The sequence below is a fragment of the Melitaea cinxia genome, chromosome 21 (assembly GCF_905220565.1).
Source record: "Melitaea cinxia chromosome 21, ilMelCinx1.1, whole genome shotgun sequence".
Taxonomy (NCBI): Eukaryota; Metazoa; Arthropoda; class Insecta; order Lepidoptera; family Nymphalidae; genus Melitaea; species Melitaea cinxia.
Genome location: NC_059414.1, coordinates 6,248,063 through 6,318,058, shown reverse-complemented (window position 1 = coordinate 6,318,058; position 69,996 = coordinate 6,248,063). Strand labels below are relative to the sequence as shown.

The 69,996-nt window shown below is 32.9% G+C and overlaps 1 protein-coding gene and 2 long non-coding RNA genes across 3 annotated transcripts; 1 reads left to right on the top strand and 2 right to left on the bottom strand.

The window, feature by feature from the left end:
* Window positions 1–12,688: 12,688 nt before the first annotated feature.
* LOC123664138 (atrial natriuretic peptide receptor 2-like) lies at window positions 12,689–26,788 on the bottom strand. The gene is made up of 7 exons (XM_045598742.1): window positions 26,653–26,788; window positions 16,390–16,534; window positions 15,953–16,102; window positions 14,833–15,025; window positions 13,827–14,001; window positions 13,355–13,545; window positions 12,689–13,213 (listed from the first exon to the last, which is right to left on the bottom strand). Exons 1-7 carry the CDS (start codon window positions 26,786–26,788, stop codon window positions 12,689–12,691), a joined length of 1,515 nt encoding a protein of 504 aa, XP_045454698.1.
* On the top strand, window positions 13,565–16,472 carry LOC123664139. The gene is made up of 3 exons (XR_006744781.1): window positions 13,565–13,587; window positions 13,670–13,755; window positions 16,419–16,472. It is a non-coding gene; the product is annotated as an uncharacterized LOC123664139 (long non-coding RNA).
* A 36,240-nt stretch (window positions 26,789–63,028) lies between the features above and the next one.
* Window positions 63,029–69,451, bottom strand: LOC123664181. The gene is made up of 3 exons (XR_006744792.1): window positions 69,362–69,451; window positions 67,089–67,094; window positions 63,029–63,039 (listed from the first exon to the last, which is right to left on the bottom strand). It is a non-coding gene; the product is annotated as an uncharacterized LOC123664181 (long non-coding RNA).
* Window positions 69,452–69,996: the final 545 nt, after the last annotated feature.

The window sequence follows — 69,996 nt, the reverse complement described above, 5'->3', positions numbered from 1 at the left end:
TGTAGTATATCATTTTGTTCTATCATCAATAGTTTTCGCAGCGCACGCGATGTAAGGTAGTTTTTTGATATTTTTTTCACACCTTGGATTACGTTATCGTAATTTTAGTAAGGATGCCTATTTTTTTTGAAAATGAAATATAGCCTATGTCACTCAGAAATGATGTAGCTTTCCAACAGTGAAAGAATTTTTCAAATCTGCCGAGTAGTTTCGGAGCCTATTCAATTCATACAAACAAACAAACAAACAAAAAATCAAACCTTTCCTCTTTATAATATTTGTATAGATGTATAGATACATATAAACTGTCGTCTGGAATCACTCTATTTACTAAAGAAAACCGCATCAAAATCCGTTGCGTAGTTTTAAAGATCTAATTTTTAATATAAGATCTATACTATATAATGATATAAAAACCTTCCGTGGTCCTTAAGGAACATACAAAAAATAAATTAGCTGGAGTGTTCGAGACATTCTCGAGGTTTGCGCTTAGCAACATTCATTTTTATTTATATAGATAATTTTATTTTATGAGATTAACCCCTAAAGATATAATAATAATAATAAGATAAATTACATTAAACTAAATAACTTTAAGTATATATTTAAATATATACATAATATAATAACAAAAAAATATTATTAAAACGAGTCCCTTTAGGCAAGGTTCCGAAGATACTGGCAGCGTTCCCCCTTTGAATAGATAGACTAATTCTTTGTCCGAAGTAGCTGCCACCTCTTCGGTCTCCAGTGACGTCGAATAACCTTTTTGCTATTTCCTTACAAAGTCTTATAGCGCTAGGACCCCACAGACAAAAGGTATTGATATAAAATAATATATCTAGCATAATAACCAGTATAAAACGCCTCAATTAGTATGTATGTATAATATTCTATTAATCTCGTATAGGAGAATATTCAACCCCAATATATGATAATCTGAATAAATTTTTTAATTGTACTACAAAATTTATGTGGTTATTAGTCTCCTTTAAAATAGATCATAATTAAAAGCAACAAGTACAAATATTTAAAAAAGGTAGTGATTATTTTATTTCCTTTTATAACGTTACTCAATTGGTACTTTGGAAATACAACATAATATTGGAACTTATCGACTTGTAATGGCAATTCTTTTATCTATGTAAATTATGCCTATTTATGTCATAAATATGTATAATCACAAGCGTAAGAAACTAAAAAAAAGATCTTTTATTTGGTTTATCCGACAAGCGAAGGGCTTAAGAATAAAACGTGAAATGGGAACATAAAATCTGCTCGCGGGATTTTACTGTTAACGAAATATATTTCTTTAATGTTATTGTTGTCTGTCTCGTACGAGACAATTTTGATGGCCATTTATTTATATTTCAATTTTAAAAATACTTTGTTTTATATTTTTAATTATTGTATGTTAATATGTATATATGTATAAAATTTATGTATTGGATGATACATTATTTTTATCACAAAACGCCTTTATGTGCTATCATGTATCACTAACGACAAAATCCTTCCCACCTTTCACTCTTGATGTTACCATCGTTACTAAGTCTCCATATACTTGTGTCCGATGAACTTTACTCTTAACATTGGGATGCTTTTCATCTGTGAGATTCTATTATGCTCTATGTATAGCTTAAACATTCATTTTAAACTACTCTTGGTTATTCTATATTAATTAAAGTTGACTTTAAAATTTCCTAAGGCTATCAACCTTATCTCAGCAGAGCGGGCGAGATAACGGCCTGCCATTTAGATGCCAGCGAGAGTCATAAAATCTAGCCGTTTCATGACTTTAACTAACATAGCGCTCGTTTCCTAATTCCATAGCTATGAAAATCGAAATTTAAAAGCTTTCCTTAAAGTACCTACAATTTTATTAAAATTACAAGCGGACCCGGCAGACGTTGTCCTGCCCGGAAAACAGCTACCAAATTTGATTGCTTACATACCGATAGCAGCGCCACTTATCGAGTCCAATTAAGATATAAACTACCCTATCTCCCAAGTTGGACCAAAGTACAGATGCTTACAAAATATTATGAAAATTGGTTCAGTAGTTTCGGAGTTACAAACCGATAACAGCACCACCTACCGGGTCCAATTGAGGTAAAAATGGCCTTTCTTCCAAGTCGGACCAAATTACAGATGGTTACAATATTTGATAAAAATTGGTTTAGTAGTTTCGGAGTTTATCTGGAACATACATCGTAACACGAAATTTTTATATATATAGATTATCTATTAAAATCAACTCTTTAAAGTATTTAGAAATATCACAGTTTAAAAATTGAGTATAATTGTCTTAATCAACAACGGTTACTTTAAACATTTAAAGGTTTTCCTGGGTCTTACTTGATAAATTTATGTTTTATGTACAGCAAAGCTAGACATATATTAGTGGAACGTTTTCCAAGATACGTTCCTTTCCTACGTTTCTTAAACAATAATCGCTAATAGGTAGTAATCGAGCCATAGTGTATTTGCGTCACTTAAATATGTATACGTCGCCTCTTTATTCCAACACATCATAGTTCCTATATAAATATCAGTTCAAAGAAGGTTCTTAGCTACTTCTAGATTTACACTTTATTCATGACCATGACCGCTTTCGAAAGAATTATTCATGTTAGGTAATAAATGAAAAGACTAAATAACTTTAATTCAATGAGTTGTGTTATTGTTGTAATTTTCTTTTTTTTATTTTCATCACTCAACAAACAAAAAGAAGCTTAAACCTTAAATATCAAACTCATGAATTAAAGATAAAGTGAATTTAGTATTATTTTCATTGATATTTTTATCGAGGAAGTATTGCCAAGTGACCCTCGCCGTTACACGTTGAACAATATTTTTCAGATTGGTTGACAAATTTTGAACTTTTATATTCCTCCCAAATAAGCAGATTGATATATTAGGATTTAAAGTAGTGCTAACATAATAAAATATCATTTCAAGTCGACATTACATTTGTTTTTTGTTCTGGTCCTCAAAGTAGAATTTACATCTTACTAGGGCCTTTAGTGTGAGGGCTTTTATTCTATTTTTACAGCTTACAGAATGTTTGTAAGATTGTTAAGATTAGACATAACAAATACTTACAGCTCAGTCCCATTTCTTATTTTGTAAGACAATCTTGTGATACATTACAATCCTTCCTCTTAGCCCTTACATTTATTTCTTTTGACATTTTTAGGTTTCTATATTATTTTATCTTCAATTTGGGAATACTATATTTATACAATTTCGAAATATTTTCTCTATATTCAACTCAACCCTTGACCTTACGAATGATAATTTACAAAAGAAATTTATAACAAAATTACATTACCTACAAAATATTATGTAAGAACAATTTGGATATAAATATATAGAAAAAAAATCAACTTTAGTACAGAGGTGCCAGCAAACTTAAAAATTAATGAGGTAAAAAAACTCCAAGGAAGTCTAAAATTATTCCAATAATCTAAAATTAGTTTTCACTGAAGCGTCGTGAATCTGAGCGTTATTCAAGAAAACAACTGAAAAACAACTAGAGCAATTTATCTGACGAAGTGAGGTTAATAGCAAAGTTTATAGTCAAAGTACTTACTTACTCCTTAAGAAATATAAGTGGGTACCGTACAAGTCTTCTTCTTCTGACTATTATTGTTTAACCTTTTAATTATATTATTTTTAAAACTCTAGCAATCATATTTAATGTAATATATTACGATAAACAAGATTATGTTAATGAAATAAAATTTTTATTTAAAATTAGAAATGTTGAGGTTCAAAATAGGAGAGAATATGGAAAAACATGTCACAAACAGAACAGCAATATCTGACAATATTAATAACAAGATTGATCTTGACACGAATATAATGGAATATTTTTTGCGTGAAACGAAGAAAGAAATGTCTTTGAAATACTCGTCTTGTGTGTTGAGTTCAAACTTCATAATTATTGTCGCTAGTTCTTGAATATTTCATATTCATATTATAGTTCTTATATTAAACAATTTGTTTTGTTATATCCATATAAATAAAAATCAATGTTGCTAAGCACATAACTTGAGAATGGCTCGACCATTTTGGTTAGTTAAATTTTTGTGTGTTCCTTAATTCCCATAGAAGGTTTTAATACTCAATAAAAACATAAAAAAATTACTATTAAATTGCGACAGAACGAAGTCTATCCAGGCAGCTAGTATTTAATAGTTTATGGGTTAACGATCCGTTTCCCAAATGTAGGAACTAAGCTTTATTCGTTCACAATATTTGCATCACAATCACTGCGGTCTCAATTATGACCTATTTGTCACATTGTTTAGCGCTCACTTTACTATTTACGCTGGGCTGATCGCCGTGTTGTGTGAATGTGATCGTAAATTGAGAATCGCAACATTTCCTCAGATGCACAAATTATTTGCTTAATTTGTACTTTTAGCGTACAAACGTATTATCTTTTTTTGTAAACTAGCGAAAGTATATTTATTCTATTCTTCTATGTCTTAATGATAACGATGACCCTCAAAAGGGCAATTGCCGAGAAGTTTCATACAAAAGAAAGTTCAAAGATATCAAAATCGACAGTTCTGTGACTGTTACGCAGACGTTCGCTTTATCTTGATCTCCGATCAAAGACCCTTTGCACGTAACTATTGGGAACAATAGTTTACGGTGACTCATTGACATAAATTGGATTGAACATGAACAGTGAAAGTAAATAGATAAATCGGATAAATGTATCTTGTGATATTATTAACTTAATAATGAATTAATAAAGGAAATATTTCTTCTTGGGAATATTGTTTCGGATTATATTTATTACTATACAGTTAAATAAAATGTCTTTAACCATCTGTTGCGTGCGTAGTGGATTACGCTCCGATCTTTCTTCAACGTGCAGAAAGCGGTCTATGCTCAGCATTGGGATGTTACAGGTTGAATTGCTAATTCTGTGGGCTATGTCGGTTACTTTCGTTCTCTCGCGGATAGTCTCATTTCTAATCCTGTCTTTGAGAGAGACCCCAAGCATAGCCCGTTCCATTGCACGTTGAGCGACTTTAAACTTGTGGACCAGTCCCTTGGTCTGTGTCCACAATTCCACAGAATTAGCAAGTTGAAGTGGCAGTGGGCTGGTCATCGGTGTCGCAGGACCGATGGCCGTTGGAGTAGACGGGTCCTAGAGTGGAGACCGCGTCTTGGCAAACGCAGTGTGGGACGTCCTCCGGCCCGTTGGACCGACGATCTACGTAAGATTGCCGGTGTAGGCTGGATGAGGATTGCGGAAGACCGGGATATGTGGCGCGAACTTGGGGAGGCCTATGTCCAGCAGTGGACTGCGATAGGCTGAAGTGAGGTTGAATTGAACCATCTGTTAAACAAAATTTGGATAAAATTTTCTTAACTTCATATGTAAATATTAAACTTCACAATTTAACGATACGTAATATTTAAGTACAAAATAAAATATGGTTACAATATGCTACAAATTCTATAAACTAAAATAATTATATAATAGTATTCTTTACAACGATTGGACTATGAGTTCCAACCCGTATCAAATCTGACGACCAAGTCAACCTTTTTAACCCACTTCCAAAAAAGGAGGAAATCGCAATTCGATTGTATATTTTTTTATGTATGTTACTTCAGAACTTTTCACTGGGTGGAAAGATTTCGATAAAGAAATTTGATCGAAAGGTAGTGCGTCTCATTTGGTCCCATTTAAATTTGTTTGAAATCTAACAACTACTTTTCGAGTTATCTCTAATAATGCGTTTTTACTTCATTATTCTTTCGTCGACCTATCTTGTATTATACCGCATAACTTTTTACTGGGTGTACAAATTTTGATGATTTTTATTTTAATTTTTAATTTTAAATATTTTTGTTACCTTTCCACAAATCATATATTTGCAGCTTGATAATTTTTACAGGTAGTTCTTAAAATTACTTGATCAAAATTTGATTAACTGCACTAAAAATTTATTACTGTTTTTCTAGTACTATCGATAGAAAAACAATAACATTATTTTTTATTGCTGAACACAATTATATTATTTTCGTCGATGATATCACTTGTTTAGTTTTAGGCACTAACGAAAACAACAAAATACGAAGTTTTTTATAGCATTATGTTAATCGTATTGGAAAGCACTAACGTTGTAAACAACGCATGAGTGTCTCCTGCAATAATAACGAAGGAATAGGTGTTGTAACATGAAAGAAGTGCTCTTTCGTCGTCTCGACGAAATGCAGTCAAGAAATAAACTGACGAATGTTGACGGAAGACGAAATGGCCGAACAAAGATTTTACGGGTCTGGGTTTAATTCTATATCTACATCTTTTTTTAGCATTCTTGTTACGATCCAGAAAACTATTATATTATAATGGCGACGAAGTTTTCATTAATGCAAAAGGTCGAAGATTTAATCACGTATTGAAACTGCATTTTTACATATATTTCTGTAATTATACGTTTCCGAGTAGGTGCTTATATTTGCAAATTTGTGAATATTTTTAATTTTTGTAGTAAAGAGGACATTTTATAATATTGCAATAGAACGACGCTACCAGTTACTTTTCTGCTTGTATCATGACAGTAGTAAATTTACAAGACGCTTTAGTTATTTCGTTATTAAGTTGTAAAAGTTATATATTTATATTATATTCGCAGCTCTACATATTTATAATTAGATTTCCTGTATGGTTTCATTTGTATTGAATTTTCATACTATACGATAATTATCAGAATAATTGGCGATGTTGTTGTTCTACTTCGCTCAATACCTCGAGAAATGACTGACGTGCAAATATTTATCTTATATTATATATCATTCCTCGGCAAATGACTGACGTACAAATATTTTTTCATTAAAGAAAGTATTGATTACCAATAAGTATCAATAGACAGTTGTGTTAAATACTATCAAAGTAGTCCATCCTTTCAACGTAAAAATTTTTGACGGTCAAATTTGTGTATTTAAGTTCTCAACGAGGTAGAGCACAGCAGAAAATGCCTTACTCAAAGTCTGATGCCGGCCATCTGGAGAAGTGTCTCAACCTTACAGAAGATCAAAACTAAATAATATTGCTCTCAAGCAATGTTGTACTTCTGTGGTGAATAAGGTGGTTAATGCTCGGGCAAGGATCAGGGGTAAAGGTCGGCAACGCGCTCGGAATGCTTTTTGTTGTGCAGACTTCTGCGAGCTACCGCTTACCATCAGGTGGGCCGTACGCTTTTTTGACACTAATTGCTAGTCGCAAATTAGTTATAATACGTGTACTTTTCATTTATATTATTTGCGAGATTGTCACAAATGTTCAAATGAAATGAGAGTTTTTGTAGTTTAGTTGGTCATATACTCTTATTTCATTATTTAGAGACTTTATAAATTATTACGTTGCTTTTTTTTTATTATTTAAGAAAATTACATTTGAAAATAATCGAAGACTAACCGGTTTATTAAAAGCCAAATTGCTATTGACATAAACGCCAAACATAAACGGACTTGGTATAGGCAATTTTTTCAATGACACTTTCGCGCATGTATTGAAGGGATTAAACCCGCTAATAACTACATGATCTAACATCTTTTTTGACGTAAAATGAAGTATGTTCTTTTCAACGTCGTTCATAGCTTTACTTTTGTCTGTGGAGTAAAATAAATGTCGATTAAGCGTGTAGCCGACACAAATGCGCAAGTAGCTATAACTGCTTTAGATAAGTTAATTTTACCTAACACATGGTGGTTGATTAGTCCATCTGTCTGTTACCAGATTGTACATTTGAAATCGTAACAGAAAGAAAGTTGACCGGGGATCTATCGTCTGCATTTAACGGTCTCGATGAGGGAGGTAACCTTCGAGTGGTCAAGGGAGCCTCTCGGTGGTTGCTTATGGTGACGGGCCCTAATTGAACAACGCCGGTGGGATCGCGGAAGAGCTTAGCATCCCTGTGATCCCGCCCCAGGCGAGTGAGAACATCCCAGAAGTTTAAGTCCGTGCATCCGTTAGGGATTTTCTCTGGGACAACAAAAAAAATTTGTGGTTGCCTATAAAGTGATAAGCATAATTTGAGTGACTACAGAGAAAAAGTATCTGATAACTATCCTAAATAAACTAATTAATTAATAAAATATGGTGCTGTAATTAGTTCTTATTTGGTTAAGAAATGTAACTTTTACGAAATTGGGAAAATAATTCGAGAAGTCAGAAAATTTAACGTAATATTGTGGTAAGATTTAACCTTTAAAGCTTTAACAATCAACTTTATTATTAGTCAGAGTTAATAATGGTAGCAATTTTAGTATAACGACATCTCGCCGTCCCTAACAGCCACTCAGCACACAATTCTCATACTACGCGCTAATATTCCGTTTACTGCCGTTTTATGGAAAACTACGCTATCAAACGTTCCCGATAATAAAATAATTCATACCTCTGTTTATTTATGAAATAATTTATTATTGCTTTATAATAATTTAAGCCTCTTCTTCGAGATTAATCGATATCACGGCTTGTAATTTGTAAGCTGTCGTCATTACTCCTTATCTTATGGAAACCAAAAACCTGTTAAAATATTTAAGGACACCCGTCAAAGTATAAATATGTTTCTGAGTTGTGTTAAGCTATGTGGTATACTCTTTGTGAATTTTCTTTGCACAAACCTTTTAACATTAACGATCATGACATTGACAAATTCATCTGTGCTCTCTTGGTACAAGTTAAATCCACGATAATATATTAACTGTATTAACTGTGAATAATTGAAAAAAAAAAACATAGTATTACCACGAAAAAGGGAATAATATTTACAAAATAAAAAAGAAAAATATTTACAAAAAAGAAATTCATAGATTTTATTTGAAAAGACCGTAAAAATTTAGGTCCTCAAAGTCTCACAAAGCCAATTTTATTTCACTGAAGGGATGAAATCTATTTCTATACAATGAAACAAGACTTTCCTCTCACATTATATTTTCCCTTTTTTGGATTATTTATACTACTGAAAACTGTACCCACTACATCCCTTTATCATATACGACGATATATAATCTAAAACAAAGATAAATTAAAGCTATATAAATCAAGTTACAAAATTAAAAATTTAATGGCACAGTAGTCATAGTTTGCTGTGTGGTTACGGCATTAAGAATATAGCCACCCCCTCCTTTCCCGTGGGTCTCGTAAGAGGCGACTAAGGGATAACACCACTAACACCTTGGAACTTAAAAAGCCGACCGATGGCGGGATAACCACTTTAAACTGCTGGCCTTGAAATACACAGGCCGAAGACGGGCAGCAGCGTCTTCAGTGCGACAAAGCCAGCCCTGCGGTCACCAAACCGCCTGCCCAGCGTAATGACTATGGGCAAAACACTTGAGTTTACTCCATTTTTGGCGCGAACTTGTGGAGGCCTATGTCCAGCAGTGGACTGTATTAGGCTGAAGTGATGATGTTGAGTGATGTAGCCATAGCACTGGCTGTTGCTCGAGACTCGAACACAAAAGTAAAACCGTCCGCCAAGCACTCTAATATTTCTCCTTCATAAGCTATTACGGTTATGATCAGCAATGGAGTTAATACTTACAGGCTATTAACAGTACAATCACGTTTCATAACAAATTAATTACTAAAGTAATTATTTTTCAGTTACGTACCGATGTTCTATGCTGTGAGGTATCAATGCTTTTTCAAACCGTCTTCAATCAAGTGAAGCATGTTATCAATTAATTTGCATTTTAGGTATCAGCAGTACATTACGATTTGTAAAGTTTTAATCACATTTTTATAAATAGAGTAAGTATATTGTGTCTCTTAAGAGTCAATATAGATTTTGTGGCAAAAATTATTTTTTTCGGCAAAGCGTTGTGCATGAGCCCACAAAGGTTTCTGAGTTGGTACGACCAAAATAAAAAGCGTAGCAACGCGAGCAGGGTACAGCTAGTATTAAATATAAATTAGTAATAAGTCCAAAAATATTTGATGAAACTATCTTAACCAATTTTATAAAGCTTGATAAAATTATCTTTAATGTTTGTTTGTTCATTTTATCATTAAAAAAACATTAATTACATTGAAATTCAATATGGATAGAGCCGCTTACCGCGTCTAGTAAACACTGTGGACTTGAAGCTTTTATGAAATTAATAATTCATAAAACATAAATAATTTTAGGTCAAGCCTCGATTTTCAATAGGGTATACAAATTAAAATCTGTATTATACGTTAAACATTTATTTCCTTCAAATATTAATTAATTCGTAATTTCGACAATCAAACTAAAAAAGGAACGTGAAATTAAAATACAGATAAATTTATTTCACAGCTCTTATAAAAATCTTGTACTGTAACAATAACATTATCACAATTAAACACCTAAGTCTACTTCGAATAGAATCTAAAAATTTGAAACACGACTACCAAGACTTAAACGTAATTTCCTTGCAATAACAATAATATACTATGTCTATATAATCAAAATTTCCTGAAATGGAAACAATTTAAATGCAATTTAAACACAGGAAACATTTTCTAAATATTCTTATAAAACCAACCACCAACTATTAAGTGAAACAAAGTCCTAACATTAATTTAAAAAGTTTTCCAGATGAAGCTTTTAAACTGAGATTTAAAATAAATAGGTTTTACCTATTATACACAAAAAGTAGTTAACAGCTACAGCGTACATCTAAATATAAAGGTGTAAGAAACACGTAATTTGGACACTTTATTTTTCGACTTAGAGCTTACTTAAAAGCAAAGCATGCTGATAAACAAAGCACAAAAAACTGTTTTTTGACAGTTAGCAACCTCTACGAGGTTCAAAAGAGATAGTAAAGATGGATGGATGATGGATATGAATGGATAAAAATGATGGACATAAAGTATTCGCCCATTTGTATTGTATTTTTAAACAAATAATATATAAAATACTATATTTATAAATTAACGTATCATATCATATTTAAATGCTTTCCAATGTTCATTCTCCAGCCTGTTATTAAATACAATTTTTATTTATTATATATTTATTATTTTATTTATTTATTGATAGTTTATTGCACAATACATTAAAGAATTGTACAAAAGACGGGCTTAATGCTAAAAGCATTCTCTACCAGCCAACCTTAGGACTTACAAGAGCGGATGTTTGCAGGTGTGTAGGACTGGGTATTACTAAAATACACATTAAGAGAAAAAAGATATCGACGGGTGCAAAGTAAAAAGAGTTATATACAAAACAGCTACTTTTCAGGAGAGCGTAAAATAGGAAAAAGTGCTCCCATTTTGTCAATTTCAAACCAGATTTGTTGAAATTTTCATCACTGCTATATTTTTTAGAAAGACAAACATAATTTATTTCTTCTAATTGTGTTTAATTTACGAGATATTGCAGTTGTCTGCCTCTACATTGTGCTTAAAAATTTGACAACTAAATTAACTACCACTTGGTCGTTTCTACATAGGAATTAATAAATCTGGATTTAATAAAGATGTTTCAATAAGTACAAAAGTATGACTTTTCCACTTCCAAAAATTTCCAAAAACGTCTTTCCGTGTCTATTGTGATGTATTCAAATGGTTTATTATTATGATAACACTTTCACACAAACCTTAATACGTAAAAAGCCAAAACAAACAAACATTGTTGCCGGCCTGCGAAGGACATGTCATCTGACTGATGACACAATAGGAATGAACGTGCGCCCCCCGTGCGGACTGCGTAAAAGCGGCCAGGCGGTAGTTGAATGCATGTACGTCGTGTAATTTTACAAAACAGCAGTAGTTGTCTTCTTTTACTTGACAAAGTACAAGAAATGAGGCGATATTTGTATTTTTTATTTTGCCATGTTGTAAAATATAAAGTTTTTAGTTAGTTACTGCAATAAAAAAAATCTCAAAATTGTAGTTAACTTTTTTACTTTGCACCCGTCGATATATTCTATGTCTTTGTCTATATTGACTAATTTCATTAGCATTATAGATCAATGAAATACAATATAAATTACACATAAAAAAAATTCAACTAAGAAAATATCGCTTTGAGCTGAGATCATTGAATATTTATATAAATATTTTTAATATATTAGTTTATACGTGACGGAATTAAAGAAAAACTATTTCGACACAAACACACTTACCTTATTTTTTACATATTGTACTTACAATTAATGATGATTTGATGGATTATTTAATTTGTATGTAATTCCAGGTCAAGTACACACTGAATAAAAATACGGAAGTATAAAAGGTCAGTAAAAACACTACAGGGTCTAATATAAAGTACATCAATAATCTGATTAAATTTATATTCACACAAATCTCACTACAGCTTTCCAATAGATCGCCTCTGCGACTTCTTATTCTATTGTATTGGTTTGTATTTTTTAAATATCTACACTACATTTTATTATTATATTACTTATACTAAAATTCGGAGTAGGTATTTGGTCACCCACAGAATTAAGACTACAATCTATCAATATTACATTTAATAATACTCTATAAATATTATTAATTAATTAATGAGTAGACATCAAGTGGTTTAGGTGCTTTGCACTAGGATATATAATAACTATTTTAATTATATTCATGTAGAAACATTTAATACCTAATAAATAAAAGTACAGAAACTTTAAATCTTCCAAGAAGTTACAAGAGATTAAGGTCAATTAATTTCCATTCGTCACTTCAGTCTTCATTTTTTACAGCTTTTTGCTTAGTATTTTTAGTATCATTCGTATTATTTATTGTATTATTAAGTCTGTTGACAACATCTCTAACTTTTCCTTTATTAATTACGAGTTCCTTATCATATGTGGGAGTAATTAGGCCTTTGTCATTACCATTGCATATTGACTTACTACAATTTGGCGCTGAAGCCAAGTTAGCGCTTTGAGACAATCTAAATTCTCGCACAGCGTTGTCTATATTGTTGATGAGATCTTTGGCAACAAACGTCGCTATTTCATGTTTTATACGATCTCGTTCTGTTAATATATCTGATGTTCTATTGGCGTTATCTTTTGTTCCATTTCTGTCTGGACTTTGACTATGCGTGAGTGAGTGGGATGCAGGACTGTCTGGGCCTTGAAAAGTAATGCTGGGATTATTAGTAACAGTGTTTTCGCTACAATTCTTTGGTACATATGTATTGTTCGTAATGGAACTGTTTTTTTCACCAATTAACCAGTATGTTGTCATTTTACCTTTACCCTGGTAAAAAAATGTATATATTAATAAAGTAATCTCATTAAATTAAAAAAATATTTTTAGTGATTATGTGTTCGTTACAATAATAATAATTTAAAAATCCTTTCAAAACAAACCTAAAATAAATTATTGCTAGTGCATTACCTTCATCGTGATTTCTCCTCTACATTCAAGTTCAAAGCAATCATATAAATCAAGAACTTCCTTTGTTTTAGGGCTGACATGAATCCTAAGTGCTTCCCCGTGTGATTCCATTCTTGAAGCAGTATTAACAGTATCACCAAATAAACAGTACCGGGGCATCTTTAACCCCACAACACCAGCTACACATGGACCTATTAAAACAAATAAAAATCACTTTTTAACACTAAAATTTTGTGAGTGATCCAAGAACTTTATCCTTGTTTTTGTTTTTAGTTTTTTCTAAGATAGCTATTGTTTTCGTAAAAATTTAAAAAGGTATTTACCTCAATTCCGTTTCAGACAAACAAGAAAGTTAACTTCTATCAATAACCATAATGACTATTAGTTTTACCGAATAAAAAGTAAGTATTTGTTATCAGCAGCACATCGCAGGATATTTTTAGTAAAAAAGCAAATTTTAAAACTTAGGTACCCGAATGCATGCCAATCCTCAAAAGTAATTTTTCACCAGGCCGATGTGGAACAGTCTTCTCTCTAACAGCTCGAAGTAACGCCAATGACATACGCGCAATCTCCGCAGCGTGACGATTGCCATTGCGCATCGGAAGTCCAGATACAACCATATATGCGTCACCAATTGTCTCTACCTATCAACAAAAGCAGTTTCAATATTCTTCATTCTTCAATATTTTAAAATGTAATCAAATACTTATTATATGCTTAACAATCTTTATTTCATTGAAATTGATTGAGACAATTTGCTTTTCGAGTTAATATTATATTATTACCTCTCAATATTCCCATATACTTTTTAACCGACTTCCAAAAAAGGAGGAGGTTCTCAATTCGACTGTATTTTTTTTTATGCATGTTACATCAGAACTTTTGACCGTGTGGACCGATTTCGACAAATGTTTTTTTAATCGAAAGGTGGTGTGTGCCAATTGGTCCCATTTAAATTTATTTGAGATCTAACAACTACTTTTCGAGTTATATCTAATAATGCGTTTTTACTTGACGCTTTTTTCGTCGACCTACGTTGTATTATACCGCATAACTTTCTACTGGATGTACTGATTTTGATAATTCTTTTTTTGTTGGAAAGGAGATATCCCTAGTTTAGTACCATGATAAGGAAACTAGGATCTGATGATGGGATCCCAGAGAAATCGAGGGAAACTCTTGAAAATCCGCAATAACTTTTTACTGGGTGAACCGATTTTGATAATTTTTAATTTATTCGAAAGCTGATGTTTGCCATGTGGTCACGTATAAATTTTATTGAGATCTGATAACTACTTTTTGAGTAATCTTTGATAACGCGTAGTTACTTGACTATTTTTTCGTCGATCTACGTTGTATTACTCGTCGATCTAATTGAAGTCGGTTTTTTTTCGTTTGCGAGCAAACACAATATTTATTTTTATGTTGCTATCAAAATAAATAGGAAACAGAGAAATTAACCAAAATTGTCCTACCTTATAAACATCAAAGTTTTCAATTATAGAATCGAAACTGGTGTATAAATCGTTCAGCAAATCGACAACTTCGAGTGGTGTGGATTCAGCAGATAGCTGCGTAAAACCGATTATATCGCTGAAGTAGATTGTCACTTGGTCGTACGTCTCCGCCATAACTGGTTGACCCATTATGAGCTGTGAGGCCACGGATCTGAGAGAAATATCATTCGTTAATCCCATTAGCACAGATATATAAATCGAGATATAGCCGCTTTAATTGCAAGTGTCAAAGTGAAAAGTTAAAGCACTTTCTTTACAAGATTCTGTAATTCCTTAATACACACGATGCAGTCGTTTACTTTTGTCTTTGAATTTGAAATACTGTCACTGATAATTTCATAACCGCTTAAATGTAATTGTAATCAGATTTTACGATATTTTATATATAATATATAAATTAATTATGCCACCCAAAGACAAAGTCTTAGATAAACGAATGGAGTTTTATACATGGATGTATTAGAAGAATTATTATACATGGTAGTCGCTCTTAAATTTCACTACTATTGGGATGTTTGTAATACTCTTCCCACTTTTTAATTTTATTATTAAAAAATGTCCTCCTCATAAGTATCTACGCATTTTATGAATATAATGTATATAGGTAGTATAATCATATAAAGTTAAAAACTGTGCCCCGCAGTTCTCCGCAGTTAGAAATATGTATAGCCTTACTCAGTAAATTGACTATCCAACATTAAAATAGTTTTTGAATTTGTATCAGTACTTGCTGAGATAAGCGCCTTCAGACAAACAAACAAACTTTTCAGCTTTATAATCTTAGTATAAAATAAATAAATTGATAATTACATATAATTGTATAAAGCGTAATTTTAACAGCACAGAAAAAGATTTAGAAAACAACTTTGAAAAATTGAAATCCAACGATGGTAAACCAAGAAAGAAAGAAAGATAATTTTTATTCGTTCAAATTGTCATTTGTAAAGAATTGTCTCGAGGCTCTAGTTTTATTTTTATATTTCATAATTTTTTTATTTTAATTTATGATAAAGTAGAATTCCATTTTACTATTTAAATGTCTTAGAAATAGAATAATTTGTTAGATATTAAAACTTACTTAGGCAACAACTGGTACAATAATTCCTCACATTTTCGTTTTTCTTCCAAGTAATCGGACGTCCGTTCCTCTACCAGAGCCTCCAAATTATTTGCATACTGTTCAACTTGTGTTAAAAGCATGTCCAATCGTGTAGATGTCTCGCAATCCCTAAAATTAAATTAGATAGAATGCATATTAAATTCGCTATACATTACTGCAAAATAAAAAATAAATAAAAAAAAATAAAAATATAAAATAAAAAAAATGTACAGATAGAGTGTAAATAAGTGTTAAACTTTTAATTATTTTCAAATATTTTGTTTATTTTTCTAGCCAAAAATTTTAATAAACAATCATTTTTTTCCAAAAAGTTTACTTCAAGTGACCATAATTTATTTTATAACCTTTTTTACCCTTTTGTGTATCACTACCAGAATACATATTTTAAAAATTACTTGTTAATCCTGTGTATATTTTCCTTTAGCGCTGAGAAATCCGGTCGATCATCATCTGGCAAGGTCCAAGGTGGTTCACCAGTGAGAGACTGACGCGGGGATACTGACAAAGGAGACGTGCCTCGGTTCCGCATGTCAGCATTACCTGAAAACTCTCATTATAAGACTAGCGTTCTCTCTTAGTAGTCACTTATTCATTCATTTCTTAGTTCACTGTGTTATTTAAATAATTTCATCAACTGCATTCAATATTTCACTTTGAGAAATAATCGAAAATGTTACTCAATACCATATTCTGCTTCATCATAGTTTTACTGTAAATTTTCTATTGCTGGGAAAATTCATTTCTATGTAATGGAATAATTAAAGCTTAAATTGTTACGACGCTTTATTGGAAATTGGCGAATAATTGGAAATACGACCACTCTGATGTAGTTGTAGGAGTAGTCGACTAAAACACCGATGGTTTGCGAGTTCGAATCCCAGTTTTCCGGTTTGGATGCCTGTCTTTGTGGGTTACCCCACCGTGCTTCGGAGAGTACGTTAAGTCAGATCCCGGTTGTTATCATAAATACCTGATAGCGATCGTTACTCATAGTAGCGAACATATCCGCCAACCCGCAGTGGACCAGCGTGGTGGCTTAAGCTCCAATCCTTCCCCTACGTGGAGAAAGAGGCCTATGTCCATCAGGGCATATGATACCGGCTGAATGATGATGAATGTTGAAGGGTAAAATTATTGTCTCGTGTTTATCTATGGTAACAATCGGGAATGACGTCACCACGTGTTCTTCAAGACATAATGGGAAAAGTCAATGAGATATATATCAGCAACAAATATTTCTTCATTTACGTATATACGTGTATGAATTAGATTCGAATACACAACCTTATGTAGTAGAATATCCTACACAAATTCACTTTAGGAACGGTTGGAACGGTTTGAGGTTGATCCCCCGCACTCTTTTTTAAAGTAATACAAATAATACACAAGTATAAATTTCACTTTAGACATGGAAATATCACTGTTTGCGTTACACGTGAAACCTTTTCTGGGTGGGTTTTATTGAAATTCTGTATGGTAATATATTTTACCATATCAAAGGCGCAAATAATATTTTATATGTGCATGTAGATTTAAGAATATTCAAATAACTGATACTGATAACTGAAACTGAAGCAATGATAAAATCAACGTTGAAACATATACATGTGTATATTCAAAATATTCTAAAGGGTAAATTTTTGATAACATACTAACATTGTGAGAAAGTATATGTTAGTTATTTATTCAAAAATTTTAATACAGAAGTAATTAAATTTTGACTAATCTCGTAGCATATCGAATATTAACAAATATTACAGTTGTATGATTGAAAAACCCTTTTTTAACTAAATTTACAATATTATTAAAAATACGAGCATATAAATCATTAAGTTTTTTGCGTATAGCCTAAGCATTATGGGCGCGTACTATTTTTACAGCTTTTTTTATATGTATACGCCGATTTTTTTAAATAAAAAAAAAGTATACTATACACACTCACACATGCATGCACACAGACAATACATACATACCTATGCGTATACATTTTATATAATATATAATTATTTATCTCTATATATATACTGATGAGTATAAAGTTAAAATTTAAAAAAAAAAACAGCTCGAATAATATTCTAGCAACATTAACAATTGTTTTAAAAGTAAGTGTGCTTAGTATTGTTCAATTTAATTGATGTTTCATTGTTTTCAACAATTGTGGTCTAAAGAATCTGTATTTATAAACATTTATTGTGTATAAATTTTAATTACTTCTTGAATATTTCGGAATATTTTAAAATAATTATTCAAATTTACTTAAACAAAACACACGAGTTCAGTCCATTTTCGACGCAAACTTGTGGAGCCCTCTGTTCAGCAGGGAACTGTACTGGCTGAAGTGTTGATGGTGACTTAAACAACATTTTAAATTATTTTTTATAATCGATTAACTCATTTAAACAGTTAAATTTAACATGTTTTTAATCTATCTTACAAAGCGGATTGAAATATATGGTACAACCACATCCAGATCTCGCGGAGCACAATTTATTATCATTTAAATTTCGTGTCGAGAAATGTTGCTCACATACGAAAACCTAAATTGCTTTCAATTCAATAATTACTGCTTAGTTGAAAACAGAATCTTCTAATATCGCTTAATTTTTTTAAAACCGCTTAAGTTTTGCTGAATAGTTTTTTTTTGCATTCTATGAAAAGAAATTAAAATTAAATGTCGTAATTACTTTTTTTACTTTTGCAGACATACAAATGCTCTCTGTGTTATAAGAAATGAAAAAGTAATAAAACTTACTGCAAATATTTACCAAACAAATGCAACTTGGTTCTTAGTAATAGTTAAATAAACTTTTTAAGTGAATTTGTAACAAAACTTGCAAATGTGCGATAAAGTTTTAGAAAATCATTCTTCGTCACGTTTGGAGTCGCACGAATTAACATAAGAAAGTAAATATTATTCATAGATTTTACAAACTTTTTACATAGAAATGAAATGTTACTTTATAAAAGTAAGCTTTCGAATTAAATTTTATTGATATTTGGTTTTTGTATTGACACATAAAAGACACAGTTGTTTAGAAATCATAGACACACACTTCAATTTTCTTTATATGTACTAACTGTTCCCGTGAATTCGTCCGCGTGGAATTAAACAAAAAAGTTATAATTCAGTTCGCAGAGGTATAAAATAAATAAATTTCTAAAATAAAAGTAGCCTAAGTTACTCCTTATTACATCAGCTATCTGCCAGTGAAAGTTGTGTCAAAATCGATCCAGCCGTTTCAGAGATTAGCTGGAACAAACAGACAGACAGACAGATAAAAATTGTAAAAAATGTTATTTTGGTATATGTACCGTGTATATATCCATATGCAATTAGTGAAAAGCGGTTATTTTAATATTACAAACAGACACTCCAATTTATTTATTTGTAAAGATGTATAGAGTATAGGGAATTTTATATTTTGAATTTTATTTACTAGTCATTATGAATGGCGTATGATTTCGTATTGTTTCCTATCATAACACACGTAAATAAAATGAGCCAACCAAACAAGCTCTTATATCACAAAGATAAGCGCTCAAATGGTATGATCTCATACACAAGACCCTGCGAGAAGAAGCTTGTAAAATAAAACATATGATGGCTTAATTTCGATGCTTGTCAGAGTAACTAACCTTTATGGTTACTGCTCTATTCCTATATCTTGTGAAATAAAGGTTATAACAAACATATAAAGTAAGGTATCAAACAGGTTTGTTTATTCTTGAGATAACTGAATCTAAAATCAAACAGACTTTTCAGCTTTCTAATGTTACATATTCATAAAACCGTTGACCCATCTAAACACGCTTTATTCAAACCCACCCTTATCGTTTTGAAACAGTATAGACAGTATAATATATGCTAAATAATTCAGGCGCCTCTCTAATGTCATGTCAAGTATTTGTACTCGTTAAATGCTAGACTACCTATAATTGTGTTTGCTGGCAAAAGAAAAAATACCGACTTCAATTACATCGACAAGTGATACAACGTAGGTAGACGAAAAAATAGGTAAGTAAATACGCATTATCAAAGATTACTCCAAAACTTGTACACTCCTGTGAAGATCTCGATGAAATTTAAATGTGGTCACATGATAAACATCAGCTTTCGATTAAATTAAAAATTATCAAAATCGGTAGACCCAGTAAAAAGTTATTGCGAATTTTCGAGAGTTTCCCTCGATTTCTCTGGGATCCCATCATCAGATCCTGGTTTTCTTATCATGGTACTAAACTAGGAATATCTTCTTTCCAACAAAAAAAGAATTATCAAAATCGGTACACCCAGTAAAAAGTTATGCGGTATAATACAACGTAGGTCGATGAAAAAAGCGTCAAGTAAAAACGCATTATTAGATATAACTCGAAAAGTAGTTATTAGATCTCAAATAAATTTAAATGGGACCAATTGACACACACCACCTTTCGATTAAAATAAAACTTGTCGAAATCGGTCTACCCGGTCAAAAGTTCTGATGTAACATACATTAAAAAAAAATACAGTCGAATTGAGAACCTCCTCCTTTTTTGGAAGTCGGTTAAAAATAGTTATCAAACATTAGTCAAAAATTACAGTCATTAGATTATTACTCAAAAATTACAGTCATTAGATCGGGATAAAATTTGAATGGGACAACAAGACTAAAGCTATATAACAGCTGATATTAATTATGAAGAGACTGAGGCTTTATATTATTTACTAAAAATATACAAAACAATAAGCACACAAACACTCGCACGCCAAAACGCCAACATGACAACCCGCCAACATGTCAACTCACCGACTCACCAACACGCGAACACGCCAACACGCCAACACGCCGACTCGCCAACACCCCAACACGCCAACACGCCAACACGCCAATACGTCAACATGCCAACACGCCAACTCACCAACTCACCAACATGCCAACACGCCAATACGCCAACACGCCAACTCGCTAACACGCCAACACGCCAACTCGCTAAAACGCCTACACGCTATCTCGCAAACACGCCAACTCGCATACTCACCAACACGCCAACTCGCCAACACGCCAACACGCCAACACGCCAACATGCCAATACGTCAGTTCACCAACTCACCATCACGCCAACTCGCCAACACGACAACACGCCAATACGCCAACTCACCAACACGCGAACTTGCCAACACGCCAATACGCCAATATGCCATTTCACCAACTCAAAAACTCACCAACACGCCAATACGCCAATACGCCATCTCACCAACTCAAAAACTCACCAACACGCCAACTCGCTAATACGCCAACTCGCCAACACGCCAACTCACCAACACGCCAACACGCCAACACGCCAACTCGCCAACACGCCAACTCGCCAACACGCCAACTCGCCAACTCACCAACACGCCAACACGCCAACACGTCAACTCGCCAACACGCCAACTCGCCAACTCATCAACACGCCAACACGCCAACACGCCAACTCGCCAACACGCCAACACGCCAATACGCCAACTCGCCAACACGCCAACTCGCCAACACACCAACTCGCCAACTCACCAACACGCCAACACGCCAACACGCCAACACGCCAACTTGCCAACTCACCAACACGCCAACACGCCAACTCGCCAACACGCCAACTCGCCAACTCGCCAACACGCCAACTCGCCAACTCGCCAACTCGCCAACACGCGAACTTGCCAACACGCCAATACGCCATCTCACCAACTCAAAAACTCACCAACACGCCAACTCGCTAATACGCCAACTCGCCAACACGCCAATACGCCAACTCGCCAACACGCCAACTCGCCAACACACCAACTCGCCAACTCACCAACACGCCAACACGCCCACACGCCAACACGCCAACACGCCAACACGCCAACTTGCCAACTCACCAACACGCCAACACGCCAACTCGCCAACACGCCAACTCGCCAACTCGCCAACACGCCAACTCGCCAACTCGCCAACACGCGAACTTGCCAACACGCCAATACGCCAATACGCCATCTCACCAACTCAAAAACTCACCAACACGCCAACTCGCTAATACGCCAACTCGCCAACACGCCAACTCGCCAACTCACCAACACGCCAACACGCCAACTCGCCAACACGCCAACTCGCCAACACACCAACACGCCAACTCACCAACACGCCAACACGCCAACACGCCAACTTGTCAACTCACCAACACGCCAACACGCCAACTCGCCAACACGCCAACTCGCCAACACGCCAACTCGCCAACACGCCAACTCGCCAACTCACCAACACGCCAACACGCCAACACGCCAACACGCCAACTCGCCAACACGCCAACACACCAACTCGCCAACTCACCAACACGCCAACACGCCAACACGCTAACACGCCAACAGGCCAACATGCCAATACGCCAATACGCCATCTCACCAACTCAAAAACTCACCAACACACCAACTCGCTAATACGCCAACTCGCCAACACGCCAACTCGCCAACTCACCAACACGCCAACACGCCAACTCGCCAACACGCCAACTCGCCAACACGCCAACTCGCCAACACGCCAACTCGCCAACACGCCAACTCGCCAACTCACCAACACGCCAACACGCCAACACGCCAACACGCCAACTCGCCAACACGCCAACACACCAACTCGCCAACTCACCAACACGCCAACACGCCAACACGCTAACACGCCAACAGGCCAACATGCCAACACGCCAACACGCCAACTCGCCAACACGCCAACTCGCCAACACGCCAACTCGCCAACACGCTAACTCGCCAACACGCCAACTCGCCAACACGCCAACTCGCCAACACGCCAACTCGCCAACACGCCAACTCGCCAACACGCGAACTTGCCAACACGCCAATACGCCAATACGCCATCTCACCAACTCAAAAACTCACCAACACGCCAACCTGCTAATACGCCAACTCGCCAACACGCCAACTCGCCAACTCACCAACACGCCAACACGCCAACTCGCCAACACGCCAACTCGCCAACTCACCAACACGCCAACACGCCAACTCGCCAACACGCCAACTCGCCAACACGCCAACTCGCCAACTCACCAACACGCCAACACGCCAACTCGCCAACACGCCAACTCGCCAACACGCCAACTCGCCAACTCGCCAACACGCCAACTCGCCAACACGCCAACTCGCCAACACGCCAACTCGCCAACACGCCAACTCGCCAACACGCGAACTTGCCAACACGCCAATACGCCAATACGCCATCTCACCAACTCAAAAACTCACCAACACGCCAACTCGCTAATACGCCAACTCGCCAACACGCCAACTCGCCAACTCACCAACACGCCAACACGCCAACTCGCCAACACGCCAACTCGCCAACACGCCAACTCGCCAACTCACCAACTCGCCAACTCACCAACACGCCAACTTGCCAACACGCCAACTCGCCAACACGCCAACTCGCCAACTCACCAACACGCCAACACGCCAACACGCCAACTCACCAACTCAAAAACTCATCAACACGCCAACTCGCTAATACGCCAACACGCCACCACGCCAACATGCCAACTCACCAAAACGCCAACAGTCTAATACGCCAACACCCCAACACGCGAACTCGCCAACTCACCAACACGCTAATACCCCAACTCGCCAACACTCTGATACGCAAACACACAAACACGAATGACAACTGAATAAATAATATCACAGGGAATAGTCTTCTTATTTTCTAGTTAAAAATTGCAGTACAGTCTTTTTGATTGTATTTGTATCTGGTTTGTTTTGGATACCTTAATATTACCTTAATTGTGACTCAAATAATTGTGTTTGCTCGCAAACGAAAAAAAAACCGACTTCAATTACATCGACGAGTAACGTGACAACGTAGATCGACGAAAAAATAGTCAATTAACTACGCGTTATCAAAGATTACTCAAAAAGTAGTTATCAGATCTCAATAAAATTTATATGTGACCACATGACAAACATCAGCTTTCGATTAAATTAAAAATTATTAAAATCGGTACACCCAGTAAAAAATTATTGCAGGGTTTTCAAGAGTTTCCCTCGATTTCTCTCGTATTCTATCATCAGATCCTGGTTTCCTTATCATGGTACTAAACTAGGGATATCTCCTTTCCAACAAAAAAAGAATTATCAAAATCGGTACATCCAGTAGAAAGTTATGCGGTATAATACAACGTAGGTCGATGAAAAAAGCGTCAAGTAAAAACGCATTATTAGATATAACTCGAAAAGTAGTTATTAGAAATTTAAATGGGACCAATTGACACACACCACCTTTCGTTTAAAAAAAAAATTGTCGAAATCGGTCCACACGGTCAAATGTATAACATACATTAAAAAAAATACAGTCGAATTGAGAACCTCCTCCTTTTTTGGAAGTCGGTTAAAAAAATTCTTTAGTCATCCTTACTAATATTTAAAAGCTGAAAAGTTTGTTTGTTTAAACACACTAATCTCAGGGTCTACTGATTCAAATAAAAAAAATCTTTTTATCTTGGATAGCCCATTAACCAACGAAAACGATATAAATAAAACAACAAAACGCCATAGATTATTAATGTCCTTATTTAACGCAATTGAAACCGCGGGTTACAACTGGTATTATATTAATTTAAACACTTCAAGCATATACGAGTATAAACATTAATTATGTTTTTTGGAACGAACAATGTTTCTTCATATTTATCTATTTACATAGTATGAGAAATAATTAAATATTTTAATAATATTTCTAAAACAGCAGCTGTGTCATTCTATAACGCTATAATAATAAAAATATTTATTCCAAATATTACATCACGCAGCTCTTATTAGATTTGATAAGGGTCGCAAACCAATCTATCTTCCTATTACAATAAGTAATATATAACGATATATATTTAAAGCCGTGCGATTCCCTGCGGACTAAAATAGGGCTATCCATCCTCTGGTATAAAAGACAACTAGGACAAATAAACCTGAATATCACCTGCGCCTGATCGAAGAACGTACGTGCCTCTATAAGTCTCTAGAGTTTCCATGGGTATTTTTACTTGCAGTCTAATTTTGAGCTGCTGAATATCCAATTACTTTTTGCGTTATCAGTTATATGTGGTTATATATAGAATAGAATGCCTTATAAACCTGGCTAGAGTCTAAATAAACTGAAAGCTTCAGGTCGGATGCGTGGTTAAAGCAGTTGAAAATCACGTGCTCGGCTAGTCAAAATGTTCGACATCGTCGCGTTCTAAGCTAAAGATAGATGCTATTTCAAAATCTTACATATCATTGAGACCACTATTGTAATAAGTGCACATAGTCTAGATATATTACTATGTATTTATTGATTATTATTTAGGAAACAAACAATACATATTAAAATACGAATTAGACTTGATCTTCACCCATTTGCTTAACAGATAAAAATATATAATTATCTGCTTTAGTATGGTAAAGATAAATCCTGTAAAATTATTAACTAATTTAAATTTATTAAAAGGAGAAATGACAAATCCGTAGTAAAACCAAAAACAGTGTATAAATATTTAAAGTTTGTTATATAATATGTAAATATCATAAAGAGTTTAAGATGAGTTTTAAAATAAACAAAACAGAAACATCCAAGTGTAACATTTGTTCATAATAAATCATGTGGTGTAAAAATTGTCGCAACGCTATACGACATTAATAAGAAAACTTCGTATAAAACACATTAGCTGGCGAATGAGTTCGAACATGTTGTATGAAGTGAGTGAGTGCTCGCTGCATTCAACTTTTATAACAATGTATAGGAATTTTCCAGCCACAATTTTCAATTTATTTATTTCTCTGCCATTAAAGGTTTCGTAGTAAACTTATCAACGTGCATTTCAAGATTTCTGCAGTAAAAAAAAACGTAGAGAAAATCTCTATAACGTAAAATATTTTGGCATTAACAATATGACAGCAGCATAGCTTTGTTCACCATGCAGTTTATGCTACTGTAACACTAAGTTTAAACCTATTATGGCTATTATATATGGATACTAAGATATATTATCCACACCTACTTGTTACTAAAGGCTCCTTTTATTTAATGCAGCCTATCACTTGAATTGCTTAAATTGGACAAATTTGAATAGTAATTTAAATGACAAATAATAACTAATTAATCGATGTTATAATTCAATGCGATAAGTCGAACAGTGATTGGAAATTATAATTTCGTCATTACATTACTTATCTGTATGTGAAGCTGTAATTATATTTTTCCTTAATCCGTTGATAGTACGTTTACACAGTAAAAATTATTGTCGATGGCCATGTAGATGTTTGCCTCGGTCTAGGTGTTCGTGCAGTCCTTGTGGGTCTCCGTATACCTGGAGAGCACGTTAAACCGTCGGTCTTAGTTGTTATCATGTACCTACACCTGATAGCGATCGTTACTTATAGTAGGGAATATATCCATCAATCTGCATTGGATCAGCGTAGTAGATTTAGCTCTAATCCTTTTCCTATATAGGAAAAGAGGCCTATGCCCAGCAGTGGGATACTGCAGGCTGAAGCGTATGTATAATTGCTTACGTTATAGAAAGTTTTTCGATATTGGACCTATAAGTTACGGTCTATCCTAGTTAAGAGACTAGGATTCTATTTTATTAAATAAAAAATATATCAGGTGGAATAAGGGTCTACAGATACGTACGTCGGAATTTGTCCTCCAGTATAGCAGCGCAGTAGTCGCAAGCCAGTGTGCAATGTGGTCTGCGGGACTCCAGCAGCGGACTGACGGCACGTCTTGGGCTTGATGAATCATCTCCTCCGGGTGGTACTAGTGACATCCTGTGAAGCATTAAATATTATTAAAATACGTCAAATGTGAAAAATGTTTTTTATTAATGATTACTTCAGAGGTTTGGTAAGGATTACCAGCCGGATTGTAGGTCTAATATTTGTTACGTGAGTGCCATTATGTGTATGTTTACTTAAAAATAGGTTTAAACGTATATAGCAATAATTCGTTACCTAAAATACAGGTATTACGGTAGCTGTCAATATTAGAAGCAAATGCCTGTACACCAAACAAAACAAAATTAAACCGTTAAAAATTTTGATTGTGAATTTCTTTCATGGCCCTAGCGCGTTATAATAAAACCATGTAATCCCTTATTATATAAAACATTTTATACGGCAATTTATTAATCATTTAACAAATCGTTAACATACACGAATATAACGATCATACACGTAATATTAACAGCATATTAACCTAACCTAAAATCTTAGACTTAACAATGGAATTTAATTTGTCTACCATGTTCACGCTTTAAGATTTACGAGGGAATGACAAAAATCTAACACAAAGACACTCGCGGGCCGTTAGACAACAATACGACATAATAATGTATTTTCTTTTGTTAGGTGAACTTTTTTATATGAAATGATTTGTCGCGCGAAATATTCGGTTATCAATGTAAACGGGAAAGATGAGGATAAAGTAAATCTTTATCTTAATCGTGTATTAATTTTAGGATATGTTATAATAATAATATAACAAATAATAAGACAAAACGTTGAGTATTTGATTAAAGTAGAAATTTTAGACTGACTGCCGTTTACTTTGACTGCTGTATATTTTGACTGTAGTTTACTCTGACTGTAGTTTACTTTATCTGCCGTTTACTTTGACTGTCGTTTACGTTGACTGCCGTTTACTCTGATTGACCTCTATTTTGACTGGCTATTGGCCATTTAATTTTCCCAAAGTTGGTGGTTGATTTTGCAGTACAAAGTTCACCGGGCTTAACATTTCTTATTGCAATTACGTTTATTTAAATAACATCCATTTAAGAAGGGTAACGTATTAGAAAGTTATCGTTTTTTATATGATACATATATCTTTAAAAAAATATAATATGTAAAATGAAATAAAAATAACATAATTTTTAACTAACTCCACTAATAAAATTAGATGAGTTATAATGGTAGCCCCTTATAAAAACTAAAGTTAAGATTTCAAAGAAAATTGTTTTTAAAACTCAATAAATTTAGATATTAAAATAAATTGAAGAAATTTCTAAATTTAATATTTACGATTTTATAATCGGCAAAGTTTTAAAAGATTAAAATTTCTTCTTCATTCAAGAAAACTATTTATAATTGTTATGAGTGAACTGTTCAAAAAGAACACCTCGTGGTCATTTTTGCAAGTGAAAATGTGGCAAGCTATTATTGTTTGTCAAAACACATCACTCACTCACTTCAGCCTATCGCAGTCCACTATCGCAGTGCACAACTTAGGGGTATGAAAAATAGATGTTGTTCGATTCTCAGACCTACCCGATATGCACACAAAATTTCATGAGAGTCGGTGAAGCCGTTTCGGAGAAGTTTAACTACAAACACCGCGACACGAGAATTTTATATATTAGATCTGAGTATTAGATAAAGAAAGTTCACTTAAAAAACCCACTAATAAATTTATTGCCACGAGCAAGACGTAACATTATTAATTGCCAAATTAACACGTACCATACATAGCATTAATTAGGCCTTTATGTAGCTTTCCCTAGTAAAGTCAATAGTAGATATCGGCTAACAAAAGTCGAATCGAATAAACGAATAAAAATGAAATCGAAATTCATGACTATTTTTAAAAACTAATAGAATTGAAACAAAACTAGTTTGCTGCACTGGTTTGTTGTTTTGAATCTGTTTTTGTTTTAGTATAGTTTTGTTATTTCTCTTTTAGCATTTCTGTTGTTTTGTTTATTATGTCAGCATACTGTTGTCTCCGTATCCGTATTGTACATTTGTAGTTATACAGCGATTTCTTTTCAAACAATACTTATGTATAGTTTTTTTTTTTTTTTTTTTTTTTTATTTATAAATTTTGATCCACGGGCTCAAAATGCCCGTGCCTTTGTTTATCATGCATGCATTATAATACTACAGGCGATTTTTCTACTTATTATACTACAGATCGACAGTCCTGTGACTGCCTAGTAAAACTAGGACGTGGCCCGACGCCGACGGTTTTTTTTTTTTTTTTTTTTTTTTTTTTTTTTTTTTTTTTTTTTTTTTTTTTTTTTTTTTTTTTCTTTTTTCTTTTTTCCTTACTAAATACTGTTTATGCAGAAGTATACACATAATTGCTTTCTAATTTCTAACATTATTATTTTTCTTATCTATGTCTATATTTACACTTATTTGCCTAGTTATCATATATGTACACTTATTTCCTAGTTACCATATATGTACACTTATGTTCTACTTACAATGTACACTTAACCTATGTTACTGTTAGTAAGGATTTTTTTTTTTTTTTTTTCTTATATATATATTATTTTTTATATAGTTATTATTTGTTTATCTATGTATAAGTTATCTATTTCTGTTATTTACTTAAATTTCACTACATAACTATTTATTTATCTATTTTTTTATTTTATTTTATAGGTACATCCACAAAATACATATGGAACATTATATATAATTCACTATTACATTATTATCTAATATGTATCCCATCACGGGGTACACAACATTCCACATTATATTAATGCCGTGTAGCAAGTATAATTAAAATTACTTCGCATAAAAAATTAACAGTAAAGATGCTACATGTTAATAATAAAATTCATTTAAAAAGGTCATCAATCAAATTTATATAAAGTGTAAAGTTGAGATAATATTAATAATCAAACTTAGCTTAACTAAAATTTAAATAAATATATCAACATGCAAAATAACTGCTATTTGTAACTATTTGATAAACCAAAAGGATATAAGAATTTATATATTTATATATCTACTTTCTTATTACTATATCATGAGCCACGCCTGATCCCAGCATCTTGAGCAGAGCCCTTGCCAACGACATATCACGCTTGTGGATGGTTCTTTTCAGGTTGTGCTCCAAGATTGTTTTTGTCGAGGCACCCAGCGCTCGGCTAACGAACCTGCCGATTGCGTCATCACCGTCGTCAGTGTAGTAGACACAGGTGTTAGTATGTCTTGTTAACGCTACTACCGCATGAGGCACACTGTCGTGGATTTGTAGCCTCTCGGTCTTTGTCTGGACGATGATGACCTCGCTGTAGGTTTGCCCTTGTGCTTCATGAATGGTCATGACGCGCGATCCCTCTCCAGCACCGTATCCCTGGTCCATCAGGAATTTTTTCTCTTCCTGCGTATAGACCAAGTATAGGGTGGCCTTTTGAAGTTTTGGTATTGGCGCGCCAGTGTATCCATTCATTCTGAGGGAGTGGATGGTGGGATTTGCCGAGTACATGTTTATATATACCTCGCAGATGGCATATACAACGTCCATGGGACTCCGGTATGTGCAGGACAACTCACGTGAGATGTTGATTGTCAGGTAAGGTCTACAGTACCTTATTTCGAACAGATTTTCTCTGTCTATATAAGGCAACTGGTTGACATCTCCGATGAGAACAACTTCGCTTGCCCCCGAAAGCCGAGCCGCCATTACTATAGCTCCAAAATGGTTCATAAGGGCTTCGTCCACCGTTAAACGGTTACATTTCGTGCCCCTTTTGAATCCATTTGTTAAAATGGAGGCCATAGTACGTACCCTAGACCTGATTTTGTCGCCAAAGCGGCGGGCTAGTTTCTCTTTAAGATCTTTGGCAGCTTCGACCGTCGTGGTAACTACTATTTCCACATTCTCATCGAAGTTCCTAACTATGTGTGTCGTTTTTCCGCACCCAGGTACCCCGTTTATCCACTCCAGCTTCGGCAATTGCCAGCCCACGAGGCCCGCGTCGACATCAAGATCAACTGAAATGGATTTTGCCATCTCAAGCATCCTGTCATCCAGCATTACTCTCGTGCACTTGGCAACTACCAAAACCGGGTCCCTCGGAGGTGTTAAAAATTTTGGTGACGTGTTTTCCCGCCCCGCAGCCTCGGCCGTGCCCACAAAACCACCCGTGCCGCTATAGGCTGCCATATATTTTCCTGACATGTGTCCTTTGATAACCTGGGACGTGTCGTTATTATATATGGCTGCCTCTGCCTCATCGAGCAGCACCTTCAGCAGACCTTCGCTGCCTCGCTGATGGGCCTCCAAGATCTTTTTGCATGTGGCCAAGTTGACTTCTCGATTGGCTTTTACTATGGCTAGGAATTCAACCATTGCGTTAACTGCATGGTCTAGCGGGTTCGATGCCGGTCTTAGCCTGGGCGGGGTTACTTGTCCCTTATCGGCCCTAGTTCGGTGAGTTTTCGGCTTAACCGGTTTTCCTAGATGGTCAGCCCTCAGAAACTCCCTTAGAGCCATAGCCTGTCGGTCCGTCGATGTTGAAGGTCGAGGCGCGCGGCGAGACGAATTAAACGTCGTCTTTATTGGAGAGACCAATCTGTGGATGGAATTCTGCAGTGCCACCAAGCGGGTATCGGAAGTCCGCTCACTGTTATTGGTCATGGAAGTGGTGTGTGATCTCTGTGCTGCTATTTTCAGTTGTAGGCGTTCGGATTCACTCAGTGGTGGCTCACTGAGAACCGGCCCCTCAACTGGGGACGATGGCTTAATTTCTGCTTTCAGGAAATTCAGATCTTCCCCCCTGTCTTCATATACTATGATTTCGTGCCTTTCTGATGCTATTAGGCATCCATAGTAATTTGTTATGTCCCCTTTAAAGAAGCCGGTCCTCATGGCATCCACACTAATTTTTCGCGGGCCACTGTCTTGGCCTTCTCCGCAGAGTTTTGAGAGTATTGTGCATGCCCGCGCGAATGGGGTCTCCTCGCCCCATTCGAACAGTACGATAACCTTTTCTTGCAGCTGTACGCATCGATAGTCCAAGCCACTCACCATCCGCAAGTCCAGAGCATCAATCTTGTCACGCTTAATGCTCGTTTTTGCGGTACTCCCTTTTAAGAGCAGGGCGAGTCCCGGCGACACCGTCACCCGATCCGAACTCTCCGAGCGACAGAAACTGATACCTATTTTTTCTGCGGTGTCACTCATGAAAAGGGCTACACCCCGCGTCCTTATACTTGGGTCGCCACGTTCTCCTCTTTCTCTAATTAGCTCTTCAAACGTGGCGTATAGGGTGGTGTGTTGAGACGTTGTCGGTGTTTTTGCCCTCCCAAGAAGTCTCCGCAGCAGTTTAGGGACAGCTTGCAGTGACCTCGCAATTGGATTTTTTGGAATGCTGGATTGTGCAACTGCTGCATTCTGTAATGTGGGCTGTGTTGTATGGACGGCAGATAGTGCAGCGACCGAACCATTTGCTCTGGCAGCCATTTGAGCGACCGTTCTCGCGAATTTGAGAAAAGGCGATCTTGTAGTCTCTTTCTCCAAGATAGTGTTTAGAGAAATTTGGTCTAGTTTTATCTGTAGCTGGGTTTCCAACTCCAGTCTCCTTTGGCTAAACCGTGAACATTCTAAAAGAATATGGATCACCGTTTCCTCGCACTCCGAGTCGCACACACATGAGGGACTACTTTTAAGGCCGAAGCGATGCAGGTACGCCGAGAAGCCCCCGTGACCGGTTAGAATTTGGACATCGACTGGTGTTAGTGTCATATTCTTGATTATAGTCCTGGCGGTTTTTACGCACGGTAAAAACACCTTCGTGACCGAACCAGCCACAGACGACTCATAGCGCCGCTGCCATCTCCTCACCGTCTCCTCACGTATACGCCTCCTAACGTACGATATTGGGACTTGATCGTAGTCGGGGGCCAACTTATTCATTAGTGCTGCCTTCTTAGCTAGTTCGTCCGCTCGCTCATTGCCCGGCGTTCCTGCGTGGGCTCTGAGCCAGAAAAACCTCACAATTCTGCCGTCCTCTTGCATATCACGTATGCACTTTTTCATATCGAGAGCGAGGTGGTGGGTCACTGATGGGCTTCTTAATAGGTCGAGCGAGGATCTTGAGTCGCTTAGGATGTTGATCGAGGTCCAATTTGACCGCTTTGCCATAATTACCGCTCTGTAGAGTGCATACATTTCTGACTGAAAAACAGTATTGTGGGGCTCAAGTTGAAACATAGAATACCCGGACTCCCTATCCCCCTCCCACCATGTTAGGGCAGCTCCGACTCTTCCCTCTATCTTGCTGCCGTCTGTGAATATAAGGGGACCGATTATTCGGTGATCTTTAAGAGTTTGGTGATCCAGGCTCTCCAAGCACTCATACTCGGTTGTTATGAGTAGAGATGGGTGGGGATTTTGTAAATATCCCACCCTGCGCTCCATTTCTTTTCCTGGTGGAACGAAGTCCACGCAGTGCCCTTTTTTGATTTTAAATAGGGTAGCAGCCTCCTTGACTCGAAGATCAAGGGGTAATAGACCCGAGAGGACCAAGGCCGATGCCAGAGATACAGTTCTGTACGCTTTGCATAACTTTATAGCGAAACCTCTCTGAAGCGAGCCCAACTGTCTTATAGTCATCAGTTTTTCGGCTGCCGGAGACCATGCGCTTGCTGCATAGAGAACTATAGGCTCTATTACCGCCACATATATGGTCCTCACTATCTCACCATTCAAACCCCACGTAACCCTCACCGCGCGTGCTAGTTGTTTATATATATCTGCGGCTTTTTTACATATAGCAGACACATGCGCGTTAAAGGTCAATTTAGAGTCTATAACCAAGCCCAGCAATTTGATTTCGTTTACAAAGCCCAGCCGAGTGCCAGCCATATGAATTGTGGGGAGGTCATATTTGAGCTTTCTTGTAAGTAGCATCGCTTTGGTCTTGTGCGGTGCGAAGCTCAACTTATTAAGGGTGCCCCAATCATGAACGGCAGCAAGGATCGTATCAGCTTGGGATTGCAAAACGCTAGTCTGGTGGTGAGAGAACACAAGGACCACGTCATCTGCAAATGCTTGACAATAAATCCCTGACATTGCCATTTTTTGGAGTAGCGGGTCCAGGATTAGGTTCCAGAAGGTTGGTCCACCAACTGATCCTTGGACGCAGCCTTTCGATGTACCCTTTTCACTTGTCGCTCTCGCATAGTTGATTCCGATCTTCCTGTCCGTTAAGTAGGACACTACTAGGGCATATAAGTTTCTGGGGCATTGTTTTTCTATCATCCGTTTCTTAAGGGCTGGCCACCATGCGTTGTCGAATGCGCCCTCTATATCAAGCGAGATTAGAAGAACTATCTTTTTCGACTTTATTTCCGCTCGTATATGTTCAACCAAGTCGTAGAGCGCGTCCTCAGTTCCACGCTGCGGCACAAATCCATACTGGCTTGGGTGAAGAGTTGGAAAGAAGCGCCACTGAAGTCTACCCACGAGGAGCTTTTCTACTATTTTTCCTAAGATTGACAGTAGGCCTATTGGTCTATATGATTTTGGGTGGGTGTAGTCTTCCTTTCCTGGCTTGCGGAGAATGCGCACGTGGGCGACCTTCCACTGTTTGGGTATAGTTTAAAAATCCTTATTTACTCGTAATTTATTTGCTAAAATAGGGCTTAGCAAGTATGATTCTATTGTATCGATTGATACTTTAATTAGAAATTTAATCGTAAATGTTGATGTTATGTGTAACAAGCGGGTAAAGTTACGGGATCCATTAAAAGTTTCAAGGGTGAAAATACTTTTTATTTGAATGAACATGTGTGACCTTTCATTATAAAATATTTCTGAAGCTTTTATTCACATCATGTAGCCTGAAGATTTGTTTCTGATAGTGTCTGAAATATCCATGCAGTAAAATATTACGTACATTACACATTAATTTTTTGTTCATGATACGAACAAAACGTAGGTTGATAAGGGAAAAAAGTAGTAAGGTTGATGACTTGCATGTAACTTGCAACATAAACGTTACATACATGTAAGTCATAAACATATCTTTTATTCATGTGCGTTTGGTGGTTAAAAGTTAGATCAAACTGACTAATATTGGCGATAATAGAGTATTGATTATATATATTTCTAGTAAGATATTTTTTATACCTTTATACGGCTTAACCCTGTTAAGGTTAGCTGAAGGAAATAAGAACATACTAGCTTACTGCTTACGGCTTGGCCTGCGTGGATTAACGGCACTATCTTGTTTGTTAAGACATAGCCTACGTCTCTCGGTGATAATGTGAAATTTTTCTTTTGAAAGAACTCATAAAGTTAGTCCAGTAGTTTTTGTGCTTATCCATTACAAACAAACAAACAAACCGTCTTTTTTTCGCAATATTATTAATAATAATAATAATTTATTTCAGGCATAATTATGTCCATATTTTTGTTAGTTACATTTTTTCCTAAACTATGTTAGTTTCAACAATTGTGACCAAACAAATTATATCAAATCAAAAATCAATAAAAATAACACTAACATCAAAATCAATATACTAAAATTCAATCAAACCCAAAATTAAAATGATCACCAAATTCAATTAGTATAGACATATTTTATATAAAGAATAAATATACTCGTACATATAATTGTTTCGTATTCGAATTTGAGCGTTTGCGGAGTTTAATTTAATATTTAATATTAAATTGCGGTCTGCTCGAAGAAGGTTGATATTATCTCTGACCTTGGGGAAATATTTCCATTTTGCCAGGTCTAGTTTGATTGTAGAAAATTGTTTCTGATTACACAGGTTTCGAGATTTGAACGATAAATAATAATGCTGCGATACAAATTGTTTGATTAGGGCCTGTTAGATAGTACTGAAAGACGCATTAATGATTTTTAATTTTAATACACTTTTATTTCTTTATTATTGCATTAAACAAAGTTTACTAACAAAACCGACAAACAATTAAATATAATTATTTTCAAAACGAAAAACTATATTAATCGTAAACAAAAAGCTATAACAAATACGAAAATTTATGGATAGTTTTGGAATAGCCTTTTATAAATAAAAATATTGAAATAGCGGTATATACACAAGGGACAAGGTGCTCTAAAGTAGGCTTCTTAATAGGGTGACGTCATCAATATGACGTTATTACCTTCAATGTAATCATGTTCGTGCTTTACGTCGTGATAATTCGTTTCATAATATAATAATTTTAAAGCACTTTTATCAATAGTTTTAACATTACACTCTATAACAATATTATAAAGAATACAAATCCAATACTTAAACAATATTAATGTTAATAGTCAGACGACTCGAATAAGAATAATAAATGGATGTAGCGTTAGATAGACACCACACCAAACATAAAAGCGTCGTTCCTTTTTTCGTAAAATCAAACGATATACGAACATTTCGTTTTATAATTCATATGTTTTTTACATCACGAAAAAAGGTGTTATATGGTGTAACAAACAGCTTTAATCACGAAATGTACACTGTAATATCGCGTTGATATAAGTAAAAGAAACTCGTAGAAACGTGTTTTTGACATCGGAGAGTGATTCGCAGCGACATACACGTAAATAAAAATTAATTCTGCTAAATTTTGTTATTATAATAAGTTTTTCAAAGAATTTGCCATGAAATGAATGAAAAAATGAATTTGTAAAATGAAACCATGGACCAAAAATAAAATTCGAATATTTTTCCACCGTCAGACTTCGATTTAGCTTGTATTTGGTGCTTTGTACCTTAAGTAAACAGAGTATAAGAAAGTCATAACGCATTTATCCCGAAAAATAGGATAGTCCCCACGGGATAATCCACAAACTCTAGTTACGCACTGACAAAGTCGGGGAAATAATAAATACAAATATTTTTTGATTTTCGTATTTTTGCAATGAATAACTACTATAAATATAGTTTATTTTTGTGAATGACATAATTTAGAAAATAACTAGTGTACACAAAAATTTACATTTGTTTCCATATCTATAATATTCATATGCTTTATTGTTACATCAAAAATTATCTTTAACCCACTGTGGGAAATTGGATAAAGAAAAAATGAGACGAAATAAAATATATTTATTTTGTTATCACTTTGACAACCATGGTATTATATTAAAATGGACATACATATCTACTAATGCTTTTTTGTTATGCTTGTATTCGTTCTAAAAAAAATTCTAAAACCTTTATGTAGTGCCAATGGATACTGATTGCATGTCGCTCCATTACTTATTTCGCTTTCAATTTGACGACATGAAAGATGTCAAAATGGCTGCCTCTTGTTTTTCCGTACGAAAACCGCCAATTTAGACAGGTTGAGCGCTCTGGCAGAATTACGAAAAGTGATTTGTTTACATACTCGTACTCATGCTACCGTAATACTCATTTTCCTACTCACTGTATTGGAAGTAAGCTAAATGTAACCCCAAATTGATGGATATGTCAATGCGTAAGCTTAAATTATTAAAACCCATTCCTTGAAAAACATCCAATGGTATTAGAAAGTTACAATGAAAAATTAATCCCATTATACCATCACTCTAAAACCGTTTCTTACAGATATTCGTTAAAGATATTGTTACTTTAGAATTGATTAATCCAGGCACTAAAGCGTTTAAAATGTTTGACTTTAGAGGCAACTTTCTATTTTAATTTTAAATTAGCACCGGAGAGCGTACGTGACTCGGAATTTTTAGAAAGTTTGTTTAAAATTTTTACTAAGATATAAGAACTTATATACAGTATATATATTGTAAGGAATATTAATATCAAAATCAATTCTCCTCTTATTAAAAAGAAAATTTATATATCTCGGCGAAACTTCAGAACTAAGATCTTCCCGAAGACTTATGCTAAAGCTACCTATAAATAAGTCCAAGTACTTTAGTCAGTTTTATACTGTTCAGACTATTAAATTATGAAAAAGTCTGCCCTTAGCCATAAGAGAGGCTAAATCACTTTTGACTATTAAAAACCACGTTAATGATCATTATCTTATGATGGATTTAAATATTGTTATGAGATGCAACTTCTTATATTTTTATTTGCTTTTTTCCCTTTTGGTTTATATTTGTGTTTTTATCGTTTCAGCTCAGTTTTATTTTCGATTTACGTTTATTGACTACATACTTTATAGTACATACCTACTTATTGGTTTATGATAGAATATATGTAATCAACAACCACTCTGGCGTAGAAGTGCGAGTAGTTGCCTAAAACGCCAGCGGCTTGCGGGTTCGATTCCCACTCGGTATGGATATTTGTATTTTTACAAATATTTCTTTCCGGTTTGGATGTCTGTCCTTGTGGATCTCCCCACCGTGCCTCGGAGAGTACGTTAAGCCGTCGGTCCCGCTTACTATCATAAATACCTGATAGCGATCGCTATTCATAGTATGGAACATATTCGCCAACCCGCAGTGGAGTAGCGTGGTGAATTAAGCTCCAATCCTTTTTCTACTTTGAGAAAGAGGCTTATACTGAATAGTGGGATGTTACAGGCTGTATGCGATAGAATATATATCATATTTTTATTCATATTATTATTTTTTATGTATTTTCTACAAGACGAATGTAGACATTTGTAGTTTATTATACAAAGTTTATTATACAAATACACTTATTAGCCAATTTAGATAATAAGTTTCTTTTTATGTCTGAGTTCCTTTTGTACTTTACAGTCTATAACTATCTTTATGATTTGTTTGTAGTGTATTTGTGGTGTAAAATAAAGTGTTAATAACAATATATTACAAATATTAATATCTACAGAGCTACGCTTATTATATTAAAATTATATTTTTAACCCACCCCTTTAAATATCCTGTTAACACATATATGTATTTTCCGAGAGATATGATTTGATTCGCATCCAATAACCTCTTACCGCTCGATTCGTTAGATAAAATTATTTTTCGATAAATTCGCGCAGATGACTTTTACCTTTTTCAAAGCGCGGATTTTTTGCAAAAGTTGTATAACGGTTATGGACATGAATATTGCCATGTTCCATGTCACAGTGCTTCATGTCAACAATTATTGTTGTCTATCGATTGATCAGACACTCGTGGCTTTGTTTACAATTTCACTGCTATCATTTTTTACTATATTTATTGCATTTAATTTTAGTAGTTTTTCTCGTAACTATAATATTTTATACGTTTCGTATTTGTTTCTTGTAAAAACTTCTATCGTAAAAAATAGGGTTTATGTTTTAGATAGTTTAAATTTACTAGAAATATTAGCATTATACTTTAAAGCAGTAACCATTCATCAGGCTTTATAGGTAGTATATTTTTTTTATTTGGCAAATAATTAAATCCTTGTCTCCTTTCTTCAATATCTGTAATCCAAAGACATTTTGACTTTAACTTGACTTCAGGCAAGTATTTCCGAGTCCTATAGAACGCTAGATATTATATGTGATAGTGATTAAATAACTCGCTTGTTTGTATGCTTGATAAATTTATGAAAGAGAACTTCCCAAAATTTACACTTATTACATTTACCGATATTTTCATTATGAAAAAATATTATGTGAAATTATATAATAAATAATCGTAATAAAGGAAATTGAATTTCATTTTCATTTCATTTCATATCAAAAGAAAGATAGGAGTTTAATCAGCGTTCGTTTTCCACTGTCGGCTGGCGTTATGCGTTCATTACCTTTATTCAAGAGTTATTCTAAGAAAATTACATCTGAGATGAACACTACTAGGTGCACCTCGCGATTTCACCCGTGTACTTTTCTATCCCAAATGAATGTCAGGATGTAAAGCCTATGTGTCATTTTGGATTTCCAGCTATCTACTCACCAAGTTTTATTACAATCAGTTCAGGAGTTTTCACGTGAAAGACATAAATTAATCAATTCTCACATTTTTGTACTGATAATATTATTAGGATAACTAATATAATCAATATTATTTAAGTAAGTAGTCATGCGAGAACAAATTTGAATCAGCCAGTTACAATTATTCTATTTTATCCATTGGGTTATTTCGTCTCTCCCTGAATATGATACAGAAATTAGCGGTATAAATTACGCGTGCGAAAAGAATAACGTAGAGCAATTTATCATAATTTCAACTGTTCAGATTGACAACGATATTGTGTTTTAATAAAATTTAATTTTGGTTTTACAATTAAATTATTATTTTAAAAATTGAATTTAATTAAAAATATTATTTAAAAAATTACTTTTTTAATTCTTTGTTATCCAAAATTGTGATTGTTAGCATTCACGTTAATAATTTATATAATTTCATGTGTATATTAAGGTCTTTATTTGACAATGTATCGACTAGTTTCTTGTTGCTTCTCACTTTCTTCACCGTTGACTGTCTTAACTTCTACAGCTGTCGTACTGTTACCATAATTTAATTTGTTACCATTATTAGGAGGGCAAGCGTAAAGAGAATTAATAATATAAGATCATATATGGATAGCAATCATAACAACCGCTTTAGTGTAGTGATGCGAGTAGTCACCCAAACACCGTCGACTTGCGGGTTCGGTCCCGCTCGGGATTGATATTTGTATTTGTATAATATTTCTTTCAGATTTGGATGTCTGTCTTCGTGTGTCTCCTTCGCCATGCTTCGGGTAGCACGTGAAGCCGTCAGTTCCGGTTGTTACTCATATTAGGGAACATAAATAAAATAAAATAAAATAAATATCCACCAACCCGCAGTGGAGCAGCGTGGTGGATTAAGCTCGTACACGGAGAAAGATTCCGATGTCCTACAGTGGGATAGTGCAGACTGAATGCAATGCAATTTTTTTTTGATTAATCATCCACATAAAATAAAAAAAACATACTTACATATGGATTGAAATAAGCACTTTAATTTAATGTTTCTCTGTTTCAACATGTGGACAAATCGGCTTATCTGTAATTCGCTGTTTATCATATTGAGGCGCCATTCGCTATTCATAAAAGTTTTTATTCCATATGATTTCGTACAAACATATTTTTTTACGTTTTTTCTCATATGTAGAACGAGTTTTGTGAATTGGTAGGATTGAGTCGGATTTACGTAAACTTTTTGGGTCAGCTCTCAATTAAGGGAAGGCTTAGTTTCATAATTACAAAAAAGTATGTACTAAATTTAATTAAACGTGTTTTTTGTTGTATCACATGTAGTAATAATTTCATTTATAATAGATCCACATACACACACACACACACACACAATCACAATTAAACACGCACTAATGAAAAACATTTTTTTTCCATACTTTGATAATTGTCAACCTTTTTTGTTTTCAAATTTTGTATTTATAATCTTTGTTTTATTATTGTGTTGTTATCTTTGTAATCAGACTAGTTTCATTTATGTCTTCGCTATCTGAACGCAAAATCTGATTATGTAACAATAAACTAATTTTTAGGGAAGACACTGTGGCCAACACATCTTTTTTAAGCAGCAAACTACATAATTTGAGCAAAATAAAAACTATTTTACAATTATTAAGATTTTTATTATACTATGGCATACAAGCATCGTAGAGCTTGCTACAAAAAATCACGTTGTCGTTATTAAATGGGGGCAACGGTGTCAAACATAACCTTTGCGCTACTTTTACCATGTTTGTACAAGTATAAATTGAAGATGTGAGACAATTAACCTATTCGATGGTATATGTAGCTGTATCTAACAATAGGATGTTACTAATTGGCCCCCTTTGGATTAACTAACAGTACACTGAAAGCGAAATTTTTGACAGTTTCAGACAAAACAAACGTACTCACGTAAAAGTAAGCACCAATAAAAGTAATAGTAATACAATAAAAATAATAGTCATACTATAATATCCGCCATACTCATTTACGAAAATATTACGTGACACATCAGAGAAAATATATTTTCTTTGAGATGAGTTGTTTTAACGATCAATTATACCACACTTCAGTTTATATATAAATATTTAACTTAAATTGAAACAACAAATTAAAAGCGTCAAAATGTAATTAATATTTTTCGCTATATCTGTCAACAAAAAAGTAATTTAAATTACAAATCTATTATTTATAAAATAAAATACTTTTTGAAAGCGTTAGTCAATACAATAAATATCTATTGGTTTACAAATACTCTGATAGTATAAATACTGTGATAGTTGTATTCTGTTTCAAAACTACTTGGATAGTTCGTTGTTATTATTGATAACAATTAATAATGGATATGATTATTGTATAGAGGTAGATAACCAACTAAATAAAAGTTCATGGATAACTGTTTGAAGTTTAGAGTTTGTTTCAAGGTTGTTACTTTCGTGTAATACCTATATACGTACTCCCTTCAAATCTGAAATTATAATATTTATTTGTATCTATCACTACAAACGTAATAACTATAATGCTATAATTATGAAATGGAATAGCAGATATGCTCACAATAGAAAAGTGTAAGAAGAATTAGTGATGACCTATGTCATAGGGTAACCTGACAAAGAATACTGATTACTAAAATAGATAAAATAGTAATAATGGTTGTGTTTAATTTTTATTTAATTTACTATACTGTAATAATTGTGTAGTGTTATAACTAAGCAAAAACTAAATAATTGAAAAAAAGGTTTATTTTCCTATTTATTAGCTTTGCCTAAAACTGTCTCAAGGCTTCCATATTTACCTTTGTATCAAATTTTATCAAAATCGATTGATTGGTTTAGGCTGAAAACCGAGTTACTTTCGTATTTATTTTCATAATATTAGTATGGATATGAACATGTCTTTATATAATTTAACATATTATTATGTAATGTGTTCTGTAATTTTTTGTATAGTTAATGTTCGGAGAGTGATTCGCAGCGACATACACGTAAATAAAAATTAATTCTGCTAAATTTTGTTATTATAATAAGTTTTTCAAAGAATTTGCCATGAAATGAATGAAAAAATGAATTTGTAAAATGAAACCATGGACCAAAAATAAAATTCGAATATTTTTCCACCGTCAGACTTCGATTTAGCTTGTATTTGGTGCTTTGTACCTTAAGTAAACAGAGTATAAGAAAGTCATAACGCATTTATCCCGAAAAATAGGATAGTCCCCACGGGATAATCCACAAACTCTAGTTACGCACTGACAAAGTCGGGGAAATAATAAATACAAATATTTTTTGATTTTCGTATTTTTGCAATGAATAACTACTATAAATATAGTTTATTTTTGTGAATGACATAATTTAGAAAATAACTAGTGTACACAAAAATTTACATTTGTTTCCATATCTATAATATTCATATGCTTTATTGTTACATCAAAAATTATCTTTAACCCACTGTGGGAAATTGGATAAAGAAAAAATGAGACGAAATAAAATATATTTATTTTGTTATCACTTTGACAACCATGGTATTATATTAAAATGGACATACATATCTACTAATGCTTTTTTGTTATGCTTGTATTCGTTCTAAAAAAAATTCTAAAACCTTTATGTAGTGCCAATGGATACTGATTGCATGTCGCTCCATTACTTATTTCGCTTTCAATTTGACGACATGAAAGATGTCAAAATGGCTGCCTCTTGTTTTTCCGTACGAAAACCGCCAATTTAGACAGGTTGAGCGCTCTGGCAGAATTACGAAAAGTGATTTGTTTACATACTCGTACTCATGCTACCGTAATACTCATTTTCCTACTCACTGTATTGGAAGTAAGCTAAATGTAACCCCAAATTGATGGATATGTCAATGCGTAAGCTTAAATTATTAAAACCCATTCCTTGAAAAACATCCAATGGTATTAGAAAGTTACAATGAAAAATTAATCCCATTATACCATCACTCTAAAACCGTTTCTTACAGATATTCGTTAAAGATATTGTTACTTTAGAATTGATTAATCCAGGCACTAAAGCGTTTAAAATGTTTGACTTTAGAGGCAACTTTCTATTTTAATTTTAAATTAGCACCGGAGAGCGTACGTGACTCGGAATTTTTAGAAAGTTTGTTTAAAATTTTTACTAAGATATAAGAACTTATATACAGTATATATATTGTAAGGAATATTAATATCAAAATCAATTCTCCTCTTATTAAAAAGAAAATTTATATATCTCGGCGAAACTTCAGAACTAAGATCTTCCCGAAGACTTATGCTAAAGCTACCTATAAATAAGTCCAAGTACTTTAGTCAGTTTTATACTGTTCAGACTATTAAATTATGAAAAAGTCTGCCCTTAGCCATAAGAGAGGCTAAATCACTTTTGACTATTAAAAACCACGTTAATGATCATTATCTTATGATGGATTTAAATATTGTTATGAGATGCAACTTCTTATATTTTTATTTGCTTTTTTCCCTTTTGGTTTATATTTGTGTTTTTATCGTTTCAGCTCAGTTTTATTTTCGATTTACGTTTATTGACTACATACTTTATAGTACATACCTACTTATTGGTTTATGATAGAATATATGTAATCAACAACCACTCTGGCGTAGAAGTGCGAGTAGTTGCCTAAAACGCCAGCGGCTTGCGGGTTCGATTCCCACTCGGTATGGATATTTGTATTTTTACAAATATTTCTTTCCGGTTTGGATGTCTGTCCTTGTGGATCTCCCCACCGTGCCTCGGAGAGTACGTTAAGCCGTCGGTCCCGCTTACTATCATAAATACCTGATAGCGATCGCTATTCATAGTATGGAACATATTCGCCAACCCGCAGTGGAGTAGCGTGGTGAATTAAGCTCCAATCCTTTTTCTACTTTGAGAAAGAGGCTTATACTGAATAGTGGGATGTTACAGGCTGTATGCGATAGAATATATATCATATTTTTATTCATATTATTATTTTTTATGTATTTTCTACAAGACGAATGTAGACATTTGTAGTTTATTATACAAAGTTTATTATACAAATACACTTATTAGCCAATTTAGATAATAAGTTTCTTTTTATGTCTGAGTTCCTTTTGTACTTTACAGTCTATAACTATCTTTATGATTTGTTTGTAGTGTATTTGTGGTGTAAAATAAAGTGTTAATAACAATATATTACAAATATTAATATCTACAGAGCTACGCTTATTATATTAAAATTATATTTTTAACCCACCCCTTTAAATATCCTGTTAACACATATATGTATTTTCCGAGAGATATGATTTGATTCGCATCCAATAACCTCTTACCGCTCGATTCGTTAGATAAAATTATTTTTCGATAAATTCGCGCAGATGACTTTTACCTTTTTCAAAGCGCGGATTTTTTGCAAAAGTTGTATAACGGTTATGGACATGAATATTGCCATGTTCCATGTCACAGTGCTTCATGTCAACAATTATTGTTGTCTATCGATTGATCAGACACTCGTGGCTTTGTTTACAATTTCACTGCTATCATTTTTTACTATATTTATTGCATTTAATTTTAGTAGTTTTTCTCGTAACTATAATATTTTATACGTTTCGTATTTGTTTCTTGTAAAAACTTCTATCGTAAAAAATAGGGTTTATGTTTTAGATAGTTTAAATTTACTAGAAATATTAGCATTATACTTTAAAGCAGTAACCATTCATCAGGCTTTATAGGTAGTATATTTTTTTTATTTGGCAAATAATTAAATCCTTGTCTCCTTTCTTCAATATCTGTAATCCAAAGACATTTTGACTTTAACTTGACTTCAGGCAAGTATTTCCGAGTCCTATAGAACGCTAGATATTATATGTGATAGTGATTAAATAACTCGCTTGTTTGTATGCTTGATAAATTTATGAAAGAGAACTTCCCAAAATTTACACTTATTACATTTACCGATATTTTCATTATGAAAAAATATTATGTGAAATTATATAATAAATAATCGTAATAAAGGAAATTGAATTTCATTTTCATTTCATTTCATATCAAAAGAAAGATAGGAGTTTAATCAGCGTTCGTTTTCCACTGTCGGCTGGCGTTATGCGTTCATTACCTTTATTCAAGAGTTATTCTAAGAAAATTACATCTGAGATGAACACTACTAGGTGCACCTCGCGATTTCACCCGTGTACTTTTCTATCCCAAATGAATGTCAGGATGTAAAGCCTATGTGTCATTTTGGATTTCCAGCTATCTACTCACCAAGTTTTATTACAATCAGTTCAGGAGTTTTCACGTGAAAGACATAAATTAATCAATTCTCACATTTTTGTACTGATAATATTATTAGGATAACTAATATAATCAATATTATTTAAGTAAGTAGTCATGCGAGAACAAATTTGAATCAGCCAGTTACAATTATTCTATTTTATCCATTGGGTTATTTCGTCTCTCCCTGAATATGATACAGAAATTAGCGGTATAAATTACGCGTGCGAAAAGAATAACGTAGAGCAATTTATCATAATTTCAACTGTTCAGATTGACAACGATATTGTGTTTTAATAAAATTTAATTTTGGTTTTACAATTAAATTATTATTTTAAAAATTGAATTTAATTAAAAATATTATTTAAAAAATTACTTTTTTAATTCTTTGTTATCCAAAATTGTGATTGTTAGCATTCACGTTAATAATTTATATAATTTCATGTGTATATTAAGGTCTTTATTTGACAATGTATCGACTAGTTTCTTGTTGCTTCTCACTTTCTTCACCGTTGACTGTCTTAACTTCTACAGCTGTCGTACTGTTACCATAATTTAATTTGTTACCATTATTAGGAGGGCAAGCGTAAAGAGAATTAATAATATAAGATCATATATGGATAGCAATCATAACAACCGCTTTAGTGTAGTGATGCGAGTAGTCACCCAAACACCGTCGACTTGCGGGTTCGGTCCCGCTCGGGATTGATATTTGTATTTGTATAATATTTCTTTCAGATTTGGATGTCTGTCTTCGTGTGTCTCCTTCGCCATGCTTCGGGTAGCACGTGAAGCCGTCAGTTCCGGTTGTTACTCATATTAGGGAACATAAATAAAATAAAATAAAATAAATATCCACCAACCCGCAGTGGAGCAGCGTGGTGGATTAAGCTCGTACACGGAGAAAGATTCCGATGTCCTACAGTGGGATAGTGCAGACTGAATGCAATGCAATTTTTTTTTGATTAATCATCCACATAAAATAAAAAAAACATACTTACATATGGATTGAAATAAGCACTTTAATTTAATGTTTCTCTGTTTCAACATGTGGACAAATCGGCTTATCTGTAATTCGCTGTTTATCATATTGAGGCGCCATTCGCTATTCATAAAAGTTTTTATTCCATATGATTTCGTACAAACATATTTTTTTACGTTTTTTCTCATATGTAGAACGAGTTTTGTGAATTGGTAGGATTGAGTCGGATTTACGTAAACTTTTTGGGTCAGCTCTCAATTAAGGGAAGGCTTAGTTTCATAATTACAAAAAAGTATGTACTAAATTTAATTAAACGTGTTTTTTGTTGTATCACATGTAGTAATAATTTCATTTATAATAGATCCACATACACACACACACACACACACAATCACAATTAAACACGCACTAATGAAAAACATTTTTTTTCCATACTTTGATAATTGTCAACCTTTTTTGTTTTCAAATTTTGTATTTATAATCTTTGTTTTATTATTGTGTTGTTATCTTTGTAATCAGACTAGTTTCATTTATGTCTTCGCTATCTGAACGCAAAATCTGATTATGTAACAATAAACTAATTTTTAGGGAAGACACTGTGGCCAACACATCTTTTTTAAGCAGCAAACTACATAATTTGAGCAAAATAAAAACTATTTTACAATTATTAAGATTTTTATTATACTATGGCATACAAGCATCGTAGAGCTTGCTACAAAAAATCACGTTGTCGTTATTAAATGGGGGCAACGGTGTCAAACATAACCTTTGCGCTACTTTTACCATGTTTGTACAAGTATAAATTGAAGATGTGAGACAATTAACCTATTCGATGGTATATGTAGCTGTATCTAACAATAGGATGTTACTAATTGGCCCCCTTTGGATTAACTAACAGTACACTGAAAGCGAAATTTTTGACAGTTTCAGACAAAACAAACGTACTCACGTAAAAGTAAGCACCAATAAAAGTAATAGTAATACAATAAAAATAATAGTCATACTATAATATCCGCCATACTCATTTACGAAAATATTACGTGACACATCAGAGAAAATATATTTTCTTTGAGATGAGTTGTTTTAACGATCAATTATACCACACTTCAGTTTATATATAAATATTTAACTTAAATTGAAACAACAAATTAAAAGCGTCAAAATGTAATTAATATTTTTCGCTATATCTGTCAACAAAAAAGTAATTTAAATTACAAATCTATTATTTATAAAATAAAATACTTTTTGAAAGCGTTAGTCAATACAATAAATATCTATTGGTTTACAAATACTCTGATAGTATAAATACTGTGATAGTTGTATTCTGTTTCAAAACTACTTGGATAGTTCGTTGTTATTATTGATAACAATTAATAATGGATATGATTATTGTATAGAGGTAGATAACCAACTAAATAAAAGTTCATGGATAACTGTTTGAAGTTTAGAGTTTGTTTCAAGGTTGTTACTTTCGTGTAATACCTATATACGTACTCCCTTCAAATCTGAAATTATAATATTTATTTGTATCTATCACTACAAACGTAATAACTATAATGCTATAATTATGAAATGGAATAGCAGATATGCTCACAATAGAAAAGTGTAAGAAGAATTAGTGATGACCTATGTCATAGGGTAACCTGACAAAGAATACTGATTACTAAAATAGATAAAATAGTAATAATGGTTGTGTTTAATTTTTATTTAATTTACTATACTGTAATAATTGTGTAGTGTTATAACTAAGCAAAAACTAAATAATTGAAAAAAAGGTTTATTTTCCTATTTATTAGCTTTGCCTAAAACTGTCTCAAGGCTTCCATATTTACCTTTGTATCAAATTTTATCAAAATCGATTGATTGGTTTAGGCTGAAAACCGAGTTACTTTCGTATTTATTTTCATAATATTAGTATGGATATGAACATGTCTTTATATAATTTAACATATTATTATGTAATGTGTTCTGTAATTTTTTGTATAGTTAATGTATTTTTTATATGTGTATGTATATACGTATACATGTATGTGTGTATGTTTGGTTTTCTTCCTGTTTTCTTCATTTTAATTCTGTACACCCTTTCCGCTTTTTTCACATTATCTCCTCCAAGCTGATTGTCTGGAAGAGATCGCTGTTTAGCGTTAAGACCGCCTGTTGTACATTTCTTTTTGTGAATCGTTTTGTAAATTGTAACCTTTTTTTATGTGTACAATAAAGAGTAAATTAAATTGAATTAAATTATAACCACTAGAAACTATCGAAGATTTACGTATGTTTTTAACAACTTCCCCGTCCTGATACATTGTATTAAAACACACACCTAAGTAATTGTATTTTTTAAAATATGAAAATTAACGCATATGTCATCGAGAATGTTGTCAGAAATAGATAATAATATATATTTCAAGATTTTTTTTGCTCATATGTGACTCATGAACGTAAAGTACAGAATTTTTTATAAAATACTTGTTCATAGACAAAAATGCACTTGAGTTTGTATGGACTTCTCCATGGTATGGAGAAATGAGTCACATATGATTCATGGACTTATAAGAGTAGTTAGATGATATTAAATAGCTAATAGTCTTCTGTAATATATAAATAGTTTCAATATAAAAGTATAACACAAATTGATTTTTCAAAATCGACCTCTTAACCACTGAAATTAAACCGACCAAATACGCAAACAAACTCGTCCGCCTTTATTTCTATTGTTGTTTTTCTTATAAAAGTTGATGCGAATGTACTGTAATGGTAAATTATGCTGATGACGTAACCATTTATTGATTCTTGAAAAATGTAATGAATTAGGATTCCGTTTTCTTACTTCGCTTTAGCACGTTTGTTAGGTTTTTACACCAAGGTTCGATAACATATAAAAATGTATAAAAATATGAAAATACAGTAATATCTATGAAATAGTTATTATTATTGCTACATAACGGATCGATAAATGAATATAAAAAGAGTCTGGCTGTGAGTAATTATCGCTGTGAACATCTTCAACACTCCCCTAGGTATGGTACCTAGCCTCTACAGACGGACTACGTTTTGCTTAAGGATGTACCATGGGGTTGCATATAGTGGATAAAAGACCCTGTTAGAACTGCGAGTGTAAGGCGGCGGTAATTTCAAACTACACCCACCCTTACTTGCATGCTCTATTACCACTCTTTCTCTTAGCTACTTCTATATAAAACTTTCTATATTTACTATTTAAATAGATTTTTTTTAAATATTACTACAGTAACAATAAATAAACTAATATCTAATACAGCATTTATTTTCAAAACTCGAATGTTTCATAAGCAAATCTGAGACATATACTTATATCCCCAATTGTATTTGTGTAGGGCGGGATTAATTCATTGAGTGACATTACATCATTTAAAGTTGGAACGTTATTAAACTTAATTTTAACTTCACGATATTTTAATCATTCTAAAATGGCGATTAGAACTAATCTACATCACTTTAAACCTTTAGATAGAAGGCTTGACTGTTATTGATTGTTTGAAATTAGGTCCTCGAGTAAAATTTCTAAACACTGTGGAAGATTAGACTAAAACTAAGAGCAATTTTAAAATTAATTTGAGTAACTCACATTATTTGGTACTAGACTAGAGTGGTACATAATGTGTTAGAATTTGCTCGCTTGCAGTATAGCATGTTAACAATGATTTATAATTTTGCGTGTTAGAAACAGCCACTCCGAGCTATAACAGCTTATTTGACTACAGACAGTAGTCAATTAATAAGTCAGTAATTAAAGCTTTTGACTATTTTAGTAGATAGATTAGGTTTAGAAAATTTTCACACAATATTCTCTAGCCAATTTAACCCAGCGAATTTATCCGCCAACATGCAGTGGAGCAGCGGGGTGGATTAAGGTATAATCCTTCTCCTACATGGAGAAAGAGGTCTATGCCCAATAGTAGGATGATAAAGGCTTAATGCGTAATTTAACCCAGAAAAGCATATGAACTCAGAAATAGCTTCTGTAGTTGCTGAGTCCAAACCTGGTCCTAGTTTTTACCTATTTCTAAACACCTGTCTCATAAAATCATTTCCAAGATACCCTCCTTATTCATTTTTTAGTAACAAACATTCATAGATACATGGTACATATTTGTATTTTCTTGGACGGCAGTAAACCTTAATACCACACGATTATCGTGACCCACATCATTCCTTTCCATTTTCTGTCAGTTATTGTAAGAAATTGAGCTCATTTAAAACACTTTTGTTATACGTTTAAGTTATGGAAATGATTTTCAAATAATCGTTTTAGTTTGTCCTTTTATCCTTAAATAATAAAATTAAAAGCGATTTCCAATAATAGTCATTCGACCAATGAAACGGGTGAGATAAAGGTTTTGTAACAACCGATGGCGCGAAGCCAAGAATGGAAATATACGGATGCTTTATTTAAAATTTTATGGAGTAATAAAATTTTAATTAAAGACCTTTTAAATTAAAGGCTTTTTATTTAAGATAATGATGTGCACTAAAATCTTGGTGTCGTGACTAGCATTTTTGAGCTTAAAATTATACGCTAATGCGTTACGTTTTCTGAAATATTTAACTTTGTCTACAACTCGTAAGGAGCAATTGTTTAGAAAGGTTTATCTCGTTCGTTGAGTTTTAAAATTTGTAAAGTATTTACTGCTTACTGCATCAATGGATGTTCAAATGAAAATACATTGATGCAATAAGCAGAATTATTTATGTATAAAACTGACAATAACAAAATATATTTATGGAATAAAAAAGTGGCTTAATTTTAAAACTTTGTAATTTTTTTTATTTGAGTAACTCTTATATTATATTATAGTATTTAATTTCTTTTGATTATTTGTTTCTTCAAAACTATGTTTATAACACAATACACCAAAAAAAAACATACCCATTTTTCTTCATCGTTTGTGTTGGCCATATAAATGTTTCCCGTGGTCTGAGCGTGTGTGCTTATTTATTGCGTGTTCCCGGGCCCTGGACAAAGAAGAAAATCCTTCTGGGGGCCGTTGAATGTGAAGTGTTCGCATTTCCATTATAATTAACTATTTTAATACACATAATCTCAATTTATAAAGTATCATCATCAATATCTCAATCAATATTATTATGGGAACAGCGCAGTTGTTATATGGTAAATGCCCAATAATTATATTTTGATTGAAACCGCAAGAAATACCTGGTACTTATTATTACAATAACGTTTATTGCAGTTTTATAATGAGACGCCAGTCATTTAAATTAAATTAAATCAAAAACTAGCTCCACAAACGAATGTGTAATATGAAATAAAAGATGATTAGAATAATCTTGATGTGAAGTGGCGAACGGGAACCATTGAAGTAATGAGGTCGACCTTCATCAAAAGACGATGACTGTGTGTTTAACATTGAAATTGAAATTTTGTTGACATTCAATTTCGTTTTTACAACACCTATACGTATGACAGTGATATATACATTTTTCAAAGAAAAAAAAAAAACACGCGTGTCATTAGAATTAGTCTCGATATTGTAAAAAACACAATTGTATTTAAAAAAATCACACATATTTATAATTAATGTGATGAAAAATTACATATAATATGAATGTTATCTAAAATAATTAGCACTTTGTGGTATCTACCGTATACTGTAAACTACAAGTTACAGAAAGAACTATATAAAGTAAGTAATATATATATTCCCAACGATCCTTTAAGCTTCATAAATAAATATAGCATTTACCATTTCTAAGAAAAGATAAATACGTTCAGTTTCAAAACAAACAGTATATCTTTCTTTGTTCTAAGGACAAATAAAACGTGGGGATTAATTTGAACTGTAACAAAAACCTAACGGAATGCTTTTATTAGTGTGATTCTAAGTCCTCGAGTGCTTGTGTGCAATATAAGAGTTTTTTTTACTTATAAATTACTCACAAATAGAAATTTCTATTTTAAAAAATAAAATTTACTTATCACTTCAAATTATGTAATATTTTTTAATAAATGAATTAGATTTCTGTGATAGATTATAAGAAATTTTTTTGTGTGTTTATTATTCATTATTATAATTGTTTGATTATTGTATGATCTGCTAGCGTAACCTCTATAAAAAGAAATAAATATAGTGCTATTAATATATATTCCGAAGTGCGTAAAATTTTATTTCCTTATTAAATATCCTTACTTGAATTAGGCCACCTAAATCTTTTGAAATTGTCTAATAATGAATCTCTTATCTCATCTTAAGGCTCAAAATTAAATTGTCTTGAAACTCAATGTAGCTGCCACGAACAGAAAATGTCTGGAACAGACTTTTCAATTGATAACGACAGTAAATTCGGAATAACCGTTTTAATTCGTAATTTTATTACTACACAAATAAATCTGTGGCTAATTATTATTTACTTCTTCTTTCTAGTGAAGTTATACGAGAATTAAAGTTAACGATGGCGGTCGTGGTTTTTGCGCCGGCTGGGGGGAGATATTTGAATTTATGGAAGTATTCGTTTCTCGTCTGGGTATGTATCATTTTGGGTCTAATCACTGTTCTTCGAAAATCGTGTAAAGCCGATGGTCCTGGTTGCCACATCGATATTATATTAGTTATCATTACCAATTGTGGGGAATTATCTGCTAACTTTCCAATGCCCTTTGAGGCTTTCTCTCTTTTTTTTTGATATCGCACGGTAACCCATTTACGGGTGATATCCAGGAAGCCCGGGTAGGTGCCGGTGAGGCTTTCTCTGATTCAGTTTAGTTCAGTAATTTATAAGGAGATTTTTAACACCTTTTAGTACTTTATATGATTTCCTGCACAAGACAACTGAACCAAATAGCGCAATTAAACTCGGTATCCACCTTTCACGCTTCAACAGAATTCTACAACTTACTTCATGGTTTTTAATTTAGATCTAACAAACTCTTGATCTTAAGCCTTACTTTACGCTCCATAACCATTTAGGTAAATCTCATATATAAAAATAGCTAACATAAAACCTTTTACTGACTAGCCCGTTAGCTCAGTTTGTAGTGGCCCTGCTGCGTTCTGCGGGTTGTGGGTTCAATTTCTTCCTGAGTCTGGGTGTAATATTTATCTTAATATATTTATATGAGTATTATATCGTATATTCATCAAAAAAAAATATTTAGTTATATCAGCCGACTATTACTTTTTACTTATTAGTTACTTTTGTAACCAGTTGCTTACCTTAGGAACAGACGACCGTGTGCGAATGTTATGAGACATTTATTATAAGATAAAATAAAAGATAAGAGTTCAAAACTATTTTGTTTTAATAGTAATTTACTAATTTGATCATTTACGTGCTACTCTCATCGAAAAAGGAAAACATATTATTCTATCCACAGTGAACGGTCAGCACTAGTCGTAAATCTTTCATTACTCTGGTCTAGCGATTCAAATTACTGTTAGCCAGACTAAATTGAAACACAGTACTCATATGCCACACTATACTTGTATCTGCTGACGTTATGCAATATACCCTTTCACTGGACATGCTCTCCTCTCTGAATCTCCCTTCCTCCCTAGTTTTAGGTCGAGGCAAAATTTGATACTAGTCAGATTTCTGTCTAGTCTTGGTTAGGTTTAACCCATGTTAGTAGAAAAGGTACGAAAATATAAATAGAATACAGTTACCGTGTTTTGTAGGTAATTTGTTTACCTTTTCTGATCTTTGTGAATTTTTGAGATATTTTCTATAATTCTCTTGTTAATTTTAACTGAGAAGACCGCTTACTCTCGTTCTCTCGCGGATAGTTTCATTTCTAATCCTATCTTTGCGAGAAGCTCCAAACATAGCCCGTTTATTGAAAAATAATTATGTAAAAAAGCATATTTTTACATAATTATTTTGTAACAAAAAATTTCGGGGAAACGGGATAATACTTCTTAATAGAGATTAAAATTTTTTGAGCTTTCACGGTGATTATCATCTTTATTAAATCAGGACCTATCCAATTAATATTTTGAGATTCCCGATATTTTCGCCCTATCGCTGAAACATCGGGGATGTCAAAAGTGTTAATATAGACAAGAGTACACTACTTTATTTACTTGATTAAATTTAAACCATAAAAATATGTATATCTTTTGAAAAATACTGGAATAATATATGTTAGATCTGTATTTATAACTAATAAAGTTTTATTATTATTTTACGAAACGTTTGAAGCCATTGCGAACGTGAACTTTGCTACTATGTTATACTACGTGTTACAAACTTTCCACGAAAATTTAAACAACGTTCAAATAAATAGTTTTCTGCTTCGGGCTCAAGGTTGTGTTCCAGTAACTTGTTCTCCCCTTTAAATCGCACGTAGAAATATAGGTATTTTGAAATTTTATATCTATACAAATAAATAAATTGGAGTGTCTGTGTTTAATATTAAAATGGCCGCTTTTTACTATATGCATATGGATGTATACACGATATACATACCAAAATAACATTTTTTACAATTTTTGTCAATCTGTCTGTCTGTTTGTCTATCTGTTTGTTCAAGCTAATCTCTGAAACGGCTGGACCGATTTTGACGAGACTTTCACTGACAGATAGCTGATGTAGTAAGGAGTAACTTAAGCTACTTTTATTTTTAAGATTTATTTATTTTACAACTCTACGAACTGAACAATAACTTTTTTGTTAAATTCCACGAGGACGAAGTCGCGGGCACAGTTAGTATTAAAATATGATTCCAGTAAACTCATCAGACTCAGCAGACAAAAATTTCGAATTGGCTAGAGCACCGACACGGTCAGTCGGAGATGCAGGTTCGATCCCCGCTGGAACATTCGATTTTTTATATTCAAATAAAAAAAAAAAAAAAAACTATAAATAATATTAAAGTAACAACTATTATGTAATATTTCAATCGTTTGTTAGTTTTCATCACATCGAGACACTTCAAGTAGCAGTTAATAATTCTTATTGTGCCTATAGCTCCTGAATACGACTGATTGATAATGCGATTAATATCCATCAAATGTTGCATACCTATTGGCTTGTTAATAGATAGGAACTACTCTCAAACACTTTTGAATGTTTGAATGTAGCAAGCCATTTTCGTGAAGTTGAAATTAAAGTTAATCTTTTCATATTAAGAAAATTATGCGAAAGAATTTGTGTAGGGCACTAATAATACAAACTTTAAGGCAGGATAATTTTGGATACATTACCTAAGTTGGTCGTGTACTTAATGTCAAAGCTTAGGTATTCATTTTTAACTTGTATGTTGATTTTGCTCCCGTGCCTTTATTATTTTGAACGAAATTTTTTTCGATATGCGTTAAGTGTGTGCAATAATTTAATTCGAAAAATATATTTTTAATTCTTTTGTATAACATAAAAATCCAACAACACAACAACAAACAAAAGAGAAATTTATTTTATTTTTTCTATGAAGGGTGACACGTGTATTCCAATAGCGTCAATCAGAGTTTGAATACACGCATCATTTGATTGGAACCCTGATTGCCTCATCTCAGAGTTCACTAGTTTTATTTTTTTGTATTATTTCACTAGCTTTAAGTAGATTGAAATATAAGTTTTCTTAGTTTAATGTTTAAAACCTATTTCATGCTCGACATTGAAGGAAAACGTTTCTTTAACACCTGCACGTCTCAAGAGAATTGTGAAACATGTATCCCAGTCAACTCACAGTAGAACAGTGCGACAAATAACGCTTAAACTTTTCTCCTTTATAATATTAAATTACACAATCGCTATTACGATTGCCGCTCGGGGCTGTATTTGTACTTTATGCAATTAATTGTTTCCGATTTGGGTGTCCGTCCTTATGGGTCTCTTTACGTGCCTCGAAGAGTTCATAAAAATTATGGTCTTGGCTGTTAAAGTGAGGACATTGAGAAATTAAGAACGAGTCACGTTGTCCTAATAACTATCGACGCCACTACGAAGGCAATAGAGCTGAGTAATGACCATTCCAAAAACCACTCACTCCTAGAAAAAATAAGAGTGATGAAAAATTGTTGCGGACTGCGCTAATAAGGCTTTCAAGCTTAACAAGGAGTTAACAAAGACGCTACTCGATAACAAGGAAAGTAAATAAACTGCATATTATTTGCCACAAGCTTCGTAATCAAGTTTTATTAATAACAATCGTTATTTCAGTTGGAAAGGTAATAAACCTATCTGTATCACTCACGGAAATATATTCAGCTATACTACTACTATATTACTACTACTATACTATACTATTATATACTACTATATACAGCTATACTATAAATAAGTTCAGAATAATATGATTAAAAATTTAAATTTGCAAAAATATTCTTTGCTAAGTAGTGCATACTTAATTGGTGCTTTCATAACGAGCTGTTGTTATCGACATTTCCTTAAAGTTACCCTCTTGTTCCATTCGAATACGACCCGTTTGCCCATTTCTTTTTGCGGCTTACTGCGGACTTTACTCGCTTAAATTGTATCATAATAACGGAGAAGGGTTATTGTTTTATTCGAAATACGAGCGTAATGAAATTTAGTCATAAACGTATTATAAAATTTCTTACCATAGTAAGTACAGTTTATGAAAAGAATCTTTTATGGTTCATTAATTGTCTGTATTTATCTTTATTAGGGAGATATACAGGTTCAACATACCCCAAAATTTTATTTTCAATAATGTAAGTGACATATGTATATTAATGAAGTCACATACATATAAATGTCACATAAATTAAAGTCACATACGTATAAATAATCTATTTAAAGTAATGTTAAGTTTATTATTATACAATTATTTTATGATAAAATTGTTGAAGTAAAGAAAAATATTTCTATTTTGCGTGATAATAACTCTAGTAAAGTGGTTCCTAATAAGTATTAAAATGTATACAAATACCCTCGTATTGATATTTCCTTCGCCTAAGATGGAATTAATTCATCTTACGTGGGACTTGTAAACTGAAGCGTTCGTAGGCAATTAGTACCACAATTTATATTGGTTTATTTTATTTCAGCTAAGTAAATGAAATATATTTTGCAAAATACACACTACTACTTTAAAATTATTATGCACACTTATAGTTTATATAGAGAAGGAGTGTAGATAACTAATATTTTTTAAATAATATAAAGCGCGCGCGCTCGCATATATACTCTTTTATTTATTATTATAGATGTACAGCCTTTGACAACATAACGTTTCAAATGTTCAAACTTATAATTTAAATTAATTATGGTCGGATTTCGATCACTGGTTGACCACTAGTTTTTATTAAAAGTTGTGATTGCATGGCATAATTTTATCTTCTATATTCGATGTCATGATACTGAAAGTGTTTTATAAAATTCAAAGATATCCGGATAGAGAATGGTTTCAAAAATGTAAAGCTCAAAGTAACTATTAAATTACAACACACAATAGGCCCATTATGGTCTCGGGACAGAATTTAAATTCTAGTTGGTTTTAATATACAAATACACGCGGTTTGCATACTTCGAAATGGTTTGGCTTTGTAGTCGTTTTTCAAAAAAGTTACGTTGTATACATCGATGTTCAATGATGACCTGACCTGACTGCGGTCTTGCATCTATTATCGATTTTTTTTAATGCGATTCTTGTTTTAAATTTTAAATATGTATTAATATTTTAATATAAGTAATTCTTTCTCTTTAATTTTGTGATATTCACCTTAATAGGTAAATTAGCTATAAGAAGTTTGTATGATAATGGATTTGAGGTAATTACTCCGTGAATCTAAATAAATAAATCAAATTTTACATCAATACGAGTGATATATGTACAACTATATCAATTTTTATGTATATTTGAACGATACAATCGTTCATATATAATATGTAGGTTTTACTTAGAGCTGTCAGATATTATTGTAATGCTTATGTAAATGTACAATACAAAATAACTAGCTGTCAGTGGGGATTTCATTCACATATAAAATTGGAATATCTCAGATTCTAAGTAGCGTGTTTAAGATGAAACGTACTTTAGCTTTTAAGTTTAGACCTTCAGTTATACAACTGTTAAAACCGCATAAAATGTCATTCTGTACTTTTTGCATGATGCGCGGACAATTAGACAAATAATAATTCTAAATAGTATTTTTGGTTTTTTCGACCCATGACGACAGTTCATACATTGTTCCTTAAATATCTCCCATGTAAAGACGTAAACCAGCTACAGTTTTATATAGGTCCATCTATACATTTGTAACATATCCCTTTTAAAATTAATAATCAAGTAAAGAAAGGTAAATGGACAATTAGCTTTATTTAAATTTATTTAATGTGGAAAACTTACTACTTTTTACAATTATATCTAACTAATACACAATAGAAAACTAATAATTGCGTTTGCTCGCAAACGAAAAAAAAACCGACTTCAATTACATCGTATATATATATCATCGTATAATACAACGTAGATCGACGAAAAAATAGTCAAGTAACAACGCATTATCAAAGATTACTCAAAAAGTAGTTATCAGATCTCAATGAAATTTAAATGTGACCACATGATAAACATCGGCTTTCGATTAAATTAAAAATCATTAAAATCGGTACACCCAATAAAAAGTTGTTGCGGATTTTCAAGAAGTTCCCTCGATTTCTCTGGAATTCCATTATCAGATCCTGGTTTCCTTATCATGGTACCAAACTAAAGATATCTCCTTTCCAACAAAAAAAGAATTATCAAAATCGGTACATCCAGTAGAAAGTTATGCCGTATAATACAACGTAGATCGACGAAAAAAGCGTCAAGTAAAAACGCATTATTAGATATAACTCGAAAAGTTGTTACTAGATCTCAAATAAATTTAAGTGGGACCAAATGACACACACCACCTTTCGATTAAAAAAAAATTGTCGAAATCGGTCCACACGGTCAAAAGTTCTGATGTAACATACATTAAAAAAAAAAAAATACAGTCGAATTGAGAACCTCCTCCTTTTTTGGAAGTCGGTTAAAAAGCTAACAACAAACTATCACATTCATTGAAACTAATATTTTTTTTATGGCATTGATCCTTCTGAGTAATATCATTACGGCCTAATACTTAAAAAAATGTTCTTGAAATTCAACATTTCCCCACTATGCGACGTCTAAGCTTGATATATATCTATGTGTGTTATACGCTGCTAGGTTTCTATGTGTTTGTCATAATGCGGATACCAATATATTTACATTATAAAAAGCTATCAAGTTATTCAGTTCAAGTTATTTTAGCCTGTATTAGTATAGTTATTGTGTGTTGTGCACGTACGAGCGATTGTTAGTAGTCAAGCTTATATCAATACTTAAGAAAGTAACTGCGATTACATAGCAAGAGCTAAATTCGTGATTTTCATTTATATATATATATAAATGAATGTTTGTTTGTATGTCCTTTATATAATCTATATAGTTGATCATGTTATGATCTTCAGCAAAGTGTTGCGCATGAGCCCGATAAAGGTTTCTGAGTTGGTACGACCAAAAAAAAGCGTAGCAACGAGCGCAGGGTACAGCTAGAATTTCATATATTCAATATAATTCATAATTCGATAATTTGAATAATCAACGAACTTCTCAATTCCAAACTTAAAATAATAATTTGAAATTTCTTGATTAACGGAGAGTTTTACTAACGGAGGAGCAAGAAAATCTTGCTCGAAATTTTTGGCATACTGACGAAGATGATAGTCAAATTATGCTGCTCTTAAGTAAGGTTAACTAAGGTAAGGTCGTTTATTTCTCAAAAGAATACAATTCACTTACATGAGAAATTACAAACACTAAAATTTAACAAAAATATTACATGTTGGGTACATCGCAACACAATGTATTAACAATTTATAGTCGAGACAAGAAATTAACAGTATGTAGGGTAGGCTTAAAACATATATACACAAGTTAACAGAAATATGCGCAACTGGAAGTGTCAAAGTAAGTTAAGTATCATTGTATTTCTATGATGATTAAAGTTGCCACAGCTCCTGGAGAGGGTCGACATCGTAATTTCAATACTTTTAGTGTAGCAGCCGACTAACCTAGTGGTGTAAAATAAAGAGTGTTTATTATTATTATTATGATTATTATTATTATTATTATTATGTTAAATATAACTAGGTCGTCAAACAAGCATATGGCTCACCTGATGGTAAGCGATTACCATAGCCTATAGACGCCTTAAACACCAGAAGCATCGCAAGCGCGTTGCCGACCCAATCTCCAATCCCTCCAGAAGCTCTGGTCACTTTACTCACCAACAGGAACACAATACTGCTTGAAAACAGTATTATTTACCCCAGTCGGGCTGCTTCATATTTTGAGCAGGAAATTCCTGCTGTGCCCTACCTCAGTTAAGTTATTTGTTCGCAACGCTTTGTGAGCAAAACAATATAACGTTGCACGGACGATGCTTGCCTCTTCACTGTCACTAAGAACAATGCCGCTTATTTACTAGTTCAATCACATATATGTATAGCTCTACGCACCAAGATGGTCTGAACAATCTATTCTAGAATTACTGCATTTTGATCCATAATAATTTATGTGAGCCTAGATAGCGCTTGTTGCAGTATCACTCTGTATAACTGATTTCTTTGATTGCTGTATATAATACAAAACTGATCGGATGATATAATTATAGAATAAATTAATTATTTGAAAATTATAGTATAAATAATCAATTTATCAACCGCTCTGGGTTACGATTGGTGAGAGTATTTGGTTACGGAGTACGGTTTGCGGGTTCGATTCCTGCTCGAGATGGATATTTGTATTTGTACAAATATTTGTTTCCAGTTGGGATGTCTATCCTTGTAAGTCTCTCCACCGTACCTCGAAGAGCACGTTAAGCCGTCGGTCCCGGTTGTTATCCTAACTATCAGATAGCGACTGTTTCTCATAGTAGAGAACATGCGAACAGCATGAACAACAGCGGGTGCTAACCCACAGTGGAGCAGCGTGGTGGAATAAGCTCCATTCCTTTTCCTACAGACTGAATCGTTATTTTATAATTTTGGATTTGGGGCTCAAATTGTAAGCGTATAAGGTCGTCTATTCCTAAGTTTAGATTAACGACTAGTGCTGACCGTTCACTGTGGATAGAATAAATTTGTTTTCCTTTTTCGATGAGAGTAGCATGTAAATGATCAAATTAGTAAATTACTGATAAAACAAAATAGTTTTGAACTCTTATCTTTCATTTTATTTTATAATAAATATCTTATTATTATATTATAACATTCGCACACGGTCGTCTGTTCCTAAGGTAAGCAACTTAATGCTTATAAATAATACATACATACATACACACACACATATATATATATATATATATATATATATATATATATATATATATATATATATCACTTCAGCCTATGGCAGTCCACTGCTGGACATAGGCCTCCCCAAGTTCGCGCCGTAAAAATTATTGTATGTATGTAATATACTGTACATTATTTTTAGTGCAATAAAGTATATATATGTATACTCGTTTAAATGTTCATATTTAAAATTCATCCCCGCTTTTCGGGTAAAGGATATAGGCGTGAGTAATATTAGTGTTTTGGGAGTAACAAGGCGAGGAATAAATAAATATGTAATAAATAAACGTCTCTCACTAAACGGCAACCAACAATACTTAAATCGTTTACTGGGGTCAGAAAAGATATGCAACGCTCATATTCCCGCCATATACACGCACTCCCATGAAAAATATTAATCATTCAATATGTACATATATGTTGATTTCCTGGATTGACATCCTGATTACCAACGTTAATTGCAACGTCAATTGCTGTGAACACTGCTCCATCGCAACAAAATTATGCTATAATTCTAACACATTATAAGATATTTTTGTTGCGATGGCGCTCGGATAGGATTTTCTCAAAAAATTTTGCATTTACTCTCAATGACTAAACAAAATAGAGTTTCGGTTGGGTCAACTATTCCTGTTTTAAAACCTATGTTAAATACCTTATCATTTACGCTTTCATGAACGTCAATAGAGTCTTAATATGGTTATCACTATAAATTCTATTTTAGACGGAAAATTGAATAATACCTGCGCACTGGAGATAACACGTAAAGTCATCTTGAGACACTCAAAGGCACTTTATTTTTAAAACATTTTTAACAGCTATGAATAAGATTATTTAAGCTTATGAAATATTGAAAAAAGCACGTTTGCTTTTGTTAGGTTTATATGAATACTTTTGTTCTAATATAAAAATTTGATAAAGTTTCAATCGGAATAATAACAATATAACTTGTTAGAATTCAGAACCAAATTCACATTAGGGTTTTTAACTATAGTATGTATTCTGACAATCCTGTGTGGTTACAGCAGTAAAGAATATACCCACCCCCTGACTTTCCGTGGATGTAGTAAAAGGCGACTAAGGGATAACATAGTTCTACTACCACCTTGGAACTTAAAAAGCCGACCAATGGCGGGCTAACTATCCTACTACTGGCTTTAAAATAAACAGACGATACTGTCCGTCTTTAGCGCGACAAAGCCAGCGTGGTGACTACGGGCAAAACACATGACTTCACGACGTTTTGGCATGAACTTGGGAGGGGACTAATAAGATATACGGCAAAACAACGTTTGCGGGGTCAGCTAGTAGGTATATGTACAATTATTACAGAATGTACAATGCTACAATCTTTATAGTTATTTTAGAAGAATTTGTAAAGCTTTTTAATATGACCAGCATATATTTAAAATGCCTGTAATTATCACAATTGTTGCAATTTATTATATTTTTTAACTTTAGACAACTGCTATTAAATAAGCTTAGTAATCAAATACACTTATAATGTTAATTATTAATGATTTCATAATCTTAATATCATTACTAAATAATTAGACGAGAATTAACCTAAATTTACATTTAATATTATCTTATTATCAATTAACATTGCCTCAACATCAAAAAGACCGTACGCCTATCTTAGACATTTTTCAAATTATAAGTATCCCATAGCCGCTAATAGTGACTTTTGCTTATCTCGCTGAGAAAATGCCCCACACCGTGCCAATACATGATTGTAAACTTCGTATTGTACAATTTTCAATAAGTCTATAGAAGCATTACAACTGCCTTTGTGTACTCTGAGAGGTAGCTTAACAGATTTGTGTTCGTGGACCGTTTAGCAGTGAAACCGAATTGATTAGAAATAAGTATTTCGCTTCAGCCTGTAATATCCCACTACTGGGCATAGGCCTCTTTCCCCATGTAAGAGAAGGATCAGAGCTTAATCCACCACCAGAAATAAGTATTTAAGGCGGTTGAATATAAATTTTACACTTGGGATTATAGGTTCACTTGGAATTACAACACGTTCTTAGGCGACGTATTTGTTGTTGACCTTCATTAGTCTAACAAATTATTTATTGCCATTTTTAAATACAAAATCAATTGTCACTTCTTTCTATCGAAGTCTACCTGTTAAATATCGTTAAATAAATTAATAATTACCTTAAAACTTTACGTATTATAAAAAAACATTTGAATCAAGATCTCCTTATAAAATTGTTGGTGCTTATGACAAATTTTATGTGTGCAAAAGTTATCTACAAGTATTTCAAATTTCAGCATTGTTTTAATGCTGAAATTTAAATGAAATATTGAAATTTAAATTAAATTAATTTTTGATCAAAATATATTTCGGCGTATTCAAAAAATACTTCATTGCGTTAATGTTGTAACAGGCGTAAAAGCAAAATCGGACTAGTTAATGATATATGAAATTAAACATTTTTCATATTATATATATTTATTTTCAAAATCTGATTAACAATATATTCTTATTTTAAAACTAGTTAACTTCTTAAAACAATAAAAATTGTTGTGTTTCTTTTTATTTTTACTTTATATATATGTAAGGCCAGTTAATAAATACCTTACAGAATACAATTTAACTATTCACCATATGTTAGCTTATATAATACTTGGAAATAGTTTTGTAATAAGGCAAGTTAAATACGGGTTAGAACTTAGAAACATTCTGAATCAAGGTCACCGGCCACGTTCAAAGGTCACTTAATCTTGAAGTGGAGCTAAGCTTAAACTTAAATGAGAGTTTTGTTAACCCTTTTGTGCAGTGTATCGTTCTATCAGTTTCTACTCAAGTTTAACTTTTCGAAGACTCATTGTAGTCTAAGATTTATGTTCTCACTATTTGATTGCTTTGTTTTTGTTATATTATTAAATTTCTAGAGATTAAACATTTAACAAACACTTCCTTTGTTGTAAGGAATACGTCTATGTTTAGAAGCTTAAAGTAATTTAATATAATTATACGTTCGTAAGAGGCCTTTATATTATTAAATATTACGAGACCTATATTTATCGTGACATTTAACAAAAAAAAATTAGAATCTTTAATAAATTATACATATTTACTTTGTATAAAAAGTGTATTTCATTTTATAAAAATGCCTATCAATTAAAAGAAATAACTACCGACGATTTAAATAAAAGAAAATTCGATGTTGTTCATTCGTTTTTATAAATGCTCCAACAAACAATAAAAGTTTCTGAAAGTTAAACATTATAATTGGCTTTAATTTTTTAACGTATGTTAATGTAAGAGATTATTCCATTTAACTTTTTATAAAACAAGAATTATATAAGAATAATTTATGTAAGCTGTGCCTCTTGGTTACTCTAAAAAGTATTTCTTTATAAAATATTGTGGGGTTTGGATATAGAAGTGTCTTTCATTAATAGATCTCCTTTTTTGAAAGTCTATTCCCTAAACTAATACAAATATTCGTTATGGTACACCAAAGAATAAAAAAGACATAAATAAAAATAATATAAAAAATGTACAATAAATCTTTTCCAGACAAAATTTTGATTACAAAAATTATGAAAATAAAGTAGAAACATTTGTACAACATTTACTTGCTGATTTAAGCCATTACAAATTGAATTATTTGATAGGCTACGTGAGTATTATATTGTGTATTCTTAGTAGTAATACCAATATTATAACTATTTTCTGTTCTGTTAAGTAAAGATAATGATCTTAAAATTATATTCTAAACACATGTACAAATAAATTATAGATTAAAGTTCCAAAATGATTAATTAAAAGTTGAATAGAAAATGTCGTGTTTGAATTCTTCTTTAAATATGAGAGCTATATTTAATTCTTTAAGTTTTGAACTTTAGAATAATAATTAATATTTATTTGTACAGATTCAGGTACGTATAAAGTTATTCAATTACGTCTCGAACTTAGGAAACAAAGTTAGAGTAATTAATAAAATATACATAAAAATTGAATATATTAAAAATGAATGGATGAATGAATACATGATAAAAATGAAACAAGTACTTTGGAATTCTAAGAAAATTAACTAGTAAGTTTCTGTCGATACAGTATCTATAAACATTCAGAAGTTGGGGTAATAATCACAGTAACAAGCCTTTATGCAGCCGTCAAGGGTTTGATTCCCACTTATATTCAAATAACGATCAATTTTGAGCCATGTCTCTATGTCATGTGTTTTTCAAGTCGTGCTATTATGTAAATTGCCCAACAGTTGTTTAGTAACAAATGCTTGTTAACTGTGTATATTTTTTGGGATATTTCGTTTCATTACGAATATAATCAAATATTCTTCTCCTTAAGTCGAAGAATAATGATATCAAATACGTAACCTAGATTATACAATATTTATAATATAAATTTGATTTACGACCTCACGCTTGGATATCATCACGTAGTGAACTGCGCCGTGCCAGACTTTCGGCGCTTAATCTTTACTAAAAATGGATTTAGGACACCAGACTATAATGGGTCAAAATGAGACGCCAAAATTTCGTAACGAAAACCAAACAAGTCAAATAATCTATAAAGGGTAAAGAATTTATTTATGAAAGTCATTGTGTAAAGAGTGTCTAACATGCTTAGAAATTGCCAAATCGATTTTTTCAAGTAACATTAACTTTGTCTTATTTTTACCACGATTAAACGGAATACAATTAAGAAAAAAAAGGTATCTAAAATGGTAAAAAATTGTGCTAGGTTATGAGATACTAGAATTACTTAATTTTCTTTACTTTCCTCCGTGAAAAATGTTGTACATAATAACAGTTGTTCAAGAGGAAATTTAAATCGGAAGGTGACTTGTTGAAACTTTCACGAAAAATCTTATTTATTCAGAATTCGTACCACTTCTGAACTGCTTACCGTGTTACGAATGCTTCAACTTGTTAACAAACAACTCTTAAGCTCGGACTCAGTCCTAACTAAAACCTAAAAACCCACATATTTGAAAGTTAGACCTTGTTTTATACTTCACGAAAAGTAAAAGCTTTTCTTTTGGTAGACATAATTCTACTCCTAGTTGAAAACATAGCTTAATACAGCTTAATAAACTGAGAACATTTAACGTTAAAATAACAGTAGACTTAACAGTAAACTTACAAGTTTCAATGTTGAATTTCAATTTCAAATTTCAACCCGTATAATACGGGTAATTTAAAAATGGAGTTAGAATTATGAATGAAATTTAATTATAGAGCTAAAGAAAGCATTTTAAAAACAAGAATTAAAAACTAGAAAAACAAAATTGTAATTATATCTTTTAAAATGACAATTTTAAATGTCTCTAGTCTCGTATTATTTATTCAAACATAAATCTACGCTATTCAGTTTCACGTAATATCCCGCTGGGCATTTCAAGACTATTATTTTTATAAATATGAAACTTGGTTACAACGAACTTTCTCATAATAACATTTTAATTTTAATAACATTAAAATTTTCTTTTTTATTATGTTACAGAAATCGAACGATGCTTTAAAATTTCGTCGGATATTTTGGCTTTTTATTGTGTCTTTTACACTTTTAATAATGTGAAGTAAAATTATGATTAAAACATTTAAAAACTTTAACTTATTATTTATGTGTATTACTTTACTTTATTTATGCATATATATATTAATTATCTTATGGAGATTACTTACCTAATAGAGACGGCTATTTATCTATAAGGTCACAAATTGTACAAAGATGAAATTCCAGTGTTTATTTTAAACTTTACATTTTTTTTTTGGTCAACAATCAAGAATGTTTACTTACATATGATTTAAAATGTTTCTTTACGTCTTTAATACACGTGCTTCTTTTTTAAACTGCATTACCTTCCTCTCAAGTTCAAGCATAGGTAATGAGCCGTTAAGACTGCAAAGGGACTACACGATTTCCAGTTTCTTTGACTTGAAATTACACTAAAGTTTGCTGATATATGTAAATGTCTAAAAACTAAGAATTTTTCGTAATTATTTACGTATACAATCAGCCTATAACATCCCACTGATGGGCAAATGAAATTTATTCACTGCATAATAGCAAGAATAACCGTTTGTATTTGAAATATAAATTATAAAACTAATTCAATTTAACTTTTAGTAAAGATATTAATAAAAGTTTGTCTTCATTGAGAACTGGTAACGTGACCGCGGTCTCAAGCTATTCAAAATAATAGAACAGATATTAGTATATATTAATTCAGCCTATTATTCTTTGAAATAAACAAGTTTCATAAGATTTTAGTGTCACAAAAACTTAAATATTTCATGGATATTTATTTTAGTTAAATATATGAGATAGAGATGAAACTCAAAACCTCTTTTAATACCCAACAACGTCGTGTCGTGCGACAAAGCCGGCCCTGCGGTCACCAACCCGCCTGCCCAGCGGGGTGACTATGGGCAAAAACCCCTAAGAATTCGCGTCTATTTGAAAAAAAGTATAAAAAATAAAATACTGCAAATTTTAAACGTAACAAATCGCTATCATAGGCAAACAATTACAGTTGGAGTTTACTAACTGCTTTAGATTGTTTTACGCGCTTAATCTATCTAATCGCTTTGGAAAGAAGAGCTTTTTGATCCATTAGCTCTTTATTGACAAATTTTAAATTAAATTGAATCATTTACGCCATTAGTAACGGATTTTTTTTTTCTAACATCAAGAACCAAAAACTTTTTCTCCTACTTTATTGTACATACGAAATATAATAACAGTTTTCTTAATTGCCAAAATTTTATACGAATCCAAATGTTATACATATAAGAAAAGCAATACTTTTAATAACAAAAATATGAAACTTTGCATATTCCTCGATTCAAAATATTTGTTCGTTACGAAGTTTCATCATCATAAGAAAAATAATCAACTGTGAAATTCCCAGCCGGAGGTTAAACGCCTCTGTAGGCAGATAAGTAAATAAAATTAGTTTTCTTTTTTTCTAATTCAAATTAATGAGCAATAGAAATATTTAACAAAGCTTTGTAAACTTGTCTTTAAAACTAAAGTATTTTTTGTGTTTTTAATAAAATAAATTAAGAGATAATAAGTCGACTTTACTTAATTAGGAAAATAAATTTATACAAAAATTACCGACAGTTAACTACACGATAGACTACAAAATCTACTATTATAAATACATTTTATATTTAATTTATTTTTAAAGATAACAAGATGGGTGGACGATATCAGAATGACAGCTGGATATCTGTGGACCAGAGTTGCGCAGGACAGAGCTCAATGGAAATCACTAGAGGAGGCCTATGCCAAGAGGCACACCGAGATAAGAGATATTTTATAAACACATGTATTAATTATGTTTCTATATTTCGGTTCTTGGAAATAAAAGGCTTTATTATTATTATTATTATAAACCTTCCCTAGACGTCCACGAACATTTCAAGACCAAGATAAGATAAATCCGTTCAGCCGTTCTCAAGTTTTAGCGAGACTAACGAACAGCAATTGATAACGGGCACAACACGATTTACATTTTTTTCTCGAGACTTCAGACCAGTTAAGTTCAACTTACATTTTATACATCTATAGATTTTATGAGAGCTATGGAACCAAAACATTAATTATTGTTAGATTTTTCATACGAATGTTTTTTCCCACAACACGCAAAACCTGCTTTAAACGAAATTGGATTCAGCTTACAGTTGTGGTTCTGGTACATCAACTTATTATCTGATGTAGGTTTTATCTTTGTACTTCGCTTCAGCCTGTAATATCCCACTGCTGGGCATAGGCCTCTTTCCCCGTGTAGCAGAAGGATCAGGGCGTAATCTATTGCAGTGCTCCAATGCGGGTTGGCGGATATATTCCCTACT

Bases quoted from the DNA above. Each gene is read 5' to 3' on its own strand.
- LOC123664138 (XM_045598742.1), bottom strand. From the start codon at position 26,788: ATGTCACTAGTACCACCCGGAGGAGATGATTCATCAAGCCCAAGACGT. The intron at 16,535-26,652 runs GTACGTATCTGT...GAGAGTTTTCAG, and splicing joins ACTGGAGGACAAATTCCGAC to GTAATGCTGACATGCGGAAC. The intron at 16,103-16,389 runs GTAATTTTTAAA...ATTTAATTTTAG, and splicing joins AATATACACAGGATTAACAA to GGATTGCGAGACATCTACAC.